The sequence below is a fragment of the Helianthus annuus genome, chromosome 10, assembly GCF_002127325.2.
Source record: "Helianthus annuus cultivar XRQ/B chromosome 10, HanXRQr2.0-SUNRISE, whole genome shotgun sequence".
NCBI classification, from domain to species: Eukaryota; Viridiplantae; Streptophyta; class Magnoliopsida; order Asterales; family Asteraceae; genus Helianthus; species Helianthus annuus.
In genome coordinates this window covers 51,902,558-51,971,796 of record NC_035442.2, presented here as the reverse complement: position 1 = coordinate 51,971,796, position 69,239 = coordinate 51,902,558, and the positions used below count along the sequence as shown (strand labels likewise).

The 69,239-nt window shown below is 39.7% G+C and overlaps 2 protein-coding genes and 4 long non-coding RNA genes across 6 annotated transcripts; all 6 read left to right on the top strand.

The window, feature by feature from the left end:
- The first annotated feature begins 34,802 nt into the window (after nucleotides 1–34,802).
- Nucleotides 34,803–35,535, top strand: LOC110882474. The gene is made up of 4 exons (XR_002560103.2): nucleotides 34,803–34,842; nucleotides 34,918–35,038; nucleotides 35,209–35,336; nucleotides 35,409–35,535. It is a non-coding gene; the product is annotated as an uncharacterized LOC110882474 (long non-coding RNA).
- A 603-nt stretch (nucleotides 35,536–36,138) lies between these two features.
- LOC110882472 lies at nucleotides 36,139–37,445 on the top strand. The gene is made up of 3 exons (XR_002560102.2): nucleotides 36,139–36,726; nucleotides 37,052–37,301; nucleotides 37,376–37,445. It is a non-coding gene; the product is annotated as an uncharacterized LOC110882472 (long non-coding RNA).
- Nucleotides 37,446–41,167: 3,722 nt separating this feature from the next.
- On the top strand, nucleotides 41,168–41,670 carry LOC110882471. Its single transcript, XR_004870234.1, has 3 exons — nucleotides 41,168–41,296; nucleotides 41,383–41,452; nucleotides 41,557–41,670. It is a non-coding gene; the product is annotated as an uncharacterized LOC110882471 (long non-coding RNA).
- A 456-nt stretch (nucleotides 41,671–42,126) lies between these two features.
- On the top strand, nucleotides 42,127–43,185 carry LOC110882431 (putative F-box only protein 15). The gene has a single exon (XM_022130454.1). The coding sequence runs from the start codon at nucleotides 42,127–42,129 to the stop codon at nucleotides 43,183–43,185; it is 1,059 nt and encodes a 352-aa protein (XP_021986146.1).
- A 249-nt stretch (nucleotides 43,186–43,434) lies between these two features.
- On the top strand, nucleotides 43,435–61,515 carry LOC110882430. Its single transcript, XM_022130453.2, has 8 exons — nucleotides 43,435–43,873; nucleotides 43,957–44,648; nucleotides 44,727–44,733; nucleotides 44,788–44,964; nucleotides 45,067–46,358; nucleotides 50,225–50,312; nucleotides 51,013–51,252; nucleotides 60,527–61,515. Exons 1-8 carry the CDS (start codon nucleotides 43,435–43,437, stop codon nucleotides 61,513–61,515), a joined length of 3,924 nt encoding a protein of 1,307 aa, XP_021986145.2.
- Nucleotides 61,516–61,855: 340 nt separating this feature from the next.
- Nucleotides 61,856–62,610, top strand: LOC110882470. The gene is made up of 2 exons (XR_002560101.2): nucleotides 61,856–62,343; nucleotides 62,455–62,610. It is a non-coding gene; the product is annotated as an uncharacterized LOC110882470 (long non-coding RNA).
- The last annotated feature ends 6,629 nt before the right edge of the window (nucleotides 62,611–69,239 follow it).

The following is a 69,239-nucleotide window of genomic DNA, read 5'->3' as shown; positions in this document are numbered from 1 at the left end:
TACATGCAATTTCAAGAACTTTAACTCGGCTAAACCACTCAAGTTTAGTGGTTCTGAGGGAGCAACTGGGCTTCTTCAATGGTTCGAGAGCATCGAGAATACTTTTCGCCACATGCAGTGTCTGGATAATCGCAAGGTCGAGTTTTCTTCAAGCGTGTTTCAGAAGAGGGCTCTTACATGGTGGAATGGGGTAATGAGAGACCGTGGTGCAGATGTTGCTCTAGCACAGACATGGGCTGAACTGAGAGCTCTTATGATGAGGGAGTTTTGTCCTCGTCATGAGCAACGAGCGTTGGAGAAAGAGTTTGATGATTTGAAGCAGGATAGCGGCGAGCACAGGGCATATACTGATAGGTTTGAGGAGCTGATTCTACTTTGCCCGACTATGGTCGCCCCACTCGACAAGGCTATCGAAAGGTACATCGACGGCCTGCCTGACTCGGTACAAGACATTATTACTGGTAGCAACCCTACCACACTCCGTCAGTCTATCGAGTTATCAGCGACACTGACTGAGTCGCAGATTCGAAAGAATAAATTACACAGGAAGGGTGACAAGGGCAAGAAACAGTCGTCTGACAAGGAAGATAGCAAGAAAGGTCAAAACAAGAAGGGGAAGGATTCTGGTTCCTTAAGGGGGTCAAGGAAGCGTGAGGCTTCCCAAAATTTTGCTGTCACTGCCCAAGCTAACCAGGCAGCTCCCAACCAGCCTCCAGCAAAGAAGCCCTATTCAGGAAGTGCACCTTTGTGCAATCAATGCAACAGTCACCATCAGCCGCAACATCAGTGCCGTTTCTGTACAAACTGTGGGAAGTCAGGTCATCTTGCCGATGTCTGTCGGTTTGCTCAAAATCACGCAGTTCAGAACCCTGCCCAACAATTTGCTCAGCCTCTTGCGCAGCAACAGGGTCAAGCTGCACGACCACAATACCCACCAGGTGCTTGTTATAACTGTGGGGATCTGACCCACTACAGAAATCGGTGTCCAAGACTAGCCAACCAGAACCAGAATGCAAACCAGAATCAGGCTCAGGCTCGAGGTCGAGTCTTCAACATGAATGCACAAGAGGCACAAGCAGACAACGAAGTGGTGAACGGTACGTTCTTTATTAATAATCAGCCAGCATCTGTTCTTTTTGATTCGGGTGCCGACAAGAGTTTTGTGTCATTGTCTTTTGAGCCAATGCTTCGCGTGTCTAGAACGAAACTAGGTAAACCTTTGACAGTAGAGGTTGCCAGTGGTGAACCCATTGTTCTTAATTCTGTTCTACGCGACTGCCAGTTGAACCTTAACGACCATATTTTTCCTATTGACCTCACGCCAATGCAACTTGGAAGCTTCGACGTTATTGTGGGTATGGATTGGTTATCTAAGCATCGCGCAGAGATAGTTTGTTCTGAGAAGATAGTTCATGTGCCGTTGTCGACAGGCGAGATCCTACAGGCGAGATCCTACAGGTTCGTGGTGAGAAGCCTGCCGGTGGTCTCAGACTTATGTCTTGTTTTAAAGCACGGAAGTATCTACGGAAGAACTATGTGGCTTTCTTAGCACATGTTACAGCAGATAAAGGCAAAGGTAAGTCTATTTCAGATATTCCTGTCGTTCGGGATTATTCTGAAGTTTTCCCTGAAGAGTTACCTGGTCTACCTCCAGCACGCCAAGTCGAGTTCCGTATTGATCTCGTACCTGGTGCAAATCCCATTGCCAGAGCTCTATACCATCTTACACCATCAGAGATGCAAGAATTATCTAAGCAGCTTCAGGAGCTCTCTGACAAAGGTTTTATCCGTCCTAGCTTTTCACCTTGGGGTGCTCCCGTCTTTTTTGTCAAGAAGAAGGATGGATCTTTTAGGATGTGTATCGATTATCGTGAGCTTAACAAGCTTACCATCAAGAATCGATATCTCCTACCTCACATTGATGATCTCTTTGATCAATTGCAAGGCGCTTCGTATTTTTCAAAGATTGATCTAGGATCTGGATATCATCAGCTTCGTGTGCATGAAGAAGATATTCCCAAGACAGCGTTCCGTACTCGCTATGGACATTATGAGTTTACAGTCATGCCATTCGGTTTGACTAATTCTCCTGCTGTTTTCATGGACTTGATGAACAGGGTCTTAAAACCTTATTTGGATAAGTTCATCATCGTTTTCATCGATGACATTTTGATATATTCTAAGACGCGAGCTGATCATGAACAACACCTTCGACTTACGTTGGAACTCCTAAAGAAAGAGCAGCTTTTCGCCAAATTCTCCAAGTGTGAATTCTAGCTTAAAGAAGTTCAATTCTTAGGACACATTGTCAACGAACAAGGTATTCATGTAGATCCCTCCAAGATCAGTGCGATTAAGGATTGGGATACACCTACTACTCCTACAGAAGTTCGTTCTTTTCTTGGTCTAGCAGGTTATTGTCGCCGCTTCATTGAAAATTTCTCGAAGATTGCAGTTCCTCTAACTGCTCTAACTCAGAAGAACAAACCCTTTGATTGTGGATTCAAACAAGAGGAAGCGTTTCTGACTTTGAAACAAAAACTTTGCGACGCGCCTGTCCTAACATTGCCTGAGGGCAATGATGATTTCGTCGTTTATTGCGACGCATCTAAATTAGGTCTTGGCTGCGTCCTGATGCAAAGAAACAAAGTCATAGCATACGCATCAAGGCAGTTGAAGATACATGAGAAGAACTACACCACTCATGATCTTGAGTTGGGTGCAGTTGTCTTCGCTCTTAAGATCTAGAGACACTATTTGTACGATACAAAATGTGTGTTTTCACAGACCACAAAAGTCTTCAACATATCTTCAATCAGAAGGAACTCAACATGAGACAGCGATGCTGGGTGGAGCTTCTAAACGACTATGACTGCGAAATTCGCTACCATCTTGGTAAGGCGAATGTCGTAGCCAATGCTTTGAGTCGCAAGGAACGTACTAAGCTTCATTGTGTACGTGTCCAATCTGTTATCCAAGCTCAATCCGATATCCAAGCCCGTATTTCTCAGGCTCAACAAGTTTGTGTTTCACAAGGTTTGATGGATAAGGAATTTCCTTATCACATAACTCCTGCTCTAGAACTGAGGGACAATGGATCGTATTACTTCATGGACCGTTTGTGGGTCCCGAGCCAAGATAATCTTCGTACCTTGTTTATGGATGAAGCCCATAAGTCTCGTTATTCTATTCATCCTGGCTCAGATAAGATGTATAAGGATCTTCCTATTCAGTATTGGTGGCCTGGTATGAAGAAAGACATTGCCTTATACGTATCCAAATGCCTTACTTGTCTTAAGGTTAAGGCTGAACATCAGCGTCCTGCCGGTTTATTGGAGCAACCGGAGATCCCAGTTTGGAAATGGGAAAACATTACTATGGATCTCATTACTAAACTTCCGCGCACAAAGAAAGGTCACAATGCCATCTGGGTAGTCGTTGACCGTCTTACAAAGTCAGCGCATTTCTTGCCAATCCGTGAGGATTATTCGGCTGACAAACTTGCTCAAATATATGCAGATGAAATTGTAGCTTGACATGGTGTTCCTTTGAACATCATTTCTGACAGAGATGCTCGTTTCACTTCTCATTTTTGGAGAACCATGCAATCTGCTATGGGGTCCCAACTTAATCTGAGCACAGCTTATCATCCGCAAACGGATGGTTAATCTGAAAGAACAATCCAGACACTGGAGGATATGCTTAGAGCTTGTGTGATCGATTTTGGTGGTAGTTGGGATTCACATCTTCCGTTGATTGAATTCTCCTACAACAACAGTTATCACTCCAGCATCAACATGGCTCCTTTCGAGGCTCTCTATGGTCGAAAATGTCGTTCACCAGTCTGCTGGAATGAGATTGGCGAGGCTCAGCTTACTGGACCTGCCCTCATTTTAGAGACAACAGATAAGGTTAAGAAAGTTCGTGATAACCTTCAGACAGCTAGAAGCCGTCAAAAGAGTTACGTGGACCTAAAACGCAAGCCCTTGGATTTTCAAGTCGGTGATCGTGTATTACTTAAGGTCTCACCTTGGAAAGGTGTGATCAGATTCGGAAAGAAAGGAAAACTTGCACCAAGATACGTTGGACCATTCAAGATCGTCGAAAGAATCGGTAAGGTAGCCTACAGACTTGAGTTACCTCCTGAACTTGGAAATGTTCATCCAACTTTTCACGTGTCCAATCTCAAGAGGTGTTTAGCTGATGAGAACCTCCACATACCGCTTGACGAAATTCGTGTTGATAGAAATCATGGAACGTGAAGTCAAGTGGCTTAAACGCAAGCGCATTCCTTTGGTCAAGGTTCGCTGGGGATCTAAACGTGGACCCAAGTTTACTTGGGAACATGAAGATCAAATGAAGGCGAAATATCCGCATCTGTTTCCACGAGTTTCCTCTAAATAAATTTCGGGACGAAATTTCCACAAGTAGGGGAGACTGTAACATTTGTGCTTGTAATCATTGTGAATAGTTCAGTTATCAATAAAACGATGTTATTTGATCCCAATGCTTGTTTGGTTGTGTTTTACATTTTTCATGTTTTGACTTTTGTTCAATTTTTAACTCTACATCGCTTTCTGGAGAGTTATACGCAAACTGGTGCGTAAACGTACTCAGCTTAATGCGAAAAATACTCCGGAACATCAACATATACTCAACATACCTTAAATAACCTTTACATAACTTAGAAATAAGTTTTGAAGGCTTTGGTATGGCAAAAACAAGTTAATTCGCTTACAGGGACTAAACTTGACAAACTGCGAAAGTATGCCAATTCGAACTGTAACGAACATTCCGGAACATGTCCATAAGTTAAACATACTATAAATATCCTTTACATAGCTTAGAAATAGGCTTTGAGGGGTTTGGTATGCTAAAATAAACTTTTGGATCATTCAGGGGCTAAAAGTGTCAAAAAGTGCACAAGTTTGCGCTTTCGCGCATAACTTACGTTCTGAATACATCCGGACATCCGAAAATTTATGTAAGCATCCTTATATTATGCCTTAGTGTTTGGCATGAGAAAAATCCATTCGTCGCGTCATTTGGATCGTCTTTCGCGCTTATGCGCATTCCGTCGTAATTAAGCGAACATCGCGATCGTACGGCCAAACGAACCAACATCCGTCATATTTTTGAACATGTTTCATGTCCACAATGTTTAGGCATCATTTTAGGGCCTTAAAGTTGGCTTTACGGGCCTTAGAAGTGTCGGAAATGGGTTAAACACGCAACAGGGACCTAAACTGTAAATTCTGCAAGTGGTGCAGATCAGACGGGGCCAGGCGGCCCGCGTAAGTTTGGACTGCACATTGACGCGGGCCGCGTGGGACATGCAGATCAGATAAGATCGATTAGTCAGCAAATCTCAGCTGATTAAACCACAACCACATGTTCTTACTTGCCCTTTCAGCTCACTAAGGGTCATTTTCAGTAACCACAAGTTTTCGACAAATGTACGCACGAGATTCGATCACGTTTTTCAAGAAACGATCCTAACGGTTCGGGAAATACTATAAATACCCCACCCCCATTCTTGCAAAAACCCACACAATCTGATCAAGAGCTCTAAGTTGGAACCTTTGTTTCATACCTGAGCCATTTTGATCTAGATTAGCATTCGGGGACCCTCCGTAAGTATTCTTTCGCTCTTTTATTCGCTTTTCGAGTCCGAAAGTCAACGTTTTGTTGACTTTCTGCATTGACCAGCCAATGGTCAACACGAAGTTCATGGAACTTCATAACGTGAGCGTGATAACGATGGTTATAGCCCGTAGTGACTATACCTACTGATTACCACGTTATCTAGGCTCAGTGACGAGTCGTAGTGTCACACCCTCAAATTACCACTTAGGGAGTGTCCCTGTTAGGCGTGTGATCACTAGTAATGAGCCACCAATTACATTGAATCCATAAGTTTAAAATAAAGTTTCGTCATTTAATAGTAATAAAATCCAAACATAAGTAATTCAAGAACCATCAAGTTCAGCGGAAGCGTTAACGTTACATAATGTAAATACTTTCCAAACATCCATAGTAAATAAATGTTTGATAAATAAACCCATCAATGCAACCATGACCACTCACGCCCTCCAGCCAGCAAGTTCCTGTTCCCAAGTACCTAACGACCTGCGAGCATGTAACAAGTGTATCAGACAAAGCTGGCGAGTTCACAGTTTTAGAAAACGTTTGTTACCAGTTGTATGTAAAACAGTTCACTGACCAATGCAAGTAATATTGTTAATATCTCATTTCCGAACAAGACGGCTCCTGAAATACATGACTGCCCTTCCCACGTACTCCTATCTAGTACTGGGCCACGACTGGGTCATTAGTTCACATCCGTCCTCTCTCTAGGAGCGGTGTGAGGGTGCCAAACCTAAGTAGCGCTACCAACTAATACCCGTTACCCTCCAGGTAACATAATAAGGGACTTACAAGAATGATAGGTGAGAATATTAACCAATATACCTGTTTTTACCCAAAAGACTTATCCCTCCACGGGATACCCACTGACTGTCCCCAACCACTGGGACGCATGCTCGAATGTAGTGAACTCACCTTAGTTTTGCTCGGCTTATGATTACGTACTTCTACGCGTTAAATGTTAAGTCCGTTACAAGCGACCTAATATATAATAATCGTAAGTACATGTGTGTAGGGTCATGCAATACTCTAGTATTTCCAAACTACTCAAAGTTTAAGTGAGTCAGATTAACAAGCTGTCATACAATATCACTCACGTAATAATATATTTATACATACTAAAGATTTTGCCATCATATATATATACAACTGATCATTCTTCTCGCATTCCCAAAGCCCACATCTATACTAATTCACATAACAATAGTATTAATGTGCACCTAATATATAAGCATACTCAACTCAACATGCTGCCATTCAATACCCACATTCACATCACATAAGTAGAGTACAGCTAAGGCACATATCGTCATGCAAACCATAACAAGGAATTGCGTAAAGTGTCAGTACATAACATGCATTGTAATAATCACATAGCAGGTATTTGGGTCATGTGCAAACCCACTTCACAGATTCATGTTTCACAAAAAAACACGTAGCATTTAACTCATTGTTCACCGGAGTGTGCGGCCCGTAACGGTGTGGCCCAATATACGAATGTGTGATCCAGTTATGAGTGTGCAATCCAAGGGTATGCAAGTTCGTTAACAAGTGTACGACCCACAGGAGAAAAACCCATACACCAAGTGTGCGACCGTACTTCGAGTGTGTGACCTTAATTTGTGTGGCCTAACAATCTTCGGCCCATTACACATGTGTGTGTTTGATTACAAGTGATTGGCCCAAATATGCCATCCAACCCAAAGAAGTGTGTGACATGACTGAAGGTGTGCGACCCAAAGTCCGGTGTGCGAGGTGTTCTATTTGAATATACAGTACAAGCATGGCATGTGGTTCAAGAATGTGTGACATATTAGTTTGTGATGCACCTCTTCGATTTATTAGTTAAACAATTAAATCCACCACTCAATTACTTCCTACAGTTTCATCAACGTTTATGGCAATATAATAATCATTTTCATAATCACAACACTTGCACACAGCCGAAAATAACCAAATCATGACTAGAATCCATATCATCATTTATGTATATTCATGTTTACTATTTCTCTTACAAAACTTCAGTTCAAGGGTGGATTTCCTATCATGTATAAACATATTTACTCAACAAGTGTTCGGATTAATCCCAACAATTATTCGATCGAGTGCGTTCATCCTCATGCGTATCTTTTAAACATAACAACAACCGCTGATCGAGTAGGCACCATTAATATTCAGGTAACATGGCCGTTATTATTCTTCATATTACACAAAACGGAACAACACAAACAAAAATACATTCACACAAGATTATCAAGATTGGAACAATTATCCACAAACTCTAATCATCGCCTTTCATCAAGACTAACAAGTCTAACAACCTATTTCTTTGTTTCACAGAAAGCCTATTAACACGATTCAGAAATTAACATATAATTCATCACATTAAAATGTATACATACCGAATATTTAAGCAAGAAAGATGTGTTGTCGATGACTAATGAAGATGATGCAAAGATGGGATCCACTACCGTCAATGGTCTTTTGTTTTTGGGGAAAATAGGGTTTGCAAATAAGTTAATGTATTCATATACACACTTCACGTAATTAACACAATTGAGAAAAGGCTCGATTTAGTTTGGGCTTGCATATAATAATTTCATACTAGTGGGCGATGACTATCTTGTGTGTGTGGGCCGATGATAAATAAATGTGGGACATAAGGGAGTGTACATGCGGTGTAAGTGTGGGGGGGTGTTTCGGCCCAGTTGTGCAATCTAACGAAGCCCACTTGGGTGATCCACCACATACCTATAATTACACGACATAAATAATCAAGCTCATAAAGCACATCCGACGGTTTTCATGCATAGATAACCTACATACATAACATTTTAGCAAAACACGAGTTTAACCCACTAAGTCTTGAGTAATGCGAACCTTAATTATTCGGGTTGTCACATCATCCCCAACTTGAAAGAAATATCGTCCCGAAATTTAATAAGCAATCCCAGAGGAGGAGTGAAGTGATAAATCAAGATGACCGCGAGTTTTCCTCAGGTGCCACATCATCCCCAACTTGAAAAGGAATTTCGTCTCGAAATTCGCTAGGGACAGCAAAAGTTGATTCAACCGCATAAATAATTGAGTATACCCGAGCTTTATCAGATCTTTACGTTCCCACGTGGACTCCGGTCCACGTCTTGAGTTCCAGCGAACTCTCACGATTGTAAGTCGACTATGTTAACGATGGGTTCCTCAACCAGGGTACCGCAAGCGTTTCATCGAACAAATGCTTCTTTAGGTTCGGGTCATAAATGACATCGTGAACATATCTAATTCGTCAGGTAATTCGAGTTTGTAAACCATGTTGTCGATTCTTTCGAGAATTCTGAATAACTCAACGTAACGAAAATCAAGCTTGCCACGCTTCCCAGGCGTACACACCCTCCCAGGGTGAGATTTTCAACGTGATACGATCGCCTACAACGAACTCCCAGTGTTTTTCAAGCTTACCAACTCTCCTTACGGTTACTCGTTGCCGCCAAACGATTTCCGATCCAGGCAATCTCCCCAAGGGTTTCGAGTACAAATCCTGGACCTGTGATTAGATTCTTATCCACCTCAGTCCACAAGGGAATTGGCATAATCATCCATGTGATGCCCCAAACAAAGCGGCATGCCTACCAATACGGTAACGGCTACAGTAGAACTCACCCAAAGGTAAGTGTCCTTCCAAATGTTTACTAAAGTTAATCACGCACCTGCTCACAGCATGTCTTCGTGTGCCAGGATGGTTCGTTACTCCGTCCGGTTGTCCTTCAGTGATAAGCAGCGCTCATGTCTAGATGTGAGCCAAGGGTGTCGTGTAATGCCTAACATAACCAGGTATAGATCAAAATCAGAGGTAACAGAAGTTGACACCTCGTGCCTAAAACTACCATTCGTAATTAGTTATTTAGAGAATGCGAAGACTTGACAATCTTCCTTGTTTGCGAGAAAATATACCGATTACATGCAACAATCAATGAACACCTAGATGAAGTTATTTCCGTTCTGAGTTCCAGGTAGTCCAGTGACAAAATCCATGATAGTATGTTCCCAAACATTGCTGATACTCGCCTTGACTCTCCCACAAGTCAAACATTAGTCACAAACATTGCTAGGTTTGCCTTCATGCCCGATCACTAGTGCAAGATTTATAGATCCCAATATCACTCATCAAAATCCAAATGGTTAGAATATCGAAGCCGGTATGCTTGCTCAACACAAGTTCCCAAAAGTTGCTGTATAATTAGATCCCTATTTGTTCCCTGAGGTGGCGAATATCATTCGATTTGTCAAAGGTTGCTTCTCCATGCCCCGCATGGATTCAACTTGAGAATTTTCTTCCTTTAGTTCCCCAGTTTGAACAGAGCGAGTTTAATCCGGTAGGTTAGAGTCGATAGTGAGCGGCAAAGCTCGTGCACGTTCAGGTTTCACAGTCGGAATCATCCAAAAGTCCCATCCAGTGATGCCATGACCTGATTTAACTCTTTCGAAGCCAGAGTACACGGGAGGCTCTTGTGATCGGTCTAAGTAGCGCATCTGGTACCGTCCAAGTAATGCCTCCCACTTAATCCAAGACCATGGTTTCCGTTAGCAAGTTGCGTATCCTGCAATTCTGCTTGTAAGTCTATTACGTAGCTATCACTTTCCTGTTTGCGTCGGTGTGAAACTGGAACTCTGATTCGAACCGTCATGATATACCACCAAATCACCTACACCCTCGGGTAAAGACGATGCTTAGTGCATTGCAGAGTCGCCATTCGAAAGCTGAAAAGACGTCCTCCTGTTTGTCTTCTACGAACACAGCACCCTGTTGTGCTAAAGAGGTTGTAGCAGCGCAATTTCCAAAAATCCCTCGATGAAGCTACGATAGTATCTAGCGAAACCAAGGAATTGTTGTAGCCGCGCAGAAATCTTTAGCGTCGATCGGTTTTAACTGAAATGGGTCTTAGCGAGATCCATGTGTATTCCCACTTCGCTGATTATCCGCCCAAAAGGTACCTCTCGAACTCAGAATTTACATTTAACAAGACTTTGCGCGGAGTGGCTCCTCCCTCAGGAGCTCTAAAATAAGATACATATGCCGCCCATGTTGTTCCTTTCTCCTGGTAATGATTCAAACGTCACCAACATACACGGTCGATTCATGTGACCCATAAAGCTGCTGGTGTGTTGATTAACCCCAAGGTCATGGAATACCAAGTCGTATGGCCGAATTGCGTTTGATAGGCCGCTTTAAGAACGTTCTCGCCTTCAGACTTCCATCTGGCACTAGTTCGTTCGTTATTCAATCCTCGAATGGGAGTTTGACCCTCGTACTGGCCGACAGGCTGGCACTACATGGTCGAGGCAAACAGTCCTTGACTGTCACCTTGCTGAGTTCCCAACAATCAGTACACATGTCCAACGGTAAGGCTTATCTTCACGGGTATAACCGAGGGTTCCCCAAAGCGGAAACTAGGCCCGACAAAACTCCTGTACCACATTTTCTGTAGTTGATTAGACAGTTCTTGCAATCCTCCTAGTGCAAATCAGTATGAGTAGGAGTAATCAGGGCTGCCTCTGGCGTGAGATCAAACTGAAATTCTGCCTAACAGTTGTGGAAGTAAACCTGAAAGTTCCTCGAATAGCACACTGAGAAGAGTCACGAATAATCGGTGGATCCCCGATCCTATTTTTCTTAGCCTTATCATCAGAAACGGTTGCTAACATAGCGGGGTCATCCCTCCGTAGACACTTCTGGGCCTTCATAGCTGGGATGGCACTAACCCTTGCACCCCTTTGACGCTTTAGGACAGACAACGGTCCTCTACTAGGGAGAAGGATACGCAAAATCTTCTCTTCCCAAGGTACATCTACCATCTTCAACAGCCCAGCGTAACCACACCATATCTACTATCTGTAACAGCCCAGCGTAACCGCACCATGATATTGTCCGCTTTGGCAGCCAGCACGCCCTCAGCGTCTGCCCCTCACGGTTTTAAAAAACGCGTCATGATGGTGAAGGTATCCAGCCCCTTATAAGGAAGCCTTTGTTCCCCTTCACAACCGATGTGGGATGTCACAATCCACACTGACTACTGCATTAAGACCATCAAGGGTCGATGTCGAACACTTGTCCCACTAGTGTCGAGTTTGCATCCCATCAAACATATGAGGTTCCATTGTCTTGTCATCAGCCGATTCCACAACAGGTTCGGTTTCAAGAAGCGTCAGGGTTAGGCAGAACCGAGACGAAGCGATTTGCTACCCACACGAGCTACCACGTTGCTACTATCCTGGCATCGCCCATGCCAATCCTAATTGTCCTTCCACAAGTACCACTACCAATGTTGTTACAGTCACGGGGGTTCCCAATACCGTCATCGTTCCCTTGGTTGTTGTCATTTAACTTAATAACAGTCAATCCCTGTGAAAATCACCTTTATTTCCATACGGTAGGCTACGATTACGAGTACTTTGATGTTGTCGAGACTATTGCCTTTAATGTCGCTGCTTGAAACGAAGTCCTGCGATCTTTCGCCAACAATGTTCATCTTTTCACATTCTGTGCCACGTTCTAAGGCGCTACTCGCTGTGCTGGAAGTCACACATTCCACAGTGTAATTTGTTGTCGTCGCTTATGCCCCGATTGATTCGTAAGAGTTGACTCCCATGAGTCGCTGGCCAGGGTTAAGAGTTCATTTGAAGTCAATTCGCTAGTGTTCGTTATCGGTAATCAGGGTCATCCCAATACTATGGTCGGTAAGGCACTACGCTCATCCTCTTGTCCATCGATCTTGCAAGTTGATGGAGTGGTACACGGTATGTTGTTAGAGTGTTACAGAAGTGGTCGCACTTCGGGATCTAACCGTCAATACGTCAAGTTCCAGCAAACAAAGGGAAGCGGGAAAGGTATAGACCAACTCAAGGACGTTCGTACAAGCACCTAGCATTCTACACGGTTCGCTAGGCGTTCAGGTGTGTGTTCAGGTAATACTCGATAGCATCGTGATTCGAAAGGATTCAGGGAGGAGCGAAAATGTCACGTTCGAGTAGAAGATAATCACTGCTATGACTCCTATAGATTTGTTACGTTTCACGTTGATCAAATAACAGAGCAGAACCCCTTTTTCACTTGTTAAGCCTCACTGGGACTCACATGCACCCCACACTATTATTATGTGTGCACCCACAATAATATTGTGATTTGCATGCTCATCTCAGCTCCTCCTAACTCATGTCAAATGGTTCCTCAAACTTGAGTAGCAAGCAAAGAACATCACAAAACGCGAGTCATGAATGTCTAAGGAAACACCACTACCAATCACATAACACATGCAAGTAACGAATTCATACTGTTGTGCCAACGTGCAATCATATTCAATATCATATGCAAGTGTTCACTAATTATGCAGTACAATAAGTAAACGAGAGACAAACCTTGCAGTCTGGAGCTGAGTGTCATGGTCGTATTCACGTTTTCAGAACTGTTCGGTTATAGTCTGGTTTTATAAATTCGTTTTTAAAACCAAGTTCACTATAACCAGTGGCTCTGATACCAAACTGTCACACCCTCAAATTACCACTTAGGGAGTGTCCCTGTTAGGCGTGTGATCACTAGTAATGAGCCACTAATTACATTGAATCCATAAGTTTAAAATAAAGTTTCGTCATTTAATAGTAATAAAATCCAAACATAAGTAATTCAAGAACCATCAAGTTCAGCGGAAGCGTTAACGTTACATAATGTAAATACTTTCCAAACATCCATAGTAAATAAATGTTTGATAAATAAACCCATCAATGCAACCATGACCACTCACGCCCTCCAGCCAGCAAGTTCCTGTTCGCAAGTACCTAACGACCTGCGAGCATGTAACAAGTGTATCAGACAAAGCTGGCGAGTTCACAGTTTTAGAAAACGTTTGTTACCAGTTGTGTGTAAAACAGTTCACTGACCAATGCAAGTAATATTGTTAATATCTCATTTCCGAACAAGACGGCTCCTGAAATACATGACTGCCCTTCCCACGTACTCCTATCTAGTACTGGGCCACGACTGGGTCATTAGTTCACATCCGTCCTCTCTCTAGGAGCGGTGTGAGGGTGCCAAACCTAAGTAGCGCTACCAACTAATACCCGTTACCCTCCAGGTAACATAATAAGGGACTTACAAGAATGATAGGTGAGAATATTAACCAATATACCCGTTTTTACCCAAAAGACTTATCCCTCCACGGGATACCCACTGACTGTCCCCAACCACTGGGACGCATGCTCGAATGTAGTGAACTCACCTTAGTTTTGCTCGGTTTATGATTACGTACTTCTACGCGTTAAATGTTAAGTCCGTTACAAGCGACCTAATATATAATAATCGTAAGTACATGTGTGTAGGGTCATGCAATACTCTATTATTTCCAAACTACTCAAAGTTTAAGTGAGTCAGATTAACAAGCTGTCATACAATATCACTCACGTAATAATATATTTATACATACTAAAGATTTTGCCATCATATATATATACAACTGATCATTCTTCTCGCATTCCCAAAGCCCACATCTATACTAATTCACATAACAATAGTATTAATGTGCACCTAATATATAAGCATACTCAACTCAACATGCTGCCATTCAATACCCACATTCACATCACATAAGTAGAGTACAGCTAAGGCACATATCGTCATGCAAACCATAACAAGGAATTGCGTAAAGTGTCAGTACATAACATGCATTGTAATAATCACATAGCAGGTATTTGGGTCATGTGCAAACCCACTTCACAGATTCATGTTTCACAAAAAAACACGTAGCATTTAACTCATTGTTCACCGGAGTGTGCGGCCCGTAACAGTGTGGCCCAATATACGAATGTGTGATCCAGTTATGAGTGTGCAATCCAAGGGTATGCAAGTTCGTTAACAAGTGTACGACCCACAGGAGAAAAACCGATACACCAAGTGTGCGACCGTACTTCGAGTGTGCGACCTTAATTTGTGTGGCCTAACATTCTTCGGCCCATTACACATGTGTGTGTTTGATTACAAGTGATTGGCCCAAATATGCCATCCAACCCAAAGAAGTGTGTGACATGACTGAAGGTGTGCGACCCAAAGTCCGGTGTGCGAGGTGTTCTATTTGAATATACAGTACAAGCATGGCATGTGGTTCAAGAATGTGTGACATATTAGTTTGTGATGCACCTCTTCGATTTATTAGTTAAACAATTAAATCCACCACTCAATTACTTCCTACAGTTTCATCAACGTTTATGGCAATATAATAATCATTTTCATAATCACAACACTTGCACACAGCCGAAAATAACCAAATCATGACTAGAATCCATATCATCATTATCATCATTTATGTATATTCATGTTTACTATTTCTCTTACAAAACTTCAGTTCAAGGGTGGATTTCCTATCATGTATAAACATATTTACTCAACAAGTGTTCGGATTAATCCCAACAATTATTCGATCGAGTGCGTTCATCCTCATGCGTATCTTTTAAACATAACAACAACCGCTGATCGAGTAGGCACCATTAATATTCAGGTAACATGGCCGTTATTATTCTTCATATTACACAAAACGGAACAACACAAAAAAAAATACATTCACACAAGATTATCAAGATTGGAACAATTATCCACAAACTCTAATCATCGCCTTTCATCAAGACTAACAAGTCTAACAACCTATTTCTTTGTTTCACAGAAAGCCTATTAACACGATTCAGAAATTAACATATAATTCATCACATTAAAATGTATACATACCGAATATTTAAGCAAGAAAGATGTGTTGTCGATGACTAAAGAAGATGATGCAAAGATGGGATCCACTACCGTCAATGGTCTTTTGTTTTTGGGGAAAATAGGGTTTGCAAATAAGTTAATGTATTCATATACACACTTCACGTAATTAACACAATTGAGAAAAGGCTCGGTTTAGTTTGGGCTTGCATATAATAATTTCATACTAGTGGGCGATGACTATCTTGTGTGTGTGGGCCGATGATAAATAAATGTGGGACATAAGGGAGTGTACATGCGGTGTAAGTGTGGGGGGGTGTTTCGGCCCAGTTGTGCAATCTAACGAAGCCCACTTGGGTGATCCACCACATACCTATAATTACACGACATAAATAATCAAGCTCATAAAGCACATCCGACGGTTTTCATGCATAGATAACCTACATACATAACATTTTAGCAAAACACGAGTTTAACCCACTAAGTCTTGAGTAATGCGAACCTTAATTATTCGGGTTGTCACACGTAGTTACGGCCAAAATGCGCATTCTTGCGTATTTTGTAACCAAACTACTCGTGAGCATCAAAGCCGTTTGTTTTGATGCCAAACCTGTTTTCTAAACTTAGTTAAGCATGTTCTAACATGCTTAGCTCGTCACTTTTAGTATAGTGCTTATATAGGGTCGTAAGGTAAGCGATCTAAACCATCGCTTATACTTTCGAACCCGACCCATTTGGTCGATCATTAGGATCCGACCAAACACATTAGGTGACCATAGCTATAACCTTCCGAGGTTATGCCTTGTGGTCACGATGTTAGGCGTTCCAAACGCGTTCTACGCGAACGACGCGATAAGATAGCATAAGCTACCTAAACGGGTCGTAATGGGTCGCAAGCACTTAGGTTAGGTTTCATTTTAGTATGTAGGCTTTGTTAAACCATATTTCACGAGTTTCCATACTCGTTTGGTTTACAAACCCGCATACTATCCGATCCTTTTGATTTAGGTTCGGTATATTAACATAGCTACCTATTAGGTGCCGTTTGATATTCCGTGATCTCTAGCATTATTTGGTTATTATACAAGAACTACAAAGGAATCTCAGGTGAGTACATTGAACCCCTCTTTTACCGTTTTCCAAACTGTTTTGGGGTGAAACACATGTGCCTACTTGTTACTTTCATGCTTTCCATGTTTTCACATCATATGCCTGCTATGTTCGTTAGTACATTATAGTACATTGTTTTACATTACATTTCATGCTATGTATGCCCATTGTGTGCGTACTTAGTACATTGTTTTACATTACATTTCATGCTATGTATGCCCATTGTGTGCATACTTAGTACATTGTTTTACATCACATTTCATACTATGTATGCCCATTGTGTGCGTACTTAGTACATTGTTTTACATTACATTTCATGCTATGTATGCCCATTGTGTGCGTACTTAGTACATTGTTTCACATTGCATTTCATGCTATGTATGCCCATTGTGTGCGTACTTAATACATTGTTTCACATTGCATTTCATGCTATGTATGCCCATTGTGTGCGTACTTAGTACATTGTTTCACATTGCATTTCATGCTATGTATGCCCATTGTGTGCGTACTTAGTACAATTATTTACATCACATGCCTTCATCTTGGTACAGCATTTGGTTTGTTTAACATGGAACAATACATTCATTAACATTAGCTACGCCGTTCGTTTGTAGGTAGTGGTACCATAGGAATTGACAACTCCCGTTCCTGAAATCTTGGGTTTGTTTGGATTGGAAGGAATGATCGAATTCGATATACATAACTTAGATAAACCTTTAATTTGTTTAAGGGTTGTCACCACTGTCTCAAGGCTTGGATGTATGCATATTTCACAATACCGCATAAATGTTTATATCAGTAGAGCATGCATTGTTCCACGAAACATAACATTGATTTAAACCATGTTTTACTTCAACACCTTGTTTTGTGCATTTTACATATGGTTGAGTTGATACATCTCGCTTACCATACAAGATATATTTTGGGTACACATTACATTATCTACATTAAACATAAACATTTTGACATTGATATACATACTTGGTGGTTTACATTGAACATAGACATTTCGACATGGTTTACATAATAACACTTGACAATTGATTTATACATGAACAATTTACATGGTAGTTGGTTTTGGGTAAATGGTTGGAGTAACGTGGCGTATGTAACATGATACAAACATGGTGGATACGCCGCTGGTACTTCCTATATATAAATGTTTGTATAATGTTACATATCGTGGCGTTATCCAAGTCATTTCAGTTTAGACACACTACATTTTACACAAATAACATACTCTTCACAAGACATCATTTTTACAAACAACTTATCTTATTCAACTCATTTTACTTGGTTACTCGTTTAACCTTGCATTTATCTATGTTTTTCAAATGGTTTACAAAGCAAGACAAATTACAAGGTTCATGACTGACTGTTATTAAACATTTCTTTAAACTCAAGTCATGAATCCCATTTTCACAAAACCTATGTATCTCACAGGCATTTTTATGCTGACGTACCTACTTTCACATGTGTTTTTAGGAGCTGTTCCATAAGATGACGATCATGATACTAGGGCGGACCTGTGCCTTAGAGCCTAAAAATGAAGATAGGCTAGTTTAATTATGTTATGGACCTTGTATTTCTTGTTTTGGAACGGTGTAACACTCTTGTGTAATAAATAAAATGAAACTTTGTTTTCCATGGTTATGAAACAATTTAATTCTGTCCACAACACTCCCCGGCGTTTCTGCCGCGGTTGCACGTTACACGCGGCCAGGGTGTGACAATAACAAAGCCTCTTCATCTGTTACGGTGGTTCGATGGTGGTTGTGGTTACGGTGGTTGTGCCTTTTGAAGGTGTTTTGACGGGTTCATTTTGATGGTGCGTGTTTAAGATTGAACATTAGCGACTCTCATCAAACATTATAGGTGGTGTGATACTTTCAAGATTGATCATCTTCATGCATGATGCTGCTGGCAATTTTCTGTACTTTTTAAAATTTTAACTTCAATCTCCTCATGATTCTACACTGATTTTTGTCTTCTTCACTACGATTGTTGTTTTGATTCGTTCTATTTCCGTTCAGGATTGTGACAATTGTAGGTATTTGTCAACTACTATTGGATCTCTGATTCGTTCGGTTTTCCTACAATCGGCAGTTAGAGAGACACAAGGATGGGAGATGAATTGAATTATATGGTTAGTTCTAATTTAGTTTGTTGACTTATCTGGTTAGTTAATTACTTTGCTGTTTAATTTTTCCTTTTTGGCATCTACATGTTTCTACTGCAATTGGGGAGACATGAGGGGGTTAGGGTAGTCATGGTGCTTCTCTAATGGCGAAGGTAATCAGAGAGAACCAAAGCCTCTATTTTTTCGACAAAGGCTCCGTAACGAGAGGTAATGTAAGCAAGGTATAGATATTAAAAAGTATTTTTAAAATAAGAGATTTTGATAGTACATATGGTTGTGTAGAGAGAACCCAGAGCTTTACATGGAGAAATTGTGTGCCAAATACAATGATTTATCTAAAAAAGTTGAACAACCACATTATTTGGGGTTTTGAGATCGATTTTATGTGTTGTGAAGTCGGAAAACGCGGTTTCCAGTGAGTTCGGACCAAGGCATTGTTGCATATTATTGTCTAGGAGAGGTAATTTTACTCATTATTCATTATATAATTTTGTTTTGTTCAAGCATTTTGATTCTTAAATTTGAATTGACAATGACACCCAATTCAAAACAAAAATTGAATTGACAAAGGCTGTGGAGAAAGCTTTTGCTAGGGGTTTACTTGTACTTCTAACCCTTATCTATAGTAAGTTTTATGCAAAAATCATATGATTTATAAACAATTTGATTTACATTCTTCTCCAGATTATTACAAATGACAATCTTGAGGAAGTACGAGAGTTAGGATCTGGTAAATATGGAGCTTTTTATCACAGGAAATGGAAAGGTTCAGATGTCGCGATCAAATGAATTAAAGGCAGTTGTTTTGCTGGCAAGCCATCTGAGAGAGAGCGTTTTGTATGACCGCATAATGCACTTTTTCTGGTAATATTTCACTTATTTTCTTCACATTTGTAATAATTAGATGCTAATTTTCCACAATGAGATATCACCCTCGAAAGTTATGTTAAAATTAGTGTAATTAAAATACGGGTTCAGTAATATTTTAACCCTCAGCTTTTGTGATATCGCATACACTTTTCGTTATGATATCACCCTCAATTTCCCATTTTATGAAATTACTTGTGTGTGGAACTGATTGATTATTGCAACTTCTTCCAGTCACACTATATAGATTAATTTATAATTCTTTTGCAGCAAGCCATTATGGGATGTTATCACATATACTCTGTCCAACGTACCTTTGCCTGCTCCTGGAAAAGAACGTGTTCTCTTTGGTATTGAGAATACCTTGCTTTCAGTTGACTTTCCGCCCAAGGATGGCCTTCCGCATGCTGATGTAAGCGCATTCTGACCTGATTGTTTGTAAATTACACTTGATAACTGTTTTCTAATTACTTGAGCGCATATATCCTTCCAACCGCTGGTGCAGTGCCTGCCTGGATGTCGACAATTTTATTAAACTATTTACTGCTGTCTTAATTGAGAGGAGGGTTTTGCTTCGATCAAACAAGTACTCCTTTACTTAAATTACATCCTTTAATAGTGCTATGAATCAAGTGATACAACTCTGCGTGATTCTATGGTAAAAACTATGTAATTCTTGATTTTTTTTATTTTTTATACAGATACTCTTTACTAGCACTTGCTTCCGAAGCAATATGCCATTAGATTTATCCGTTTCGGTGATAGGTAAACATATGTTAAAATTTTGTATTGAATGCCCAATAAAATTTCAAATTGTGTTATAATGCAGTTATATGAAATTTGATTGGATTGGTATCTGATGTTGGTTTGTTTGTGTGGCTCAGCATGTGTACATTCCGTTGCTATTCTTCAGTGGAGTAGACTATATTGATGCTCTCACACCATATATGATGGGACTTCATTCAGGTGTTGATACTGCTGGTCTCTAATGGATGGTGTAAGTCTTTTTCCTCCTGTTAACTATGCTCATATTGCTTTTTGGTAACTGTAATATTGTAGGTTGTGGTTGTTGATCTTGAAAAGAATTGCATCACGACATCGGAGGAAATTCCTGCTATACCAGAGCCAGAAATGAGTTCATTACGTAATGAGATTCTTAAGTTATTGCATCCAAATGTTGTTTGGATAGACTCAATGAAGGCTGATCTTCAATCTCATCAACAATATGCAAAGCCTTGGTCACCACAGAAGGATGTTCACCTCAGGTTATTAATACTACTACTTTTACTTTACATGGACTCCAGACTGATTAACGCAATTTATCCCTTCTTAGTTAGTTATTACTTGCAGCAAGTAGCTTTTAGCAAATTAAACTATTAATTTAGAATTTTTGGACATTGGTTCATATATATGTTACTACAAATAAATTGGCTTTACATGATAAGAATTTCATTTTTCTTATTATAACTAAAAAGGTTGTCCGGATTATTTGTGTTTTTTCAACTATTGTTGTTTGCTTATGCATTCGTGTGTATGTACCTTTTTAAGCTTTTTAAATAAGGTTACTTTAGTTAAAGAAGTCATCCGAGGTTAGGAGGTACTATTGTAGTATGCATTTTTGTTACTTAATGGTTGGCTGTTGGCCCATCTTTTCTTTATCTTCTTTGTGATATTTTTTTTTTTATTTTCACATTACTCTATGACAAGAGTATCATCAAAGGTACTCAACTTTTGAAAGAAAGGTAAAAAAAAAAAAATTATACTTGAAAATTTTGTTAAATATCATGGGTTTTGGCTTAGAATCATGCTAATAATGATGAGCTAATGAATTTTTCAAAGGTATCAAAATGGGCAAGTCATGCGTTGTGTGATTTTGAAAATTGGTAATATTTTTGTGCATATTGGGTCAAATTGACTTGAAAACACTTTTCTCAAGTCTTAAATATGGTCATAAAGTTGAGCCATTCTATTATTTTGAAATATATGAACCAATGGTTATCTGAGATTGTTTTTTTTAATGCTAAACAACTTATGCTTGTGAAGGCAACTCATACTATGATAAGTGCGTGATTACAATGACTGGTTAGGAAGAAATTACTTTGGACTTTTAATATTTTTTTTGCTATACTTTTTGAATTTTACATTTATATGTGATGATTTTGGATAGTTATCACATATGTATAAACGATGTTACAATGCTTATGTTTAATGCTTTTTATCCAATGTTTTAAAAACCGGTTCAAACCGGCCGGTTGTACCGGAGTACCGTAGAACCGGTTAAACCGTCCGGTTCACCCGCTTGAACCGCCAAATACACCTGGTTAAACCGTTTCTGAGTCAAATATGGTACTATAATATATCCGTTTGTGTGTTTTAACGTGTATAAAATCATAATATTTATGTCAACGGTGATAATGAAGATATTTTCTTTTACCAACCCGTGAAATTCACATGTTCTTAAACTATTTATTTATATACAATTAACGGTGATTAAGTTGTTTGAGGGTAGTTGAGGGTATAAATGACATGGTAGTGTAGGTTTTGTGGGAATTCCTTATCCATATTCATATATTTACACTAAAAACAAACAATTTTTTTCTCCGTTTTAATTAATAATATTTCTTATCCTTTATCAATACTTTTTCTCTCTACTCCACTCACAACTAGGGATGAGATCGGTAATTTTTGGTCCTCACATTTGCCTAGATGAACACAGTAGTTAATAAATAATCTTATCCTAAAAGTTGCGGGTTTTGTTTCGAAATCAAGAAAGACACAGTCTTGATTCAGGTCAGGGTTTCTTATTCTTAAATCATTGAGTTGATTGGGTAATGGTATTTGTAGTGGGTTAGGGCAAGTTTCATCAAGTGGGTTATGTTTGAGTTAGGGTTTCAAAGGTTTATGTTTAGTAGTAGTTTTTGTTTGATTTGGTGTTGGTGTTAGTTGGTTCTTACTAGAACAGTAGTATGCTTTAGGATTTTTATTTATTTTATTTGCATATTTTTTATTGTTTTGGATTATTTTGATGAGATTTCTTTATCTTTAGTGTTGTAGGGGTGTGGACAGATGGTTTATTAGGTTTTGTTTTGTTTTGTTTTGTTTGTGTCACACCCCAACCGATGGCGGAATCATCGGGGCGCGGCACTGAGCGAAACAGATTGTTCAGAAGTTTCCACAACAACTATCATACAATTCAGTTATATAACACGTCCCATACCGTGTCCCAAACAATAACAAGTTATCATAGAAATCAACTAAACAATATGGGAACTGTTCCGACAACTCAAATTCTTAATTATTACAGACCGAATGTAAATATTGTTTTAAGACTTCTAGACAACTATCCGTAAATCTCACTGACTACAGGTGCCAGTACAAGATCTACAGATAATTATGGCCCTGGAGCAGATACGTGGACACTGTCCTAAGGTCACAGGCTCCTAGAAGCTTATTATTGCTTCGCTTCCCTAGCAAGCTAGTAGCTTAAACACCTGTCACATACGTTAAAATAAAAGTCAATACATATAATGTAAAGGTGAGTACACAAGTTTGATATAGCATATAGAGTTCGAATAGTTTACGCATAACCAAGCACGTACACAAGGGCAAACGATGCATGTAAATTATCAACATGGGACCATCGATACCAATGACTTCGAGTTGACTGTCCGAGACAGTTCGCAATACATGATTACCACCGTAATCCATGCAAGTAATTGTCCTTAGCAACCCCCGTGTGAACGGGTGCTGAGTCCAAACTATAGTACTACGTTGCTAAAGCAGGCAGATAGCACTCCACGTGTAAACATAATAAACAGCAATCATTTAGACAAGTAATACATGCAAGTAGGTTAGCGTTCAAATAGTTTGTGTTGTTTGTGAATTTGATAGATTACGTATGTAACACCCAAAAGTGCTGAAAGCAAAAAGGGGTCGAGTATACTCACAGTGGTTGGTTGTGGATTGAAGGGAGCACTGAGAATAGGTTAGCCTGAATAGTTCGATAACACAACGATGAGTAACGCGGAAAAAGTGAGCAATGTACTTGGATCGAGTAGGCCATTCGATCGGACAGCAGTTCGATCGAGTGGGCTGTTCGATTGGTTTGAAAGTCCGTTCGAACATCCATTCGATCGGCCGGCTGGCTCGATCGGCTGGTTCTTTCAAGTGGATTGTTTCTTCCTTTGATGTGAAGGATGTGTTTGTGTATGATGGTTTGTACTACCTTTCAAGTTGGCCGATCGAACAGCTGTTCGATCGGTTAGCCCAACCGATCGGTTAGCACTTCATTGTTTTCAAATATGTCACTCGATCGGTTGGCATGTTCGATCGGGTGACATTCCAATGTTTTGAAAAGGTTAAGTGTTGAAGGGTAGTATCTCATGATTCGAGCAGTAATGATTACAATCGAGTGGCGTAGTCGATCGAACAGTACCTCGTCAATACTACACCTTGTGAGTTGGTGGGTCTAAGTGCTAGTCGATCGGTTAGCCTAGTCGATCGGCTGGCATAGTCGTTCGGTTGGGCTGTTCGATCGAACAGCCTAGCCGTTCGGCCAGCTTCTCGATTCGGTTAACCTTTCACCTAACACTTGGTTATTCCCGTTAATCGTTGATGTTTTAGAGATATTTTGACTACGAGTTGAACCACAAAGCTGAAGTCCCTACTTAGTCTACTGACTCGAGCAGGAATCACCCAAACTCGGTCAGAGACGGTTTGGAACCCAAGTTTAACGTTTAACCCGGAATCGGTATATCTCTAGGTAGAACCCGGATCTTGAACCATGTGTGTGTTTAGATTGATTTGTAAATCGGTTCAAGTCCCGTTTTCACCTTTTTGAGTGTAAAAGAGTTGAAAGATAGATGAAAACCCATCTTCCAATCCTTTTTCCACCGTGAAATGTTAAGATCTTTGGTAGATTTTAGGTTATTGATGTGGAAATCGGTTAGATCTAGCTTATTCATGGTTGAATGAAGTCAAGAACATGAAGTTCTTGATGAACACCAAGAACACCATGATGACATCACTCAAGAACACCTAGATCTTGGTGATTTCATGGATGAAATTCAGATTTTGAAAGATAGAAAGATGGAGAATCGATTAATGAACAAAAACGTACAAGGATTAGAGCGAAATACTTACCGGTTTGAGAGAAATCTTGGATTTAGTGAGAAGAAGAGGCTGGTCGGTCAGAGCTTTTCCAAAAGTGGAAAGGTTGACAAAGACAGCCCTATTTATAGGCTTCCAAAAGAGGAAAAGGGGTCAGCTGATCGAACAGCATCCCTGATCGAGCAGCTGTCCGATCGAACAGCCTGTTCGATCGGCTAGCCTGTTCGATCAGGTTGCCCTGTTCGATCGGCTTGCCTAGTTTTGAGTATTTCGCGACGATTTTTGATATTTCGACTTCGATGAACGATGATGTGAGAATGATAGAATTCCTAATCAAATTACTTTTAGTCTCAACTACTATATCTAACATACAAGCATCCTTTCAACCATTTCGGGTTCGATTTCGATTGAGTTTGATTCACCTTTGAGTCTTGATTGGTTTGATTGATTCACCACACACTTTAACATAAAAGTAAACATGCACAAGTAACACATAAGGCACACACACACGTATAAAAGTACTAAAATCCCCACACTTGAGTTCGATGATTGATTTGATTAGCTTGATTATTGATTGACTAGCTTTATTGCATTGTTACTTCCTAGCATTCACAGTCGGTCGTTGATTCACAGTTCGATTATCGGTCGATTAGTTTGATTATACAACACTTACTCCAAATAATACGAAAATCAAAATGAAACTAAAATGAAATACATCTTTATTAATCTTTAATTCCAATAACAGTCAACACTTGACTTTGACTTTGACTTTTGGAAAACACGGGGTGTTACAGTCTCCCCTCCTTTAGGGAATTTCGTCCCGAAATTAGGCCGAGGACCGTACATCACCGTGTGGTTTTACCAATTTGATGCTTCAGATCTATCTGAACAACTGCGGGTACTTGGCCTTCATGTCACTTTCGAGTTCCCAAGTGAACTCCGCGCCTCGTTTGCCTTCCCATCGTACTTTCACAATAGGAATGCGGGAGCGTCTGAGTTGCTTGGTCTGTCGGTCCATGATTTCGACAGGCTTTTCCACGAAGTGTAGCGTCTCATTGACCTGAAGATCGTCGAGTGGTATTATTGCGTCGTGGTCGGCTACGCATTTTCGAAGGTTGGAAATATGGAAAGTCGGATGGACATTGCTGAGTTCCTCCGGTAATTCGAGTTTGTAGGCAACTTTACCGATCCTTTCCAGAATCTTAAAAGGTCCAACAAATCGAGGCGCAAGTTTCCCTCTTTTGCCGAATCGGACTACTCCCTTCCAAGGTGATACCTTTAGGAGCACGTAGTCGCCAACTGCAAATTCGCGGGGCCTGCGTCGTTTATCGGCGTACATCTTTTGTCTATCCCGGGCCTTCACCAAGTTTTCCCTTATCTGGTGGATCTTGTCGGTCGTTTCTTGCAGAATCTCGGGCCCAGTCAATTGTGAATGACCGACCTCGTGCCATACAATGGGCGAGCGACATCTCCTACCATACAAGGCTTCGAAAGGTGCCATTTCGATGCTGGAGTGATAGCTATTATTGTACGAAAATTCGACCAACGGTAGGTGTTTGCTCCAACTACCACCAAAATCGATAACACACGCACGGAGCATGTCTTCAATAGTACGAATCGTTCTTTCAGTCTGCCCGTCGGTTTGCGGGTGGAATGCGGTACTCAAATTCAGCGTCGTACCTAGAGCTGCTTGAAAAGTTTCCCACAATCTCGATGTAAACCGAGCGTCGCGATCCGAAATAATGTCTCGAGGCGTACCATGATTCTTAATGATCTCGTCGGTGTAGATTTGGGCTAGTTTGGCCACCTTGTAGTCTTCTCGTATTGGCAGAAAGTGGGCTGATTTGGTTAGACGGTCGACTATAACCCAAATACTGTCGTGACCTGATGGCGTGGTCGGAAGCTTAGTTATGAAATCCATAGCTATGCTTTCCCACTTCCATACGGGTATCGGCGGTTGTTCGAGTAAGCCGGAAGGTCTTTGGTGTTCAGCCTTGACTCTTGCACAAGTTAAACAGCTACCAACATATAGAGCAATATCCCTTTTCATCCCAGGCCACCAGTACTTGTAGCGAAGGTCCTGGTACATTTTGCCCGCACCGGGATGAATGGAATATCGGGATTTGTGGGCTTCGTTCATGATGATCTTTCGCAAATCTGTCCTCCTCGGAACCCAGATTCGGTCTAGATAATAGAATATCCCGTTGGCTTTGCTCACGAGCTGAGTTCCATCGTGATAGATTCGTTCTTTCTTCAACGTACGCTCGTTAAAGCAAGCGTGTTGTGCTTCGCGGATGAGAGCTTCGAGGTTATACTGAGCCTGGATGTTTCGAACACCTATCACGTAATTCTTTCTGCTGAGGGCGTCTGCTACTATATTCGCCTTGCCTGGGTGATAACGGATCTCACAGTCGTAATCGTTGAGAAGTTCTACCCATCGGCGTTGACGCATATTGAGTTCCTTCTGGTTAAAGATATGTTGTAGGCTCTTGTGATCGGTGAAGATCGTACACTTTGTACCATACAGGTAGTGTCGCCAAATCTTTAAGGCAAAGACAACTGCGCCTAGCTCGAGGTCATGGGTTGTATAGTTCTTCTCGTGGATTTTGAGCTGTCGAGATGCGTAAGCTATAACCTTGTCTCGTTGCATGAGAACACAGCCAAGTCCAAGGTTTGAAGCATCACAATAGACAACGAAGTCATCGCTTCCGTCCGGCAGTGTAAGAACTGGTGCATGGCACAGCATGTGTTTGAGGGTTTGGAAAGCAGTCTCCTGCGCGGTTCCCCACACAAAAGGCTTGTCTTTATGAGTAAGGGAGGTAAGCGGTACAGCAATCTTTGAGAATCCTTCGATGAATCGTCGGTAGTAACCAGCTAATCCGAGAAAAGAGCGAACTTCTGACGGATTCTTTGGCGTAACCCATCCCTTGACTGCCTCAATCTTTGCAGGATCAACGTGTATACCCCGACTATTCACAATGTGACCCAGAAATTGAACCTCCTCCAACCAGAACTCACACTTGGAGAATTTGGCGTAGAGTTGGTTTCCCTGAAGCAACTCGAGAACCAATTGCAAATGCTGCGCATGTTCGGCCCTCGATCTGGAATAGATCAGGACATCGTCGATAAATACAATGACAAAACGGTCTAAGAACGGTTTACACACGCGATTCATCAGATCCATAAAGACCGCGGGTGCGTTGGTCAAACCAAAAGGCATGACAACAAATTCGTAGTGGCCGTATCGGGTTCGAAAAGCGGTTTTGGGTATGTCTTCCTCTTGAATCCGCAACTGATGGTAGCCTGAACGTAGATCAATCTTGGAGAAACACTGAGCACCTTGTAGTTGGTCAAACAGATCATCGATTCTAGGTAAGGGGTATCGGTTCTTGATGGTTAGCTTATTCAATTCCCGGTAGTCGATGCACATCCGGAACGACCCGTCCTTCTTTTTGACGAAAAGGACTGGTGCGCCCCATGGAGAAGTGCTCGGGCGAATGAAGCCTTTTTCAAGTAACTCTTGGAGTTGGTTTGAGAGTTCTCGCATCTCGGATGGAGCGAGTCGATATGGAGCTTTGGCCACTGGGTTGGCTCCTGGAATAAGGTCGATTCGAAAGTCGATATCACGGCTTGGAGGTAATCCAGGAAGATCATCAGGGAACACCTGAGGAAATTCTCGGACAACGGGGACATCCTTGACTTCAACTTTCTTTTTCTTGTCCGTCTCTGCTACAACAATGTTGGCCAAGAAGGCTCGATATTCCTTGCGGAGATATTTGCGAGCTTGAAGACAGGACATGAGCTTGAGATCTTTTGCAGTAGTTTCACCATAAACACATAGAATATCACCACTAGCTAGCACAAAACGAATCATCTTATCGGAACACACAACTTCAGCACGGTTTTCACGAAGAAAGTCCATGCCTACTATGACATCGAAACTTCCGAGCTGCATTGGAATGAGGTTAATCGGAAATATATGATTGTTGAGCTCGAGAGTACAATCACGGAGCACAGAATTGACAGCAATGGTTCTTCCGGTAGCGACTTCTACTTCGAAGGGTGTCGAAAGATAAGAGCGCTTACGTCTAAGAAGTTTCTCAAATTCAAATGACACAAAGCAGTTATCGGCTCCAGTATCAAACAAACATGATGCATATATACCATTCACAAGGAACGTACCATTGACCACGTTGTTATCAGCTTGAGCCTGACGTGCATTGATGTTGAAAGTTCTGGCGTGAGCGGCTTGTTGTTGAGGCTGTTGTTGTTGTTGCTGGGGTTGTTGGGCTTCTTGTTTCACCACCCTGTTCGGGCACCGGTTTGCGAAGTGGTTAGGGTCACCACATGCAAAGCAGGTCCGAACATTGTTTGTCGGGGCCTGTGCAGCTTGAGGAGCTTGAGGAGCAGGGAGTAGGGCCTGGTTGACAGCGGCTTGAGCTTGAGCTTGACGGGGACCATAGCGGCAACTCGCAGTGAAATGCCCGTAAACGTTGCAGTGGGCACAGAATCGGCAGGCCACACCCACCGGGTGATGATAGGAACATGTAGCACAGAGTGGGTGGGGGCCGGTGTACGCACGCTTCGCCGGCGGCGCATTGATCACTGGCGCTGAACGCTGTGGCTGTTGCTGTTGTGGTACAGACTGAATGGGAGCAGCAGTGGTTGCGGCAGCGCAACTCTTGTTCTTCTTTCTCCTTTTCGAAGACTTGGAGGCTTGAGTAGTAGGGTTGTCGGTTGATGCGGCAGTAACTTGATGCAACGACTTGGATGGCTTATCCCAGACACCAGCCTTAACTCGCTTGTCGTTAATCTCGGCAGCGAGTAGGTAGGTTTCCTCGATCGTTGCAGGTTTGGCGGCGTGAACAAAATCTGCGACACAATCCGGAAGAGCACGGATGTATTTCTTGATGGTCATGTCAGAAGTCTTGACCTGGTCGGGACATATGATACTCAATTGCTTGAAACGAGCAGTGAGACCAGCATTGTCTCCCTCCTTTTGCTTGATACTCCAGAACTCATCCTCCAACTTTTGGCGTTCGTGGGGAGGACAGAACTCGTCCATCATGATCGCTTTCAATTCCTTCCACGTCAGCTCGTATGCAGCGTCGTTCCCGCGCTTGTTCCTTTCCGCAGTCCACCAGTCCAAAGCTCGCGACTGGAAGACACCGGTAGCATTGAGAGTACGGAGGTGATCTGGGCATCCGCTTTGACGAAGGGTGACTTCTACCGAGTCAAACCAATGAAACAGAGCCGTAGGGCCATCTTCACCGGTAAACTCTTTTGGCCCACATGCCTTGAATTGTTTGAAGCTAAAAGTAGCTTTGTTGGAGTCTTTGGGCGTGAGGGTTCGGGATTCCTCAGATGACTTGCTTGCGTTCTCGAACACATCACTGACAGCTTTTGCCACAGTCTTAGAGATGATAGCAGCCAGACGTCGATCTCTTTTCTCCTGGCGGGTAAGACGCGAGTGTGATCTAGGTTGTCCAGATGACGACATGGTCTGCAATAGACATCGTCACAGGCTCAACACAACGAATTCGAGTCTCACACGTTCTTAGATCTCTAAAGCTTAGAATCACGTCGCATCTCTCGTCACGTAACACATATAATCACATAAGCACATAATCATAGAGGCACATAAGCACAGAAGCAATTAGGGCACATAAGCACAGAAGCAATTAGGGCACATAAGCAATCAAGCAAATAGAGCACTTAATTTCCTAACACGTACGCATTTTTATCACAGAGGCTGTCAGAAAACAGAAACCTATAACCACAAGTCGAGTGTCGTTCGTTTTGCGTATCGGATAGCACCACATCGTATCGTCTATCTTAGTCGTATAGCGTAGCATAGCACACTGGTTTCGTTTAGATCACATCAACAAGGATTGGAATCGAGATAGAATAGCAACAAAGGTCACGCAGGTGGATAACAAATGGAGTAATCAACGAATCTTAAAACACGTAAACAGGTAAATCATACAAAATCAACAAAGCAACACTCAAAATCGGAAAATGGATTGTCTGCGGCTACTAGACTTTGACTAACCATGGCAATTTAACTATTCGCAGTTGACTTGTCGTCACTTTCGACTCTAGGGGACATGTTTCTGCCTCGATTCTTGGGCATTAGGCATGCGCATTCTAGGCCATACTCGTGAGTTCAGGTCGTTGGAGTCCGTCAATTGCCTTGGCGAGATAAAATAACGTTGGAATAACTGCCAAGGTTAGGGTTTCACCCCTAGCTCAGCAATTTCTTCCTTGTTTTAAGAAAATTCAGAGGAAAGTTTTCATCAAATTTCGGGTTTCAGCCCTGATTTGGTATAATTCTCCCCCGTTTATTGATAGAAATTTGCACAAAATGATTGGCGAAAATTTGTAATTTGGGCAGGAATTTGCGGGTTTCACTCCTAATCCCGTCCAAATTACAAAATTTGGCTCGGAGTTCGGATGTAATGATAGAATAGAAGGAAACAACATAAAATAAACACATAAACTTGGTCTCTTGGTTCCTAACTATAGTCTAGGTCTCTAAGACAGCGATCCGGACTAGATCGTGTCTAACCTAATTCCCTATAGTTATGGCTCTGATACCAATCTGTCACACCCCAACCGATGGCGGAATCATCGGGGCGCGACACTGAGCGAAACAGATTGTTCAGAAGTTTCCACAACAACTATCATACAATTCAGTTATATAACACGTCCCATACCGTGTCCCAAACAATAGCAAGTTATCATAGAAATCAACTAAACAATATGGGAACTGTTCCGACAACTCAAATTCTTAATTATTACAGACCGAATGTAAATATTGTTTTAAGACTTCTAGACAACTATCCGTAAATCTCACTGACTACAGGTGCCAGTACAAGATCTACAGATAATTATGGCCCTGGAGCAGATACGTGGACACTGTCCTAAGGTCACAGGCTCCTAGAAGCTTATTATTGCTTCGCTTCCCTAGCAAGCTAGTAGCTTAAACACCTGTCACATACGTTAAAATAAAAGTCAATACATATAATGTAAAGGTGAGTACACAAGTTTGATATAGCATATAGAGTTCGAATAGTTTACGCATAACCAAGCACGTACACAAGGGCAAACGATGCATGTAAATTATCAACATGGGACCATCGATACCAATGACTTCGAGTTGACTGTCCGAGACAGTTCGCAATACATGATTACCACCGTAATCCATGCAAGTAATTGTCCTTAGCAACCCCCGTGTGAACGGGTGCTGAGTCCAAACTATAGTACTACGTTGCTAAAGCAGGCAGATAGCACTCCACGTGTAAACATAATAAACAGCAATCATTTAGACAAGTAATACATGCAAGTAGGTTAGCGTTCAAATAGTTTGTGTTGTTTGTGAATTTGATAGATTACGTATGTAACACCCAAAAGTGCTGAAAGCAAAAAGGGGTCGAGTATACTCACAGTGGTTGGTTGTGGATTGAAGGGAGCACTGAGAATAGGTTAGCCTGAATAGTTCGATAACACAACGATGAGTAACGCGGAAAAAGTGAGCAATGTACTTGGATCGAGTAGGCCATTCGATCGGACAGCAGTTCGATCGAGTGGGCTGTTCGATTGGTTTGAAAGTCCGTTCGAACATCCATTCGATCGGCCGGCTGGCTCGATCGGCTGGTTCTTTCAAGTGGATTGTTTCTTCCTTTGATGTGAAGGATGTGTTTGTGTATGATGGTTTGTACTACCTTTCAAGTTGGCCGATCGAACAGCTGTTCGATCGGTTAGCCCAACCGATCGGTTAGCACTTCATTGTTTTCAAATATGTCACTCGATCGGTTGGCATGTTCGATCGGGTGACATTCCAATGTTTTGAAAAGGTTAAGTGTTGAAGGGTAGTATCTCATGATTCGAGCAGTAATGATTACAATCGAGTGGCGTAGTCGATCGAACAGTACCTCGTCAATACTACACCTTTGTGAGTTGGTGGGTCTAAGTGCTAGTCGATCGGTTAGCCTAGTCGATTGGCTGGCATAGTCGTTCGGTTGGGCTGTTCGATCGAACAGCCTAGCCGTTCGGCCAGCTTCTCGATTCGGTTAACCTTTCACCTAACACTTGGTTATTCCCGTTAATCGTTGATGTTTTAGAGATATTTTGACTACGAGTTGAACCACAAAGCTGAAGTCCCTACTTAGTCTACTGACTCGAGCAGGAATCACCCAAACTCGGTCAGAGACGGTTTGGAACCCAAGTTTAACGTTTAACCCGGAATCGGTATATCTCTAGGTAGAACCCGGATCTTGAACCATGTGTGTGTTTAGATTGATTTGTAAATCGGTTCAAGTCCCGTTTTCACCTTTTTGAGTGTAAAAGAGTTGAAAGATAGATGAAAACCCATCTTCCAATCCTTTTTCCACCGTGAAATGTTAAGATCTTTGGTAGATTTTAGGTTATTGATGTGGAAATCGGTTAGATCTAGCTTATTCATGGTTGAATGAAGTCAAGAACATGAAGTTCTTGATGAACACCAAGAACACTATGATGACATCACTCAAGAACACCTAGATCTTGGTGATTTCATGGATGAAATTCAGATTTTGAAAGATAGAAAGATGGAGAATCGATTAATGAACAAAAACGTACAAGGATTAGAGCGAAATACTTACCGGTTTGAGAGAAATCTTGGATTTAGTGAGAAGAAGAGGCTGGTCGGTCAGAGCTTTTCCAAAAGTGGAAAGGTTGACAAAGACAGCCCTATTTATAGGCTTCCAAAAGAGGAAAAGGGGTCAGCTGATCGAACAGCATCCCTGATCGAGCAGCTGTCCGATCGAACAGCCTGTTCGATCGGCTAGCCTGTTCGATCAGGTTGCCCTGTTCGATCGGCTTGCCTAGTTTTGAGTATTTCGCGACGATTTTTGATATTTCGACTTCGATGAACGATGATGTGAGAATGATAGAATTCCTAATCAAATTACTTTTAGTCTCAACTACTATATCTAACATACAAGCATCCTTTCAACCATTTCGGGTTCGATTTCGATTGAGTTTGATTCACCTTTGAGTCTTGATTGGTTTGATTGATTCACCACACACTTTAACATAAAAGTAAACATGCACAAGTAACACATAAGGCACACACACACGTATAAAAGTACTAAAATCCCCACACTTGAGTTCGATGATTGATTTGATTAGCTTGATTATTGATTGACTAGCTTTATTGCATTGTTACTTCCTAGCATTCACAGTCGGTCGTTGATTCACAGTTCGATTATCGGTCGATTAGTTTGATTATACAACACTTACTCCAAATAATACGAAAATCAAAATGAAACTAAAATGAAATACATCTTTATTAATCTTTAATTCCAATAACAGTCAACACTTGACTTTGACTTTGACTTTTGGAAAACACGGGGTGTTACAGTTTGTGAGTTGGTTTTGCAAATTGTTCTTAAGGCATGAAATATAGGTATGCAGTGGCTTTTAAGTGTGTGGTGAGGGTGTGTATATATGATAGCATAACTTCAAATGATTAGAGTTGTGAATGAATTTTCTTTTGTTTCCATTTGATGATGTCAACGGTGATGGAAATTTCCTTTTGTTTTGTTTGGTTTACTTTAATTTCTTTTTATAATGTAAGAATTAATATTTTATAACAATAAAATTATCTTATAATATATGTAAATAGAGTAATTGGTTTTGAAATATATATGCATTGTTAGTAGAAAATCAACAAAGTTTACACAAGAAAAGAATAGATCAATACCTTGGAATACAACTCTTAGGGGACATGCTTTATATATATATATATATATATATATATATATATATATATATATATATATATATACTACTTTAATAAGCATATATGAAGGACAAGATGGTAATTCAACAAGGTGTTGAAAAAACACTTAATGCACAATGTACAAGTCTTAAGGCACAAGAAAACACAAACCATTTACCCTTTACACGGATCATCTTCAACCGTCCATTTTTTTAACTTTTTCACACGGATCATCATCTGGACCGTCCATTTGACTTCACACGGATCACCAATTGCTTTCTCTCTCATTCCTCACACATCTCACAAAATAACATCAGATCTTCTCTCTCTCTTCTCTCTCTCTCTCTCTCGGCGATCTAGGGTTTCATGAGATCTATCACCAGATCCGTTTGAATCTATCACCAGATCCGTTTGATGAGCAGATCTAGGGTTTCATGAGATCTATCACAAGCTTTATCTGGCAACTTGGTAAGAACTGATACCGTTTAATGAATATATCTGGCAAGTTATGATGTTTGACGGTAGTTTCTATATGCTTTTCAGATGTCGAAGGCACCAAGAGATCCACAGATTTGAACAAGGGATCCACAGATTTGCTGGAGAATGGCCGGAATCAGGTGACTGTCTGTCCATGAATCTCTCTGGAATCATGTTTCAGATGAAGGTAAACACACAAATCGATCCACTTTCAAGTTTATGTTACTCTGTTGAGATTATGAAATTCTTGAAATCTTTTGCATGTTTACTTTTATAGACTTCATTAAATGATTATGCTGATTATGTTACTCTGTTGAGATTAGAACTTTTTTTTGTCTGATTTGTGTCCATGTACAGATTTCTATATAAAACATACCAGTTTGTGTGGAAGAACGAGCAAGGAGAGAAGAGGCGCTCTTCACCCGAGCGCCTCTTACAAGAATGGATAAAAAGCGGTTGAAACACGTGTGCGAATCAAGTAACGGGTCAGCCTCTATTTTCCTTTTGTAAATGCAGTCTTCTATGTGAATTTTTTTTAAAAGTGATTTTGTATTCAGGCTGCATGGTTTAGCTTATGGTTTTGAGGATGATATCAAATCTTTACCTCTGGAGGATGGTGTTGATGGGCAAATGTCGTCTTTCATGTATTTAGACAGCAGAGAAAGAAAGTTCAAGAGGCGAAAGGTAAACAAACGAGTAACTTCACCATCCTATTATCGTTCACAAGAAGCTCCCTTTCGAGTGCACTTCGCATAGTGTATGTGTTAAGTTGCGGTTTGTTTAGCGGAATAAATTCATATATCACTTGCATCATAATAATAACAATATCATATTTACCAACATTTTCATATTTGTTACAGTAAATTCTCATTTTATGCAAAGATTTAGAGATGATATTATAATTGTATTTGGTTAAATATCATATTTAAAAAAGAACTGGTTTTTTACAGTTTAAATAAAACTGGTTTTTATAAGTTTTAAGTGATTTTTTTAGTAAATTGTTTGTTTTAATCCAAAAAATGTATATATGTAAAAAAATCGGATCTGTGTCATGTTATCATGTCATGTTAGTAAATTGTTTGTTTTAGTAAATTTTTTGTAAAAAAATCGGATCTGTGTCATGTTATCATGTCATGTTAGTAAATTGATTTTTTTAGTAAATTGTTTGTTTTAGTAAATTTTTTTAGTATATGTTTTAATGATTGTTAGACTTGTTGTATCATGTCATGTTATCATGTTATTTGAATCGGATCTGTGTAATATTTCAGATTACCCGGTGGTTGTGGGTGGAAGATGGTGGCGATGACACAGATCTACCGTTTGGTGGCCGGATCTACCGTTTGAAGTTGCACTTTGTGGGTGTTCAAATTAAAGACACTCCCAATGTAAGTTTTATTTTTATTTTAGTGTTTTTTTTTGCTATTGTCGTTATCAAGTTGTCATATGTGTTTATAAAAGTTTAATGATTTGACCTAAATTATATAAATTCACGCGTTTATGTTTTTTTCTAATACTTGATTTCTGAAATGCATTTTATGATGGTTGACTTTGCGAGAACTAACGGAGCATTAGTGTCAAAGTACTGGAAAGAGGTTGGGCGTCGATCTTACGATTTTAGCCTGGGGTAACAAGAGCAGAAGATGGAAGCTGTGGAGGAGCCCGTCAGCCGGGTGTTCGTCTTCTTCTTCGACGAGTTCATCTTCTAAGGCGATGAAAGGCGTGGGACGGTTGTCGACTTCGGATGCGTCACGTTCGGATGAGGTTTCGTTTTCGGCTGCTGTGGCTACTGTGGTTAGAGCTCCGCCTAAAGATTTCTTGTTTGTTAGGCAAGAATGGGCTGCGATTCGAATTCAGTCGGTTTTTCGCTCTTTTTTGGTAATTTCTAAACCTTGAATATTAATTTTTAACATGCTATGCTACTGAGAGAATATAAACTTGACTATATTTTGTGTTTTGATATGATATAAAACTTGATGCTTTGTGTTGGTCATGAACTAAAATGGGCAAATGGGTCATGCTGGTGTTAGGTTGACCGGTCAACTCTTGTACTTTTTTGAATTACTTATATAATAATTCGTCTTAAATAAAAAGATTCAACAAATTGTAAGATTTTGAGCTCTTTTGAGCAACTTTATATCTTTTCTGACATATTTTTAAATTTTTTTTATAAATATTTTAACCCATTTGACATATGCTACAGACAAAAATGGATGCCAAAATAACTGGTTGTTCCGGTGGGCCCACAGCAGGGAAGTACAATCTACAGCTGAAAAAGCAACATTTTACTACTGTGTGAAAGACAGCTTGCTTGCTGCAGTCTCTATAATGTATCAACACTCTACAAACACTGTTTGAAAGACAGCATGCTTGCTTCAGTCTCTATAAATAATTCAGATGTATCAACACTCTACAAACACTTTACAAACCCTCAACTACACTCAACTGAAATTGTAAGTTTATCTCAGTTGAACTAATCATACTTTCAAAACATCAACCTAACAACTTCTATTTACTTCGATTTCAGAATATATCGACTCTTTGCATCTGGATCTTGCGTTGTTTCTCGGCTCTCACATCAAGGTTTTAAATTTTTTGTGGGCTTTTCACATCTCCCTCTTGCATTGTTGTAAGTTCTTTCAAATTTCTTGGTTTTTTTGTAACTTTTAACTGTAGCTTTTAACTTTAGAAGGTTGTAAATGCTGAAATAACTGGGGTTTTTGGATCTGTATTGTTTAACTGCCTCTTTTTTTTATTAAAAAGTCGAGCTAATAGTTTTAGATCCAGATTTGATACAAACTGAATGTGTGTTTATCGAAAATTCTATACAAACTGAATTCGTATTTGTTTAACCTTTTGTAATTGATATTATCCCATGATTATATCTCCTATTGAAAATTAGTTTTAGATCCAGATTTGCATTTAAAAAAAATAAAAACCGTTACACAGTTGCAATAATATGAAACTTACACTGATGTGATACCATCAAATAAAAAATAATCATGTTGTTTGTATATGTTATTCATTACGGAATCTCATAGTATATCATGAATACACATCAATTTTTTGTTCGAAGTTCAGTTGGTTATTAATACACATCAATTTTTTGTAGAAGTTTAAGCGATGTGTATATATGTTTGTCGAATCTATTCATTGTTCTTCAAATGTAGTTATAGTCATGTGGGTAATTTATATCCCTATTTTATTAGAAATGATATTTGATGAAATAAAATACATATATAAATTGAGTATTGTTACATACCAGGTTAACATTAGATTTCATATTTTTAGAATGGTGTTGCTAAATGTACCTCCATTGTTTCTATTTTTACTGTTTATACTCCCCCCTCAAAGTTAAACAAAAATACAGTAAGACCTTTTATTTTCTAATTCTTATAAAATTATATTTGTAAACATCTCAAGCTTTTTAGGGGTTTATCCACTTTCAATAACTTGAACTTATATAATTATATTTGTAAACATCTCAAGCTTTTTAGGGGTTTATCCACTTTCAATAACTTGAATTTTGAATATATAAGGATTATTTCGGTCGAGTCCCCTATATAACGTAGGTTTTTGTTGTTTGTTACAAACAGAAAACCTCCTTTCTATTTCTTTGTAAACGATCTTAGAATTTATTATTCTATTCCAAATTTTAGGTGATCATTATCTATCTCAATTTAAAAAAGATAATCTATTAAATCAACCATGACTAGAATAGTTATGTGTAAACAATTTTGTTGTTCTGGTCGATAACTTCAGGTTGTCATTTACATATTAATTCCAAAAAGAAAAAAAAATCTATTAAATCAACCATGACCAGAATAGTTGATGCAAATATATAGAGCATATATATTCATCCAGAAAGTTACTGTAAAAAATATATTAATTGTTGGCGTTAAAATTTAGAGTCTATATTAAACATTTTAGTTTCAAAATACAATTTGAATCATTGAATATCGTAAAAAAAATTGTACCATCAATCCACCACCAAGAAATAGATGTTCGCTACTTCTTTTCGTTTTACACATTTGCTTTTCTCATTTTAAAAGATTGTATGACTACAGGTTTTTCCCTTTTCCTAATCCTTAATCATAATGAAGATCATAAATTTTAGATAATTAAGGTATAACAATGGCTTCTCACAGTAAACAATAATTTTTTTATGATTTAGCAGAATTTTAAGATCTTGTATTAGTTGAGTATTATACATATATATTTGTTGTAAAAATATAGCGACGTGAATAGCTATGTATTTTATATTATATGTATACAATATTTTATTTTAAAATAATATAATTTTAGTATGAACTTCTTGGCCCTAACTTCCGCAACTATTATAAAAATAGGGATTCTAAGGGGGTGAAACTTGACAAGTTTCAAACTAATATATTTGGAAAGGGAGGTATGAAAAGTAAAAGGGGGGGTGCATTTAGCCTACCCCTTTTTAGAAAGAGGTATGGAAAGTAAAAAAGGAGGTGCCTTTAGCCAACCCCATTTATAAGATTTAAAAGTATCATTCATCATGTGTAGTGTCTAAAACAGAATATGTAACAATTCTTACAAAATTCGGTTTATTTGATCGACCCAAACATGAACCGAATTTCAGTTCCAGTTCAAATGTACATCCACTTTTAATTAATCAACCTACAAACATTTCGATTCGAACAACACAAAAATCTATTATTTAAACTCTAATAATAATGAAAAAAAACTATTTAAGTTTTCTAAAAATCTACATTTTCAGTCACACGTTTTCGCATGAGATATAATCATATGTCATCTTCACAATTTTCAAAGATTACAATTTTATATGATCGGATAACAACATCACATCAAATAAAGAGAAAACATTTACTAAAATTAATATATTATATTACTGTTACATGAGTTTTTTTAAAGTTAATTAAGGATTAATAACACGCAAGATATGGTTTATTTTTTTTAAAGTTATATTACTATTACAAGATATGGTTTATTTTTTTAAAGCTTTCTGCACTCTACATGCCTAGAAATTTTAGAAAATGGTTTTGGACAAATTGTATTATCCCTTTAGGTGTCGTCCCTATAGGGGTTTTTTCTTATAGTACAAAGCGATAGAATAGTTAGCGGTACAACATAATCTTCCGTTAACAACATTAGTTTCTAACCATATAAGTCTAAAAAGTAAGTAGTCAAATAAATTGGATACTCTAAATTCAAGTATTATCTATTTGTCTTTTTGTATTTTTCAGTTTACAAATCACTCCAAACACATATCAATTGAGAGGTATGGGCGGTGGTTATCCAATTCCCGTTGAATCACTAGGATCAACAAACCATGGACGATCATCCCATCGCCATTTAAACCTTCCTGATTCAAACCCTCTAACTTCAAACCCACCTCCGGTGGCAAACCCACCTCCGGTGTCAACCCCACCTCCGGTTTTAACCCCACCTTCGGTTTCAACCCCACCTCCAGTGGCAAACCCTGAACATGATGATCCATTTGGTTGGACGGATGAAGAGTTGAATTGGGCGTATGACTATACCTTCGCTCAACTACAATTTGGTGGACTACAAATTGAGGGCTGCGATCGTCCGGTGCCAAACACTCCTATACTGCCTATGCATCCTCCACCTTCAAACCCCCCTTATGTGGAAAACTACAGTCAAACACAAGAACTACCGACCTGGGCTGAAGGGTACGAAACTGACCCTGGGGCGGTTTACGAACCACCATTGGATGAAAAAATGGTTTGGGAACCTTAGAACAACTTTTATGATGATTGTAGTTTTTTTTTTCTCGAATTAGTTTGAATCTTAATTATGTAACTTTTAATTATGTATTAGTTTAAATTTAAATTTGTTGTTTAATTTCAATCATGTTTTAGTTTAAATTTTATTTCTGGAGTTTTTATTTTTTTAGTTAACTAATATTGAACACTTAATAGGATACGTCTGATCATTTTTCCGTTGAAGAATTTTCATCATTGAGAAATGATAGAGCATGGTATAATATAATCTTTGTTAAGGTGGAGTTTATTTGGCATGACGTCGATGGAAAGAGATTAGTGGTTATATTTCTTGATCAACACGTAAGAACATTATTTTAATTTACTTTGTGTTATACGAGTAAGCGTTTTTCCACCACTAAATTTCTTTTCATTTTAGAGATAAAAAATTGTTGCGTTCGTCCCACAACATTTGATACACAAATATAATGACGCGTCATTGATGGGTGGTTTTTTTCCGTTGAATCATTTCCAAATTGAGAATCTCAACTATCTTGAGTACCCAAAGTACCAGAATTACGTGTTAGTTTGGTCCGAGAAAAAAATTGTCATCAACGAATATACAAAGCTTTCTTCACTTATGCTTACGATTCCAAGGGGTGCTTCTTTATATCCATTGGTCCCTTCCATTATAGAATTGAAGCATGACAGGAGACCTCAAATGGATATTGTTGGTACATATTAATTCTCTATCTATAATTTTTATTAAATATATAAAACTTTATATATGGTCTATACGATTTGACTGATTTGGTTTTAGATGTGGTTGGGAGAATAATAGAAGGCAAACGTGATCGATGTTGTTTTGAACTTTCTCTTCAAGATAAGACGTACGTTATTATTTATTATTAACATATTACAAACATAATATTTACGTTATATGTAAGAAAATATCATTATTAGAAGAACTTTAACCCAAAATCGTAATATACAGTGGTCACACAATACAATTGTTTTTGTCTGCCCTGAAGCCTTCCGATGTTATACGTTCCATTCGAGCCGTGCAACAAAGGTCTATCATATATGTATCACGTCTCAAGTTGGTTCATCTACCAGATAGTATGTTATGCTTTACACATGAACATTCTAATAATTAGTTAGATTTAATGGCTCATGTAGTTTAATAAAAGTTATATTTTATTTGTTATTTCAGTTAATATTTTGAAGTCTACGGAGTTGAGTACGATTACGTACGAACCGGATATGGTCGAGGCACGGGATATGTAAATTATGGATCGTTATCGAAGTTTGTGTTTAAGTTAGAAACATTTGGTGTTGTTATTTGTTTAGTTGTTGAATATTAAAGTTTCTCTTGGTGTTTCATGTTTTGCTTTTTGTTTCCCTCATATTGATGTAATTGTAGAAGTATACTTTACTTTGTTATTACAAGTATGTTATATTACTTGATTTACATGTAATGGTTACACCTATTTTTCACCAAAGTATAATCCTCTTAGATTGGACAACTAAATAATCATTATCTGTCTTAAACGAAGGTATAACCATGGCTGACCTTCCTATTCATACAATCGTGTTTGAGATATTAACGAGGCTGCCAGCAAAGGATGTAGGTCGTTCTAAGAGTGTATGTAAGCAATGGTATGCGTTATTGTCAACACAAGATTTCGTAAGGATACATTGTACTCGCTCATTAGTTTCATCTAACCAGAGAGTTCTACTAATTGACGACCTAACGTGCTCTGTTCATTCGATCATCTCTAAATCCAATGACTATGGGCCAAGCTCCATAGTTACATTTCCATTCCATCACCAAAATAATGATGTCTCAATACTTTCACATTTGAATGGATTGTTGTGTGTTTGCTTGAATCATACATACGAGCTGCTTCTTTGGAATCCAACAACTACTGCTTTCAAGCGTTTATCAACTACTGATTCTCATGGATTCTATATAAATAACCTTGATGCCATTGGTTTGTACGTTGACGCTGACGATGATTACAAGGTCTTGCATATAAAGCGTAGGAGTGGTGTACTTGGTGTCTATGTTTATTCTAGGGAAGTAGACTCTTGGAGAAATATTCCTTTCATAACAAGACAAGAGTACCTAAGCCCTCATTTCAATTGGTCAGCTGGCACATTTTGTGGTGGTACTCTATATTTCACTGTTTGCGAATGTTGGCTTGGAGGTGCGAAAAGGGTGATTTGTTTTGATGTTAATTCGGAGCATTTCAAGGAGATAAGCTTTCCACCCGTTCCTTCTATAGGAAAGGTTCAAGGTGTTTTAGTTAATGTAAAAAATGTGCTTCACATGTTTGCTAGCACTGGCATGTTTGAGATGACAATTGACCTATGGACACTACAAGGGGATTACTGGATTAAGGTCTTATCATGTCCTCCGATCCCCCCGATATCATTGTCATTGTGGTGCGATATAACACATTTTGTGACAAATGGTAATTGGTTTGTGATGACTAAATTAGGGAAGTTGTTTACAATTGAAATGGATATGAAGCCCTTCGAATGTTTTTATCCCGTTTCTTGGTTTCGAGGTTTTAAGGGTGCGGTGTTTGTGCAGACCATTGTTTCACCAAGTATTTAGATTGGCTTTCACTTAATGTTATCATTATGTATGTCAATGTTTTAAGGATTTGTGTTTTTTTTCTCTAAGTCATGATATTCCGTTTAAGTCATGTATTTTAATGTTATCATTATGTATTTCAATGTTATCATTCGGTTTGTTTTTCTCTAAGTTATGTGTTGGAATGTTGTTATGATTTGAGAATTTCATCATCTATGATAACTCTCTTTTATTTAATTTGCAAGGTATTTGTCATTTTATCAATTTACAATGACTAATGGACTCTCAAACCCTCGAAATCATGCTTCTAGCTCGAGTGCATCTACTAAAGCTGAAAAACGAAAAGAGTATCAAAAAAGATACTATGCTGCACGCAAAGAAAATAACAAAGTATCTAAATTTGGGAGTGGTGATGCCCCCCAAAGTGCTTCATCAATATCTTTAATGAATAATAGGTCAACAGAAAGGACACTGTTAAGAAGTTTACAAACTAATATTACTCAATTTCCACAAACAACAAATGAGAACGCCTCAAGTGTTTCTACTACAAAATGCAAGGAGTACAATAAAGGATGTTCTAATACACCAAACGATAATGGAATGCGTATTTCAAATGGCAGTCAAGTCAACCAAACCCCGATAGATGATGTTACGCCGACAACCACATTCCCATCTGTAATTGACGTAGTCAGGCATAGAACATCACGAGGTTTCTATTTATTTAACAATGATTTCTTTTTCGAACTTGACATCTTTTACAACCTTCATTACTTAATACACCAATTTTTTTAGGTATTCAAATTCATCCGCGTACTTTATTACCCCAATTTGCTGAAGTAGTTGATCAACCTTCCCTCCAACATGGGAGCGTAGAAGATGATCCTTATAATTTTGTTTACAATGGTGTACCTGGAGAGCATCGTGTTTTAAAGGAACGAGGCGCATGTCCTAATTGTGGAGCAAAACGATTTCAATTTGAATTTGATACCTTTTGTTGTATGAGTGGGAAAACCGTGTTAGCAAACTTAGAAATTCCAGAGGAATTGTACCGACTTTTCACGTCTCAAGATGAAATTGGAGATATGTTTAGGCAAAACATCCGTGCTTATAACACCAATTTTTCTTTTGCCTCAATGGGTGTGACATTGGATGACACATTGAACAATATGAGAGACGGCGTATATACTTTTCGTGCACATAAAGGAATATATCACAGAATCGACCAATTAGTTCCGAGGGATGGGACTCCTAGGTACTTGCAGTTGTATTTTTACGATCCTGATACTGAGTTAGATCACAGACTCCGATGGCCAAATATTGATCGGCGTATTACTCAGACTTTAACACGCGTTCTTTCTACAAACCCATATGTCGATACATTTAGAAGACTTGCGGAACTAGGACCTCTGGACAACTATAGAGTCACTTTGAATACTTCGGTTGAACTTGACCAAAGGGTGTACAACCGACCAACGACATCGGAGGTATATATAATATTATATTAATTGCAATTATTTAATAGTATTGCTTATTTTACTTACTTATAGTTCACAATTATATAGGTTGCTGGTATTTGGGTTGAAGGTAATGACAATATCACTTCGTATAAATGAAGTATTGTAGTGTACGGTAGGTCTGAATATAGACAAACTATTCAGCCGTACTTCAGTTGTTACGATCCATTGTCGTATCCTCTATTTTTTCCTAATGGTGAGTCGGGTTGGCATGCTAACATACCACGTCAAGGAGTATCAATCAATGAGGTTCGCAACAATGACAACATCGAAGGAGAAATGGAAGGTACCAACAATTTGTTATCCTTTTTAAGTGAAGATCATAAAAATAGCGTAATGCATTTTATTTTTATTAATTGTTTGTTTTTAATACATCTTCATCGTTCAGAGGCTAACACACGAAGTGGTAGAACAACCGTGGCTATGCGAGAGTACTACTGTTACAAGTTCCAGATTCGATCTACCGATAATGTGCTTTTGTTCGGTGGTAGGCTGCTACAGCAGTTTGTGGTTGATGTTTACATCAAAATTGAGACGTCACGCTTAGAATTTTGTGAGAGAAACCAGGATAAGATTCGGGCCGAATTGTACCAAGGTATTGTGGATTGCGTCAATACTGGCGAGGTTCATGCAAACAGAGTCGGGAAAAGAATTGTGTTGCCTGCATCTTTCATCGGGGGGCCTCGCGACATGCGACGTCGGTTTTTAGATGCGATGACGTTAGTTCAAGACGACGGCAAGCCTGATGTATTCCTTACAATGACATGTAATCCTAAGTGGCCTGAGATATGTGATAACTTACATGTTGGTCAAACTGCTACAGATCGTCCAGACCTTGTTTCAAGAGTGTTCCGGGCTAAATTAGAAGATCTTAAGGATCAACTCTTCAAGAAACATGTCCTCGGGGAAGTTAAGGCATACGTCTATGTCATTGAATTTCAAAAGCGGGGTTTGCCGCATGCACATTTTCTCCTAATCATGTACCCGCAACACAAGATCAATAACGCGGACCATTATGATAAGGTTGTGTGTGCTGAAATTCCTAACAAACTAACACATCCCAGATTGCATGAGATGGTTGTCAAGAACATGATTCACGGTCCTTGCGGCAATTTACGATCAAGCAGTCCTTGTATGCAGGGTGATCCTAAAATTTGTCGTTTTCGCTATCCTAGACAATTTAACGAACAGACGACACAAGGAGAAGATTCGTATCCGTTGTATCGAAGGAGAGACACCGGGATAGAAGTGGACCTACGAGGACAAACACTTGATAATAGATGGGTGGTCCCATATAACCCAAGGCTTTTGATGATGTTTAACTGCCACATGAATGTTGAAGTTTGCTCAAGTATAAAATCTGTGAAATATCTTTTCAAATATGTTTATAAAGGACATGACAAACAGGTTATTCAAGTCGATCAAAGTGAGCCAGGGGTTGTTATTCATGAGATAAAAAGATTTCAAGATGCACGCTACATATCGCCCCCAGAGGCTATGTGGCACATTTTTTCCTTCTCTCTTTCTCAAATCTTTCCTGCTGTTCTAGCCTTACAACTTCATCTCCCAAATAATCAGATGGTTAGATTTAGAGATGATGACTTGATGCCTAATATTGTTGATAGGGAAAGGGATAAGAGAACCATGCTAACAGCATTTTTTGATCAGAATAGAAACGATGTGTGACAACCCTCTCAAAACCAGGTATCCGTACGACTTAATTAATTATTAATTGTTGCCTAATTACTGTGCTTTACTGAGTTTGCTGATAAACTGCTACTTGATTATTGGTACTTGTACATATCTGCATCATACTTTGATATTCCTGTCACTACACTACTTATTTGCTGAACCTTAGTGACAAACATGATGCACAAAAGCACAGTAGCATTGAACGGATACACAGTGAACATGCTGATATAGCCAGCATCAGGCAAACACTGCCTCTAAAGGCCTGAATGAGCCAGAATTATTTTACTACACCCATAGTGTGTGTAGGGATACAAGGGTTGTATGATTACGTCTCTAGGAATAAGATATAGAGATTTGGATGTGCCTAAAACATACTTTAAGCACGAAACACAGCACTTTTATCAATACACTAGCTTCTAGCTAATTAATAAAGTGCCAAAAATATGAGGAATTATTCCCGACACTTTGCAGAATAAATTGTGTCGCTAAAAATATTATTTATGACGCTTAACGGATATCTTAAGCACTTTAACGGATTACTATCCGACCGAACAACCGGACAATACCCGGAACATAAAAATATTGCCAAAATTAATATTAGTACTTTTCTGAGCCAGTTAGGGTCCCTGATTACCCTAACACCCGCTTTTAATGCACTAAAACAACTAACGGGGTTAGACCTTAAACTTAACGCACTTAACCAAACTGAACCGTAACTGAACGATTGGAAACGAACCGAGCACCATTACAACCTAAAGGAATCGGCCAACTAGTGGGACCGGGAGAGTACGACCTTTATTATTTTATATTAGATTACGCGAAGAACGAGGCAACTTTGTCTATAAAAAGCCCTCATCTCTCACACACTTGAACACACACACCTCACCCTCACTCTCTCTCCCTCCCTTGCTCTCCCTCTCGGCCGAACACTAGCACCACCACCCATCCGTTTTTCGGTTCGAGTCTTGACATTCCAAGCATACTCAAGTGTTGGTGGTTACGTACAACGGAGCTCGGAACAAACGGAACGCGGAGGACCTCTACCGTTTGCTATTATCCACGCAGTTTTCGACTAGTTTCTTCCCTAGCCCCGAGCTAGAGGTATAACGTTTAAAACTCATTTTTGGTCATGTCTAAAGTGGTTAAAAGGATATTTGTCGGTTGAATGACGGTAACCCGCTTAATGGAACTTTAAAGTTTGCTAAAACGTGAATATCGTTGGATAAAAGCTCAAAACGCGTGTAAATGTCGTAGTATTTAAATATGTTGGTTTTTATGGCCCGATCTATGATGTGGTGGCTCTCATCATCGTTTAACCCGACTTTGTTAGGATCACGTATCTTGACATACACTGGTTTCTTTGGTACAAGGGTTAAAAGGTGAAACTCCACCACACGGGAAACATGAACTTGTGTAAAAATGTTTTAACGTGAAAAATAGTATTTAAAACAAGCCGATCTACGTATGTACAAGTGGTATATTCGTAGGACCGGGTGTCGAGAAAATCATGTTTTTATAAAAGTGGATAAAGTGTTAACAAATACGATTTCTATTAACTACAAGTGTAGAAACACTTGTAGAATGAAAGATCCGACAAAATAACAATGTTTACAAAAATTGTCGGGAAGTTGTAAGAAGTGATTTGCTCCAAAAACGAGGTTTTTGCAAGACTAAGTTATGCTATATATAGATCCACTAAAAATAACGAGATCTACGCCGTAGTTTTTGTAAAAACTACAAGTTCATGAAACAACGCGGTTTTACATACTAGTCTTCTATTTGAAGTGTTGAAAATTGATTCGGTTGATTTGATAAATTGTTGAGATGATTTGTAAAAGAAAATGATACGCTTGAAAGCGTGGCCACCTCCAGTTACAGGGGAAACTCTGGCGAAATTTTCTAAAAATCTAACACTTAGAATTATTTACAAGTGTTAGACTACTTTGACATGTTTTCAAAATATATTTCGCCACAACTTTATTTACAAACAATCGGAGGTGGGATTTTCACAAAAGTAGACGTGATAAGTATATATTCGGTAAATACATTTTGTCACCTCACTGTTTATGATTATTTTGTAAAAATGTATAAATATTATTTTTAGAGTAAAAATAATATTTACTAACCTTGTCAAGCCCGAAATAATACAAACGCCTACACGGCCAACATATAAGTTACAACGGTGATTATCATTACCACTTAATCGTTAAAACATAACTTACGCTTATTTGGAAATATTCATAAGCGCGTGTGATGTCAATATATTATTTTGGAAAGTATTATGAGAAAAAGGAAATATATTGTTTTTGAGAAAAATGAATATATTTTGAAATAAGAAATAAAATATATTAAGTGGGACTTAATAAAATGATATAAATACACATGTATTTAAATCCCCCATCCTTGGGAAGGAGAATGCGTATCAAATATATATACACGGAACGGTTGTCTAACCGTTTCCCAAAAATGTAAACAATGAAGCTAAAGCACGGCCATCCGTCTAATAGAATTAGCACATGTAGGTCGTTGCACAGCACTTGGATATTGGATTGCTTGATTTTGTGACGCGTTCACTGTGAGTTCATGTCCCCCTTTTTCTCTTAACTGTTTTCAGTTTTATAAACTGCGGGGGTGAAATACATGTTACAATGATTATGGATATGTTATACATGGTATGGTTAGCATAAGGAGGGTTATTACTTAGATCATGTGAGTGGGTAGGCAGAAACTTGAGGCCATTAATCCTCGTTGAGGACCGAGGGACAGGAGCGGTAGATCTATCTGGGTGTAGCGAGCCCAGCCCCAGGTCCAGCTGAACGGACCTCGGGGTGACTTAGTGCCCGACGCATAAATCCGCTAGGTTTGAGTCATCCCTACTTGCACTTCACACATATCAGTGGACTTGCAACCCATTGGTGATCTCTTTTATTTCCTTATTTGCTACATACCAGGATTTTTGATAAAGATAAAGGTTTATTTACTCATTTTCGCATGAACTCGCTCAACATTATTGTTGATTTTTCAACTTACATGTATTTCAGGGAATTAAGGATCTGGCACGGTTTAGCAGGATTTCCCGCTGCATTTAGATTCAGAGTCATCCGGGTTCAAGGCTTATGGCTCTTTCCTGGACAAGCCATAGCCCCTGAACCATGTTCATTTATGTTGCATTATGGTAGTGGTTGTATTGTTTAAGACAAGTAATGGTTGTTGGGTGTTTACCCGTTTAGACAATGTTTGACAAATTTATTTTCAATGGATGACTTTGCATGATTTTAAATTCATATAGCTTGTTATGATTAAGCTATGGTATTAAGAAGTCACACCAAATTAACCACGCTTCCGCAAAGCCAGGGTGTGACAGCTTGGTATCAGAGCTCAGATCATAGCGAACTAGGGTTCATTTTGAGTCTAGACTATGATCACTAGGGCTCTCACGAAAATGTTTTTCTGCATACCACTTAAGTCCAGATCCAAAACTTTTTATAAACAAATGTTGAGCATATTTTATTATTTTTAGGCTCAGTCTGGGAGGCTGAGGCTCGGTCTGGGAGGCCGAGGCTCGATCTAACGGATCGAGGTAGTTGTCTAGTGGGACTAGGGAGTCAGTCTGGGAGGCTGGGAAATGTTTGCTAGTGGGACTAGGGAGTCAGTCTGGGAGGCTGGGAAATGTTTGCTAGTGGGACTAGGGAGTCAGTCTGGGAGGCTGGGAAAAGTTGGCTAGTGGGACTAGGAAGAACAGTCTGGGAGGCTGGGAGGCTAGTGGGACTAGGAGGAATATGTGATTATTATGTGGTAACTTGTGTGATTACCTGATTTACTGATATTTGTACATACTTGTGATTGTATTACAGACTCATGGATACCTCAGACACAGGAGATTCGGACACTACTGGACCCCGACCCATGGAGTCAGACGAGGTTATGTCATCAGAGCACGAGGTGCACACCTCGGATTATACCAGTACAGACGACGACGACTTTCAGCCGTTCGCACTACCTGACGGCGTCGATGAGCCCATCGTTGGTGGTCCTGCTGCGGATCTTCCTCTCGCTGTGATTCCCGCCCCGATTCCTCTTGCATCCTACCCAGCTTATGAGCTTATGCTTGATGCCGAGGCTGGTGGCGATATTGATCTTTTCGATGACGAGCTATACGAGGACGAGGTTCCTGACCCAGCTCTTTTGCCCGCTGGCGGTCTTTTGATGATCGCCGGTGCTCCTGTCGGAGACTCGCCTGTTCATTCTCCAGCCCCAGACTCCTTTGAGTCTGTGGCATCTGCTCCATCACATGTGGCGAGCACGCAGCTTTTCGTTCATGACTCGGATCCTGACCAGGCGTCATCTGCCGCCCCTATGCCGAGCTTTGTTTTTGAGCATGACGATATCGAGGATTCTGACCCTGTATTTCCCCCTGGATTCGATCCAGACCGTGATATTGAGTTCGTTCACATGGACCAGCCTGTAGAGGACCCCGTTGACCCTGCCGACCCTTTCGATCCTATCGATCCGGACTTTGACTTCGATATGGCGTTTGTCGATCCCGAGCCTGCAGTAGCTCCAGAGCAGGCCGCTGCTTTCGATCCCGCACATGAGCATGGTTTGGCGCAAGCTGATGTTCCTGTTGATCCTATTTTGGCAGGTCAGCCACTTGGCGATGTTCCTGTTGATGATATTCCTTTGTTAGATGCTGACCATGTTGTTGATCCTCTTGTTGACCCTCCGATCGCTGACGTCCCAGTTGACCCTCATGTCGATCATATTGATCCAGTTGTTGCTCACGTTGATCCTGTTTTAGCTCCTGTTGATCCCTTACCTATTGAGCCCGAGCATGCTCTGTTTGCAGAGCACATGGATCCCCCTGACGAGGAGGCTCAGCACGGTTGGATACCGGCTGACGAGGATGTTCCGCCGCTTCCTCCTCACCGCACTGATGCTCACCATCCTGAGTTCTCGTTTCAGATTCCTTCAGTCATACCTCCAGCGGGGCCTGGAGAGGGCTCTTCCGCCCATCCATTTGGCCATGTACCGATGCCATTACCTGTCATGCCTCAGATATCTCCTGTTTCAGCATCCACTTCATCTTTTCCTGTTATGCCTTTTGGCACTGCCAGTGAGCCTTCTTTCTGGTCTTCGCTACCCGTTATGTCACCCGTTGATCCACCTCATATGGGGCATACCCTAGAGGACCTGTTGATGTCATTTGTTCTTCAGCATGATTCCCATTCTCAGCGTTTGCAGGAGCTCGAGAGAGCTCAGATGCCTCCTTATTCATATCATGGTCCGTCATCCTCATCTGCTCAGCCATTTCGGTCTTTTCCTCCTGACATTGCCGCTCGACTTTCGATCCTAGAGCAGCAGATTGCATCCGTGATCCGCACCCAGCAGGCCTTGGAGGAGGATTGGCTTCTCTTTCGCCGCTTACATTATCCTCCACCACCACCACCATTCTAGAGCACATCGACGTTACCAGGGTAGACACCGGTGAGACAGCCGCGATTGTTATGCACAGCTTTTGAAGACCATTTGACTACACAGATTTTTGTTGATACATGTGATGTATTGATTGTATGTAACACTGATATGATGTATTTTGTACAGGGGTGATGTAACCCCTATGTGATTGATGGATGTACTAACACACTTACTATGCTTATGGTCTTGATATATATGCAATCGCCGCATTCTCATCATATCTGATTTACTTGATTGATTATTTTTGTATTTGGACATGGGATGTTGGACATGGGATGTTGTGTGTGATATATTGATAACATGAGATGTTATATGCTATTACTATTACTATATACGTATGATTTCTATGACCTAATCGACGTACGCATCTTTAGAGAATGGCACCAAGACGTCAACCGCAGCCGATGCCCACGACTCAAGAAGAACTGCAAGGAATCATTGCTGCCGCGATTGCTCAGTATGCTGCATCGCAGGGAGGACCCAGCTGGAGTAGCTCCAACGGCAATGGCAACCAGAATCCCCCTCATGGTAACCCTAAGTCTTTAAGACGTACCATGGTCTAATTGGATTCCTGTAGCAATTGCTAATACAGTTCCTATATTGAAACGAATGTGCAGGGTGCACCTTCAAGCAGTTTCTGGACTGTAAGCCCACAAACTTCGACGGCACGGGCGGTGCTGTTGCCTTCGTTCGTTGGGCAGAGAAGACTGATTCCACCATCCGTATGAGCAAATGTGCGATCGACCAGCAGGTCACTTACATTTCAGGGCTGTTTCTAGATGGAGCCCTATCTTGGTGGAACCTTCAAGTGCAAACTCTAGGCGAAGCTGCCGCCTACGCCCTGTCTTGGGCCGAATTGAAAGAGCTTATGCGGAAGAAGTACTGCTCTCGCGCGGAGATTCAGAAGCTTGAAACTGAGTTTTGGCACTTAAAGATGGAAGGGTCGAAGATAGCGGAATATGTTCAGAGATTCCACGATCTGTCTCACGTGGTACCTTATATGGTTACGCCCGAGTTTAAAAGGGTTGAGCGCTTCATCTGGGGACTGGCTCCTCAGATAATCAGTATGGTGACTTCTTCCAAACCCGCAACCATCACAGAAGCCATTGATCTGAGTGTGGCTTTAACTGAAGAAGCGATTCGGTTAAACAAGTTCGATGAGATTGAACCCAAGAAAAAGGAGACTCATGTGGAGTCATCTAGTGGTAATAAGCGGAAGTTTTCAAGTTTCAAGCAAAGCACCGGGACGGTGGTCAAGAAGGGAGAATCGAATGCACCAGCTCAAGATTCAGTCGGTGATAGAAAGAAGAGCAGGGGATACATGGGTGCACAGCCCAAGTGCAACTCATGTCAAAAACATCACTCTGGTCGCTGCAGTCTAAGGGTTTGTGAGTCTTGTGGGAAGACTGGACATACGAAGGATTTCTGTTGGGCTAATGCTGGCCGGGGAGGCCAAGGAGGAAATGGGAATAGAAATACCCGTGGTGGTAATGGGAACCGCCCACAAGGAAATCAGGGAGGAAATGGAAACCGTGCTAACCAAGCAGGCACCGTGAACCGAAACCAGGGAAACCACCAAGCTGGGAACAATGGTGGAAACGGGCAGAGGCCCGGATGTTTTAACTGTGGAGATCAAGGGCATTTCAAGAAGAACTGCCCGGAATTGACCCAAGCTCGTGGAAGAGTTTTCAACATGGAGGCCAGGGAAGCGCACCAGGATCCCAATGTTGTTACTGGTACGTTCCCTGTAAACCAACGCTATGCGTCTGTTTTGTTTGATACTGGTGCCGATTATAGCTTCGTATCGCTAGAATTTAAGAACATGCTTGGTTTAGCCGCTAGTAAGTTAGATATTCCTTATTCGATCGAGCTAGCTAATGGGAAGTTAGTAGAAGCCAATAAAGTGATTAGAGGTTGCATAATCGAGTTAGGAGAGCGTGAGTTTGCTCTCGACCTACTACCAGTCCAGTTGGGAAGCTTCGACGTGGTAGTAGGGATGGATTGGTTAGCAAGTAACAAAGCAGAGATTGTTTGTCGCGAGAAGATTATCCGTATTCCGACCGACGATGGTGAAACCATCGTTGTCCATGGAGAGAAGCGTGAGACGCCGTTGCGGATTATCAACTGTCTGAGAGCAAGAAAGTGTCTGAAGAAAGGGTGTGTTGCTTTTCTAGCACACATTGTGGATAAAAAGGCTGCTGAGCCGAAGATCGAAGACATCCCTGTCGTAAGGGAGTATCCGGAAGTCTTTCCAGAAGACTTGCCTGGCTTGCCGCCTCAGAGGCAAGTGGAATTTCGCATCGACTTAGTTCCAGGCGCCGCGCCTGTGGCTAAGGCACCTTATAGACTTGCCCCGTCTGAGATGCAAGAGCTATCGACGCAACTTCAAGAGTTGTTAGATAAGGGTTTTATCCGACCAAGCTTCTCGCCTTGGGGAGCTCCAGTTTTGTTTGTCAAGAAGAAGGATGGTAGTTTCCGTATGTGCATTGACTACAGAGAATTGAACAAGCTGACGATCAAGAATAGGTATCCTTTGCCAAGGATTGATGATCTGTTCGACCAACTTCAAGGTTCAAGTTTCTACTCAAAGATCGATCTTCGATCTGGATATCATCAGCTCCGGATACAGGAGGAAAGTATCCCGAAAACAGCCTTCAGAACTCGTTATGGGCACTACGAGTTCCTTGTCATGCCGTTTGGTTTAACAAACGCACCTGCAGTGTTCATGGATTTGATGAACCGAGTTTGTAAGCCGTATCTGGATAAGTTCGTGATTGTGTTCATCGACGACATCTTGATCTACTCAAAGACGAAGGCAGAACACGAGCAACACCTCAGAACTATCTTAGAGCTACTGAAGAAGGAGCAGTTATACGCCAAGTTCTCTAAGTGTGAGTTTTGGTTGCGAGACGTGCAATTCCTTGGGCACGTGGTAAATGAAAGTGGAATTCATGTGGATCCAACCAAGATCGAGGCGATCAAGAATTGGGAAGCGCCAAAGACGCCAACCGAGATCCGGCAATTCTTGGGTTTGGCTGGTTATTATCGAAGATTTATTGAGGATTTTTCAAAGATAGCTCAACCATTGAGGCTCCTCACGCAAAAGGATAAAAAGTTTGATTGGGGAATCAAACAGGATGAAGCATTTCAGTTGTTGAAGGATAAGCTTTGCAACGCGCCAATCTTAGCTCTTCCGGAAGGTACCGACGATTTTGTGGTATACTGCGACGCTTCGCGTCAAGGATTGGGTTGTGTGTTGATGCAACGTCAAAAGGTTATCGCCTACGCATCACGCCAACTGAAGGTGCACGAAAGGAACTATACCACGCATGATTTGGAGCTAGGCGCAGTGGTTTTTGCTTTGAAGATTTGGAGACACTACCTTTTCGGGACAAAGTGTACGATCTTTACAGATCACAAAAGCCTCCAACATATATTCAACCAGAAGGAGTTGAATATGAGGCAAAGGCGATGGGTTGAGTTGCTAAACGATTACGACTGCGAGATCAAGTATCATCCAGGGAAGGCGAATGTGGTCGCCGATGCCCTAAGTCGCAAGGAGAGAATCAAGCCCATAAGGGTTAGGGCTATGGAAATGATTATCCAAACCGATCTTTCCTCGCGCATTCGAGCAGCGCAAAAAGAAGCTCTCAAGGAGGGAAACCTTGAGAAAGAACATCTCCGTGGGATGGAGAAGATATTGGTTCCAAACAAGGAAGGAACGTTATGTTTTGAGAAAAGGATTGGGTTCCTTTGTTTGGTGATTTAAGAGAGGTTATTTTTGATGAAGCTCACAAGTCACGGTACTCTATCCACCCGGGGGCGGATAAGATGTACCAAGATCTTAAGGATTATTATTGGTGGCCTAGGATGAAAGGCGATGTTGCTATCTACGTGAGCCAATGTTTGACTTGCGCTAAGGTTAAGGCGGAATACCAGAAGCCTTCGGGACTTCTGCAGCAACCAAAAATTCCCCAATGGAAGTGGGAAGAAATATCCATGGATTTCATTACGAAGTTGCCAAGAACGCCTAAGGGCCATGACACTATCTGGGTGATAGTGGATCGCTTGACGAAGTCAGCACACTTCTTGCCTATCCGTGAAAAGGATCATACAAGCAAATTGGCTGAAATTTACATGAGAGAAATTGTCACTCGCCATGGAGTACCTCTCTCGATTATTTCTGATAGAGATGGAAGGTTCGTATCGAGGATATGGCAATCCTTCCAGGAAGCTTTTGGCTCGAAGCTGAATATGAGCACCGCGTTTCACCCGCAGACCGACGGCCAAAGTGAGCGGACGATTCAGACATTGGAAGACATGCTGAGAGCATGTGTGATGGATTTAGGCGGTAGCTGGGATAAGCATTTGCCCCTGGTTGAGTTTTCATACAACAACAGCTACCACACCAGTATTGGTGCCGCACCATTCGAAGCTTTATATGGACGCAAGTGCAGGTCGCCGCTCTGTTGGTCTGACGCAGGTGATAGACAATTGGTAGGTCCCGATGAAGTTCAGGAAACTACAGATAAGATCGCGCAAATCCGAGATCGCATTAGCGCGGCTCGTGATCGCCAGAAGACCTATGCAGATCTGAAAAGGAAACCTCAAGAGTTTGAGGTTGGGGATATGGTTTTGTTGAAGGTATCACCCTGGAAGGGTGTAGCACGCTTTGGGAAGCGTGGGAAGTTGAATCCGCGCTACATTGGTCCTTTTAAGGTTTTGGAGAAAATTGGAACAGTAGCATACAAGTTGGATCTACCTGCCGAGCTGAATAACGTTCACGATACATTTCATGTATCCAATCTAAAGAGGAGTCCAACTCAAGTTAACGTTGCCATTCCTACCGACGAAATTCATATTGATGACACGCTCCACTTCGTTGAAGAACCTGTTGAGGTCACGGATTGGAAAGTTAACAAGACCCGCCGGAGCAGTGTCAAGCTCGTCAAAGTTCGCTGGAATGCTAGACATGGTCCTGAATTCACCTGGGAGCGTGAAGACCGAATGAAAGAGAAATACCCCCACCTGTTTCCTAAGAACCCTGCTTCTTCAAGCAGAACCTAAATTTCGGGACGAAATTTATTTAACGGGGGGAGAATGTGACAACCCTCTCAAAACCAGGTATCCGTACGACTTAATTAATTATTAATTGTTGCCTAATTACTGTGCTTTACTGAGTTTGCTGATAAACTGCTACTTGATTATTGGTACTTGTACATATCTGCATCATACTTTGATATTCCTGTCACTACACTACTTATTTGCTGAACCTTAGTGACAAACATGATGCACAAAAGCACAGTAGCATTGAACGGATACACAGTGAACATGCTGATATAGCCAGCATCAGGCAAACACTGCCTCTAAAGGCCTGAATGAGCCAGAATTATTTTACTACACCCATAGTGTGTGTAGGGATACAAGGGTTGTATGATTACGTCTCTAGGAATAAGATATAGAGATTTGGATGTGCCTAAAACATACTTTAAGCACGAAACACAGCACTTTTATCAATACACTAGCTTCTAGCTAATTAATAAAGTGCCAAAAATATGAGGAATTATTCCCGACACTTTGCAGAATAAATTGTGTCGCTAAAAATATTATTTATGACGCTTAACGGATATCTTAAGCACTTTAACGGATTACTATCCGACCGAACAACCGGACAATACCCGGAACATAAAAATATTGCCAAAATTAATATTAGTACTTTTCTGAGCCAGTTAGGGTCCCTGATTACCCTAACACCCGCTTTTAATGCACTAAAACAACTAACGGGGTTAGACCTTAAACTTAACGCACTTAACCAAACTGAACCGTAACTGAACGATTGGAAACGAACCGAGCACCATTACAACCTAAAGGAATCGGCCAACTAGTGGGACCGGGAGAGTACGACCTTTATTATTTTATATTAGATTACGCGAAGAACGAGGCAACTTTGTCTATAAAAAGCCCTCATCTCTCACACACTTGAACACACACACCTCACCCTCACTCTCTCTCCCTCCCTTGCTCTCCCTCTCGGCCGAACACTAGCACCACCACCCATCCGTTTTTCGGTTCGAGTCTTGACATTCCAAGCATACTCAAGTGTTGGTGGTTACGTACAACGGAGCTCGGAACAAACGGAACGCGGAGGACCTCTACCGTTTGCTATTATCCACGCAGTTTTCGACTAGTTTCTTCCCTAGCCCCGAGCTAGAGGTATAACGTTTAAAACTCATTTTTGGTCATGTCTAAAGTGGTTAAAAGGATATTTGTCGGTTGAATGACGGTAACCCGCTTAATGGAACTTTAAAGTTTGCTAAAACGTGAATATCGTTGGATAAAAGCTCAAAACGCGTGTAAATGTCGTAGTATTTAAATATGTTGGTTTTTATGGCCCGATCTATGATGTGGTGGCTCTCATCATCGTTTAACCCGACTTTGTTAGGATCACGTATCTTGACATACACTGGTTTCTTTGGTACAAGGGTTAAAAGGTGAAACTCCACCACACGGGAAACATGAACTTGTGTAAAAATGTTTTAACGTGAAAAATAGTATTTAAAACAAGCCGATCTACGTATGTACAAGTGGTATATTCGTAGGACCGGGTGTCGAGAAAATCATGTTTTTATAAAAGTGGATAAAGTGTTAACAAATACGATTTCTATTAACTACAAGTGTAGAAACACTTGTAGAATGAAAGATCCGACAAAATAACAATGTTTACAAAAATTGTCGGGAAGTTGTAAGAAGTGATTTGCTCCAAAAACGAGGTTTTTGCAAGACTAAGTTATGCTATATATAGATCCACTAAAAATAACGAGATCTACGCCGTAGTTTTTGTAAAAACTACAAGTTCATGAAACAACGCGGTTTTACATACTAGTCTTCTATTTGAAGTGTTGAAAATTGATTCGGTTGATTTGATAAATTGTTGAGATGATTTGTAAAAGAAAATGATACGCTTGAAAGCGTGGCCACCTCCAGTTACAGGGGAAACTCTGGCGAAATTTTCTAAAAATCTAACACTTAGAATTATTTACAAGTGTTAGACTACTTTGACATGTTTTCAAAATATATTTCGCCACAACTTTATTTACAAACAATCGGAGGTGGGATTTTCACAAAAGTAGACGTGATAAGTATATATTCGGTAAATACATTTTGTCACCTCACTGTTTATGATTATTTTGTAAAAATGTATAAATATTATTTTTAGAGTAAAAATAATATTTACTAACCTTGTCAAGCCCGAAATAATACAAACGCCTACACGGCCAACATATAAGTTACAACGGTGATTATCATTACCACTTAATCGTTAAAACATAACTTACGCTTATTTGGAAATATTCATAAGCGCGTGTGATGTCAATATATTATTTTGGAAAGTATTATGAGAAAAAGGAAATATATTGTTTTTGAGAAAAATGAATATATTTTGAAATAAGAAATAAAATATATTAAGTGGGACTTAATAAAATGATATAAATACACATGTATTTAAATCCCCCATCCTTGGGAAGGAGAATGCGTATCAAATATATATACACGGAACGGTTGTCTAACCGTTTCCCAAAAATGTAAACAATGAAGCTAAAGCACGGCCATCCGTCTAATAGAATTAGCACATGTAGGTCGTTGCACAGCACTTGGATATTGGATTGCTTGATTTTGTGACGCGTTCACTGTGAGTTCATGTCCCCCTTTTTCTCTTAACTGTTTTCAGTTTTATAAACTGCGGGGGTGAAATACATGTTACAATGATTATGGATATGTTATACATGGTATGGTTAGCATAAGGAGGGTTATTACTTAGATCATGTGAGTGGGTAGGCAGAAACTTGAGGCCATTAATCCTCGTTGAGGACCGAGGGACAGGAGCGGTAGATCTATCTGGGTGTAGCGAGCCCAGCCCCAGGTCCAGCTGAACGGACCTCGGGGTGACTTAGTGCCCGACGCATAAATCCGCTAGGTTTGAGTCATCCCTACTTGCACTTCACACATATCAGTGGACTTGCAACCCATTGGTGATCTCTTTTATTTCCTTATTTGCTACATACCAGGATTTTTGATAAAGATAAAGGTTTATTTACTCATTTTCGCATGAACTCGCTCAACATTATTGTTGATTTTTCAACTTACATGTATTTCAGGGAATTAAGGATCTGGCACGGTTTAGCAGGATTTCCCGCTGCATTTAGATTCAGAGTCATCCGGGTTCAAGGCTTATGGCTCTTTCCTGGACAAGCCATAGCCCCTGAACCATGTTCATTTATGTTGCATTATGGTAGTGGTTGTATTGTTTAAGACAAGTAATGGTTGTTGGGTGTTTACCCGTTTAGACAATGTTTGACAATTTTATTTTCAATGGATGACTTTGCATGATTTTAAATTCATATAGCTTGTTATGATTAAGCTATGGTATTAAGAAGTCACACCAAATTAACCACGCTTCCGCAAAGCCAGGGTGTGACACGATGAAACAGCAAGGGTACATTTGTATAAAGATTTTCCAAAACACTTTACTTGGAATGGAAGAACACGCCGTTGGAGTCGTCGTTTCGGTAAAAAACAAAGAGGTCGTATCGTTTCCGCTAATCCAGCCGAAGGAGAAAGGTACTACTTACGCCTACTTTTGTCAAATGTCAGAGGGCCTACTTCTTTTGAACATCTTTGCACAGTTAATGGTCAACGGTGTGCGACATTTCGGAAAGCAGCTCTTGAGTTAGGCTTAATAGAAGACGATGAATATCTATCACAATGTCTCGAAGAAGCCTCTACGTTTCAGTTTCCCAATGCTCTTAGAAGGTTATTTGCGACCATAATGATTTTTTGCCAACCTAGAGATATTCGAAAGTTATGGAATGACCACTTTGATTCACTATCTGAAGATCATCGGTTACACTGTCAAAGTATAGAACGAGTTCAAAATATGGTTCTTACCGAAATAAGTGTCTTGGTACAATTCGACCTTCCTAAGATAACAGACGATGTTAACTTACAAGATGCAGGTTATCGTGAGTTACAAGAAGAGTATGGGATTGTTTTGGAACCAGAACACTTGAGTGCCAAACATTCACTTAATCCGGACCAAAAAAACGTGTTTGATGAGATCATGATGCATGTTGATAATGATCTTCCAGGCGTGTTCTTTATTGATGGTCCAGGTGGAACTAGAAAAACATTTTTGTACATTGCCTTGCTTGCTGAAATTCGGTCACGTGGTCTTATTGCTCTCGCAACAGCTTCATCAGGTGCAGCGGCTAATAATATGCCAGGAGGTAGAACGGCTCACTCGAGATTCAAGATTCCTCTTAATCTTGAAAATAATTCAATGTGCAATATTAAAAAACAGAGTGGGGCCGCTAAACTGATTCGCTCTGCCAAAATAATCATATGGGATGAAGCGTCGATGGCTAAACGACAAGCGATAGAGGCAGTCGATCGTACATTCCAAGACATTATAGGTGTTAGTCTCCCATTTGGTGGAAAGATAATGGTTATGGGAGGTGACTTCAGACAGGTGTTGCCGGTTATTAAACGTGGCACTCGAGCACAGATTGTAGACTCCAGCTTACGAATGTCACCTCTTTGGTCTTTGACTAAGAAGATGCGGTTGACCATAAATATGAGAGCGCTGAAAGATCCATGGTTTTCTAAATTTCTTTAAAGAGTCGGCGATGGAACTGAAGAACCAATCGAAGGAAACTATATCCGCATACCCGATGACATGACAATTCAGTGCAACAACAGAGAAAGCGCTATAAAAGAATTGATCCATGCCATCTTTCCATCAATTGAAGATAATGTATATTCTTCAGATTATATAATCTCTAGAGCAATATTGTCCACTAAAAATGATAGTGTTGACGAGATTAATAATCAAATGATTGAAATTTTTCAAGGGGAGGAAAAAGTTTATTACAGTTTTGATGAAGCTGAAGACGATCAGCGCAACTTCTATCCGGTCGAGTTCTTAAATTCGCTAAATGTTTTGTGGTTTGCCGCCTCATAAGCTTCATTTAAAAATTGGATGCCCAATAATATTGTTACGTAATATCGATCCATCACATGGCCTGTGTAATGGCACGCGGTTGATATGTAAGGGTTTCATGCGAAATGTTATTGATGCGGAAATTGCAGTCGGTCAACATGCCGGAAAAAGAGTTTTTTTGCCAAGAATCCCTCTAACCCTTTCTGAAGATGACATGTTCCCATTCAAGCTGAAAAGAAAACAATTTCCAATTCGACTTAGCTTTTCCATGACGATTAATAAAGCTCAAGGTCAAACAATTCCGAACGTTGGTATTTATCTACCGGATTCTGTATTTTCACATGGACAACTTTATGTCGCGTTATCAAGAGGGATTTCAAGACAAAGTACGAAGGTGTTGGTACATCTCGCCAAAGAATTCAAACAACGTGGAGTTTACACATCAAATGTTGTCTACCAGGAAGTGTTGCGTGATTAATTAATCGCATCCGTATCAAAACGAAGGTAAGTTAGTAGATTTTGTGCCTTATTTGCTTCCAGAAATTACTTTTTAATTACTATTTTAAAGCACCTGTAAGCGTGTAACATTTTTTTATGTGTCGAAATCTGGTACAGGAGAGGAGAAGATACAAGAAAGTCATAAGCGAACGGATGTATTGGTAAAACAGGAAGAGATACAAGAGACTCCCCACATTTTGTTTTTATTGTTTTGTCCAGCTACTTGACTGTTTTGAACTCTTCTTGTTTTAATTTACATCTACTTCCTTGTTTTGTACTATTCTTGTAGAAGATCATGAATAAGAAAACTAACTTAAGTACTATACGATATATCACGAGACGACGGATAAACTAACGGTAAACGAGTATCCTATTGTAAATCGCCACTCCCGCCGCATCGCGCGGGTAAGTGACTAGTATATGTATATAGGGTAGGGTTCAAGAGTGAACCATATTGTTTTTGTGAACAAAATGAACAAATCTTGTCCATTGATTTAGGAGATGTTGAGATTAATATTAATGACAATTTTCTAATTATTTATGTGTAGAAAATAAATGAAAAGGTTAAAAGGGTAAATTGTTAAGTAATTCTCTTTCCAATTAAATATTTAAGTACATTCTCTCTCTTCATTTCTCTCACCAATTAACTAATTTATTAATTTAAAAATATACACAGTTACTATTCAACCAAACTATTTCATACACATACGTATATTCGTTTTATGCACATGCGTACATATGAAATTTGAACAAATAAATATGTGTACTTTGAGTATTCAACACAAGTACATATGTGTATAAACCATTTATTAGTTCTATTTGTGTATATTTTATACACAATTTCTATTCAGCCAAACTAGTTTATACATATATGTATATCATTTTTATACACATACGTACAAAGTTTCTAGGTCTTCATATGTAATCTTCTCTCTCATTTGTTTTTTTATTGATTCTTTGGTTGTCTTCTTGGTTTTCATCAGACACCGTATATTAAAACTGTCGTTATACACATGTGTATCATTTAATTAGGCACTTGTGCATTACTAAAAAATCATTGTTTAGACAAGGTGTAAAAATTACACATGTGTATAAGTAACTTTTGCTCAATTTTTTTGTATGTATAATAAGCATTTGCTGGTAGGGATGGGATTGGTACAGTACCCGTACCTATACCCGTACCAGTACCGAAAATACCGGTACCGAATTTGAACAAAACTAGGTACCAAATACCGTACCAAATATATAGGTACGGTACGGGTACGAGTACGGGTACTGGTACGGGTATTTTCGGTACAGTACCCGCTTGGTACCATTTTGTTTTTATTTACTTTTTGAGCACTTGTACGAGTACTAAATAGGTAAAATTGACATGAGTACCAATATAGTACGAGTACCAAATAGGTAAAATTGGTACGAGTACCAATACGATACGGGTACCATATAGGTAAAATCAATACGAGTACACTATAAATGCCATAATATGAAATAAAACATAATAATAAAAAACTTTTAAAGGTATACATAGAATTCGGTACCAGTACCCGTTTTTACCCGTACCCGTACCCGTACCAATACCGAAAGTACCGAATACCAAAATCAATAAAACTGGGTACCGATACATGTACCAAATACATAAAATCGGTACGGGTACAGGTACGGGTACGGGTACGGTACGGGTACAAGTACGGGTATTTGGGAAAAAAAAGCCCATCCCTATTTGCTGGAACATGACACATGGAAAGTATGTATACACGTATATATTCGAACCCCTTAAATTATACATCGGTGTATTAACCATATAATAATGAGTTATAATCATATTGTTTCTATTAAATGTATAATTTAATAACTGGATATATGGTATGAAAGTGGTTAAGCAAATTATAAAATGACTAGATGTGTAAAAATTTTATAAAAGAAAAATATGATGCTTGTCCAATCAATTGAAAGAAAAAGAAATCGTGAACTTCATTTTTGTTTGAATAATGAATTTGAATTATTGATTATTGGATCAATAAATTGATTCACAAAAAAATAGGGATCAGTTACCATGTTGGTTAATTAATATTAATAACTGCCATTTAAGTTTATATGTATAGTTACAATCCTACCCTTTTCATCTAAAAAGTAAATTAATGGCTGTGATTAGTTCACTAGGTTCACAAACTAGGATGGTGTTCACTCTTGATCCTAACCCTATATATATATATATATATATATATATATATATATATATATATATATATATATATATATATATATATATATAGGGTAGGGCTAGATAGAAAACCCTATCTATATAAAAAACCCTAGAAAACCCAACATCCTGACATATTTTTTTTTGAAAAAAATAACACATGTAATATACATGTTTTTAAGAGTTTTAGGCAAAAAAAAATCAAAAAATGCCGAAGGGATAATTTAAAAAAAAAAAAAATTCAGCAACTTTCAGCATTTTTGTCTAACACATGTTAGGCACTGAATTTTGTTTATTTTTTTAAAAAAAATCCCTTCGGCGCTTTTTTGTTTTTTTTGCCCAAAACACTCTAAAACATGTATATTACATGTGTAATTTTTTTCAAAAAAAAAAAAAAATGTCGGGAGGTTGGGTAAAAATGGGGGGGAGATTTGGGTTTCCAGAGTTTTCTAAGAATTTGAGGGTTTTTTGTCTAGCATTACCCTATATATATATATATATATATTAAGGATGAGTATGGTATCGGTACCGAAATTCGGCAAATATGGATACTACTACCGAAAATGTATGGTACGGTATCTGTATTTAAAAGTTTAGGTCAACATTTCTAAGTAGTATAATTTATTGTAAGACCACCCGTGTAGCACACGGGAACTTAGACTAGTCACCATATAAATGACGAATCATAAACCTAAAACAATATTAAAACACCTATCGTGAAATAATAAACAATTACTTGCTTAATTGCTAAAAACAACTATATGCACCGCGGCAAAGCAACAAAACAGTAAAAGAGAACCCTACAACAACACATCATCAAAAAACTTAAAAACAATCATTAGAAATAAAGAGCAACATAAATGTTATCAGCAACCATAAGTAACAAAAAAAAAAAAAAAAAAGATAAAGAAAGAAAAATAAACTTCATTGCTAAAAACATTGTCATTCTTGGCCATCTACGGGTTTAATATGTTAAGGGAGTCTAGAGATAAGAATCGCCAAGGAAAAAATGAGTTCGGCCTAACTTACCTCTCTTAGAACGAATAAATATGTATAACTCAATTAAAAAGTTAAGGGTTTTAGGGTGGAGGGAGTGGTCAATCACTGTTAGGGTGTTTGAGTTATTTTGTAGCCAATAATATCATACCATGTCAAGTCCCCATTCTACTTTCCATTTTGCACTCAATCACTGGAAATGGTCAAATACATGGAGAATGTTAAGAATTAAAAAAAATGTGATTGGTTGAAATGGGTTGGGACCCAACATTAACTCCCCTCTCTCCTCCTCCCCTCCTCTTCCCGCATCGATGAGTATACACCGATTAACCCATTCCCCGCTCACCGAATTGGAGCCGGAACCGATCACCGATCGGTGAAGACCAATCCCCGAAGGGTTCACCGCAACGATACCGACCACCCTTAAGTGTTAATGTTAAAAGTTAAGTGGTAAATGTCACACCCCCAAAATACCACTCGCGGAAAACACCGCGGGCGTGTGACGTACCAGGGTCTTAGCCACCAATCACATTGAACTCATAAATATATTCTAATAAAGCTTTCATTCATTAACATAAAGTATTACAAAACGTTACTTAAAATTTATTGTATACAGCGGAAGCATAACTCATTTGTTAAGTGTTTTCATAAACCACGAGTACGTAAACCGTTAGTCTTGTGTTGCGATTTCATGTATCCCGACCCATGACCACTCCAGCCTTCCAAACATCAAGTTCCAATGATATAACCATATGGACCTGCAAGCATGCAGACAAGTGTGTCAGATGATGCTGGTGAGTTCAAAGTTTGTTAACGTGTTTAGATACCAGTTACCAGATTAAAACGTTTCACAGATTCGATGTTGTTATTAACTCGATTACCGCAGATGGCTCTAGATTTATTTTCCCAAACCCCAATGCTCTATCATACATTGGTCAAGTGGTTAAGGTAATTAGTTCACGACCGTCCTCCCCGGTACGGTGTGAGGGTGCCAAACTGTTGGTGCACTACATCTGTTGACTTCGTCTTGGATCGAGTCTTAGACTTAGATTATTAGATGAAGGCACGTTTTACTAGAAAACAGGAGATTGTATATATGTAATAGGTTTCGCTTATAGGTACATATAGGATAGTTTCGCTTGAATGTCATGTAAGTTCCGCTTGAATGTCAAGTTGAAGGTTCCGCTTGAATGTCATGTACATTCAAGCGAAACCTCAGCAACTATATATAGATTTTCAAGCGAAACATAAAGAAGTCTGATCGAATTCCATACCGAGGTGCTGCCGGTGTGAAGAACTGCGTGTATTAGCTTATAATCAATACAATTAGCAGTTTTAGTAAAGATACAGCTGTTTCTATCCGTGTTTCTTGTAATTCCGCACCTGAAACATAGAAGAAAGCCTCTAAACGACTCGTCCGAGTCGATACACGATCCTACATAAACCTAATAGCGCTATCAACTAATAACCCCGTTGCCTCCCCCGGCAACTAATCGGTATATGTAAGGTGACTTATCGATAGAAATGAGTGTAATAACCAACATCCCAATAACCTGACGTTCCTCCCCGGAACGATTACCAGATGTCCCTCCCCGGGACGCATGCTTGGAAAAAGAGCAGTGAACTCACCTTGGTTTGCTCGGTTTGTTTAGTTACCTGTTTCCAAGTTAATCAACCAACCCTAACGTGGTTACCAATGAATATCAGTTTCACGATTAAACAAGTTATTGTTTTCACACAGGTTGCATCACACACACCAGTTCACAGTATAACAATAGCCAATACACCTTTCTATTACAAGTTCACATCTCATGCGAATGTCATAATTAGCACATAACGTAGCAGGTGAGTTTGTTGTACCAATTAATCGCACCAAGTTTCTTATTATCATTGACATGCATCATGGATCATACATACACACAAGTATCTTTCATCGTTAACATCGCAGGCACCTACTGTTCAACTTACACGACGAAATACCTCTGTGACGAAAGAGCATCTTTTGTCGGAGCGAGGTACGACGAAACACCCCATGTTTCGTCGGGATTAAGGTATGACGAAGGATCATATGTTTCGTCGAGCAAAACAGTTACAGGTCTCATCAGTTACAATTCTACGTGTTCTAGAACCCTAATTCGTCATCAACGGGTTTAACCTGATCATCGATCAATCATCTAGTCCCCAATTAACATGCAACCATCATTCAGTTAACCCATTCAAGACATAACAGTTCTCTTTCATTATCATACAGATCAAGGTTAATAACCTATCATGTGAATTATCATGCAAATCAAACAAATCATCAATCCAATACTCCTGCTAATATGGATCCATTCTCACAGTTTACTAACACAATTCATTCATCTAGGGTTTCCCTAACCGTGGTATGCCAAGCACGTAATGTCACGTAAAAACATATTCAATCATAACACTCTTGTATCAAACATAACAGCCCATCACAAGAAACATCATGTATATATATACTGAGCACCTAATAAAACATAGTCACAAGATAACCAATTCATGCATTCCACATAAACATCACAAATTAACATCTAATCGTGAAATCTTGAGTATCAGTGATGAGCACACTAACCGAGAGATGGGTATGGGCTGAATACAAGATACAAGCTTCACAAAAAGAAAGAAAGCTTCGAATGAGAAGACTGCCGCCGAGAGAGATCTAGGGTTGCCCAAAAGATGTCGAGTACACACATATATGCGCTCATATATCAAAGGAAGTGGGTTTGGCCTAATGAGCGAGCTGGGCCGGAAGCCCTTACAGCGAAACATCTGCTCAACGACGAAACATGTGTTTTGTCAGGCAACATGTCGACGAAAAACCCATTTAAGACTTGACTATTGTGTTTCGTCAGGCAACATGTGTTTCGTCGAGTCAGACTTATGGCGAAAGAACATCTGATAAACTATTTTAAGACTTCACAATTAAAACTAATCCATTCACAATATTCAAAGCCCAAGAGAACATATCACTTATATGTCTGATTCATTTAAGTCTTCGGCCCAACTTACATACTAACGGTCCAATAAGAGCTTATATTTGAGTAAAAGTTGTCGGCCACTACTCATTTAATTTAATCAAAATTGTAATCACGTGTAATCTGCATTTGTGTCAGGACCATTATGTGATAGTGTTTTGGACCCATGTGTGATTATATTGGAGGTCCAATTAAAATGTTGAAGATATAAAGGTTGTCAGCCACACTTGAAAGTCAAGATCATTTTGTGGATTCAATCATCAAACGGAGGGTTTGGAAATACAAGTTGTCACAGTAAAAGTATTCAAAGATATAAAACACAAAAAAAGACAAAAAAAAAAAGTCAAAGTACTATTCACCATAATTGTTAATTGTTAATGTTAATTGTAATCATTCACACAATCACAATCACAATCGTAATGAACACCTCTAAATTTTTTAAAGTGGTTGTAAATTATTGTGAGTGGAGGAGAGATAAAAAGAAGAAAACATTATTGTTCACTAGTAAATTTGGAGGAGATACTATTCACCTCTATAATTTTTTAATATTTTTTTGAAAGTGGTTGTGAGTGGTGGAGAGAGAAAGGTAATGATAAAAGTATAAAAAGTATTATTTAATTAAAAACGAAAAAAGAAAAGTTAGTGTTTTTTAATGTAGTTATAAATATGGAGTAAGAGAACTCATTCTGAATGCTATAGAATAGTTA

Coding starts and splice junctions, on each gene's coding strand:
- LOC110882431 (XM_022130454.1), top strand. CDS start 42,127: ATGGCTGACCTTCCTATTCATACAATCGTGTTTGAGATATTAACGAGG.
- LOC110882430 (XM_022130453.2), top strand. CDS start 43,435: ATGACTAATGGACTCTCAAACCCTCGAAATCATGCTTCTAGCTCGAGT. Junction 43,874..43,956: donor CAGGCATAGAACATCACGAG/GTTTCTATTTAT, acceptor CAATTTTTTTAG/GTATTCAAATTCATCCGCGT. Junction 51,253..60,526: donor TGACGAGGAGGCTCAGCACG/GTTGGATACCGG, acceptor ATCTTTGCACAG/TTAATGGTCAACGGTGTGCG.